This window comes from Pinus tabuliformis, chromosome 8 (genome assembly GCF_031772625.1).
Source record: "Pinus tabuliformis cultivar Carrire ecotype Pingquan chromosome 8, CPIR1, whole genome shotgun sequence".
In the NCBI taxonomy this organism is placed as follows: Eukaryota; Viridiplantae; Streptophyta; class Pinopsida; order Pinales; family Pinaceae; genus Pinus; species Pinus tabuliformis.
The window spans coordinates 79535587-79607675 of record NC_142294.1 but is presented as its reverse complement, the minus strand read 5'-3'; positions in this window follow the sequence as shown (position 1 = coordinate 79607675).

Here is a 72089-nt window from a genome sequence, read left to right as displayed (position 1 = left end):
TACTTTAATATAATAAACTTAAAAATCGCAATTTTTAAAATCTCTGGTGTAGTTATCTAATGTCATTCAAGTAGAATATCACAATAATTTAGGTCAGTAATGGTGTGATAATTTTTTTATTTTTTTAAAGGAATTCTTTCTAGACATGTACCTCATCAGGCATAAATCATCTTAACATATACCTTTGAAGTAATATAAATCATCCTATAGCTATCTTCAAAAGAATTATCACCTGTAGCCTTAGTGATGGCGTAAAGCTCGTGTCAAAGTGGTATGAGCTTCTTATAGGGGTTTGTCAATTGCCCTTTATGCAAGTCCAACCATACCTCGTCACCAACCTGAAACTTATGTGGAACCCAATGGATTGTGTATCTACTTGTACTTGGAGTTATGTGGAACCCAATGGATTGTGTATCTACTTGTACTTGGAGTTGGCAACTTTCTACAAAATATCATGAACTCATTGTTGAATTTGTCAGATACATTCCTCAAAATTGGTTACTTTACTTACCTCATTCCAAGTATAGGAGGTATCTTCATGTGTTATACCATGAATATAGCTACATCAATTTGTGTCAATTGTTGGGACCCAAGCACATCTAAAAAGGCTTGTGGCCAATAGAAATATAAAGAGCTATGTTGAATTTATGTTGAAAATATGGAAGGCTTTCAACACATGTATGTGGATGCTCGCAATTGTATACTCTAAAGACATCTATAATAAATATATTGACTACTACTTTTTATTTATCAATCTAGGGATTGAAGGTAGTGGATTTGGTCAAGCTTGATGTCCATCATGGACCAAAGGTTAAACCAAAAAATACTAAGGAACCTACTATCCCTATCAAGAAATATGGTCTTTGGAAACCCAAAATTAACCAAAATATGCTCGAAGAAGAACTTATGAGTGGATTTTGTTGCGACAATCTTCTTACAAGGTGCCAAAATTCCCATCCTAAGGAAGCAATCAAAAACAACAAAAACACATATGTTACCATGCTTGGTTGAGGGAAAACATGACATAAAATCTAGGGGCACTAACTCCCAAGGATTATCTAGAGTAGGCAAAGGCCTACAATTTGTGTGGATGGCCATTTCCTTTGGTAGAATATAATTCTTCCACTGCTTACAGGTTTTGGCAATAGAATGCAGCTCATTGTCATAGGTTGGGTATCTATGAAACCCATCATAGAGTGTTTGGCTATGATATACCATCAAATGTTTGTGTCATGTGGGCACTACATCGACAACATGAATGATTGGCTCATAGGGTCCTTTTTGTGTAGTCATTCATCGAATATGAGCGTTGGAGATAATATTGTTTCCATAAAAAAGAGAACCATAAATAGGCTCATGAACAACATCAATATCTACTAGATATGTTTCAATTAAAGAAATAATGAATACAAAATTTGTGGTTAGTAGGATAGAGATCATAAAGATGTTGAACCATCCAATGTAAAGATGGTTTTTAGTGCTAGTGATCTAGTCACATAAAAGACCTCGTAAATTTGTGCTTGGGGATACCCCCAAGATTCAATAAGTAATCCAAAGTGAGAGGATTCATTGATAAGGTGACAGTGCCAACAACCCTGAGTTGACCCAAAGTGAAACCTTGTGAGTCTTTGTTGGCTTGTTGGGGCCTGATCCAGGTTCAGAGGTGATTTAGCCAAACAAATCCCGGTACTACTGGCCCTTTTGGCAACAGTCCACGGAGTGCGGACTAAGGTCTCACCCAAAGTAGTATGGGAGGGTGGTAGAACCAGGTTTCCACACCCTAGAGATGTTTGATGAGTTCAAGTGGTCCGTGGTTCGACCCTGCATGCACGTCACTACGCGGACTCACCCGTACCTCGCAATCAGAGATGCTTGCTTCGCGCAACCGGACTTGGGGTCCAAACAGTGTTATCACCCAAGTCCTTACTAGTAATCTAATATTAGTTGATTAACTTAACTTATCTGTATGCTTTCAGTTATTCTTAACAATATTCACCATTCATACAAGTGCACACAGTAAAGAAACTGTTAGAGCCTAGATTTACCTCAGGCTGAAAAGGTAAGGTTCTAGGTCCACATCAAACCACGCTCAGCCTCGTAGCTAGCCCTACGAGGACAGGAGAGGGCTCTCTCCGGGTCAATCTCAGCAAAATATAATTGGATGGGGCTTGAGATGACTGATTTAACAACTAATATTAGGCTAGGTATGAAGTGCAAGGATTTGATTTGATTGTTTTGGGGGTTTTTTGTTGGAAAAAGGGAAAGGCAAATTTGGGTCCGGGGATGAGGCCAAATTTTTGCAGAGTTCCAATTGGGGCAAGGTAGGCAGTAGTTTTGATGCTTTAGATGAAATGAATGGATAGAAAAGACCGCTAAGGAGCTGAAGAGGGCAAGAGCTTGCAAGAATCCTCTCCAAACATATGAAAATATGTAAAACTTAACAAAGTTCCAAGTAGAGCACCATAAGCTAATGAATTCTACCTTTGTCACTCAATTTGTTTAGTTTCAGAAGCAAAGAGAAGGAAAATGGCATACATAAAACATCAATGAACTTACAATTACATGAAGAAAAATACCATCAAAACACAGAGCCACAAGGATTCTAACAAGTGTTGCAAAACCCTGGTCTTTCCTTTGCCAAAAATGCAGAAATTAGATGTACAATGAAGTGCCAAGCAATCCCAAGTTTCCAACCATGCTAATGACTGAAAAACAACATAATATAGACAAACCATAGCTCATCCTAGCCTCTAGGGGTCGAGCTCACATGTTTAGGAGCTGATCCAACTGATTCTAAACTAGGAACTAGAAATTAGGCCATGAAACTGCCTGCCTCTATAAACTAGGGAACTGATTCATTCAGTTTCAAACAACTTTTTAACTGATGAATCTACCTTACCAAGTGAGAATTTGACATATTTACATCATGATCCATAAATATAAATCAAATTACATCATAATTTTTCCATTAGGAAAGTAAAAAAAAGTCAAACTAGGCAAAGTTGGGCGAAAAACAAAGAAAAACTTGGTCAAACTGGCAATTTTTCCTCTATGCGCCGCGCCTGATTCTCTATGTGTAGCGCCTGTTTGGACCCACTTTTGGAAGCCTTCCTGATGTCCAAATGAGCTCTAGGTGTGCTTTCTAGAAAGGTCTACCTGTCTACTTTCTAAACCAAGTGGAATGTTTCAATTTGGCCTCCATTTTCCCCTCCAAAAGTCTATTCTCCCAACATTACTTCATGTGTGTCAAAATAGGGGGAGTGAGGTCATTTTTTGAGTGTTTTTTGACATTTTGAGGGCTCAAAACCTACCCAAACTTCTTGGCCATAAGTAGGCAAGCATAAATTTTCATGACAAATCCAAAAATGCAAAGATTTTGTGATTTGGAGCCCTCTAGGAAAAGCCAGCGCCACGTGGTGAGGAGCATAGGGAGGAAAACTCTGTTTTTGTGCAAAAAATTTCCAAAATGCAAAAATTTCTCCTAATTTCTTGAAATTTGGGTTGTACCTTCTCTATCAAGAGCTATGTTGGGCTAAAGAGGCTTTGGCCAATATCTAAAGTTGATCATGCTCCTTTTGCCTCTTTTGCCTCTTTGATGCCTTCCTTAATTTTGCCTTTAAATTCCTGATTCGCGCCTTTGCAAACTTTGTTCCTCGCCATGTAATGAAAAGCCATGTGTCTCAGCAATGCCTTCTCCTTGTCGGCCTTGTCCAACAGTCTCTCTAAGTGGATGTTGGCTCTTTCAAGCCATGACTCTCGATCGACATTAACCTCCTGCTCAAGTGAAGTGCCACCCTCCTCCTTTGGGCAGCTTGGCGATTCTCCCAAATGTTTTGCCACCTTTATGAGGTCTCCTGGGTGCATGTCCCTCTGTGGGTGAGTCACTTTGGGTCTCCTCTTCATAATCATATGAAGGATCAGATGCCATCTCTGCTAGTGGATGAACTGTTTTGGAGCTGCTTTGATGAGAAATAGGTGAGTTGTGATGTGGTTTGACTTTTGCCACCAAGGAAAACAGTGATATAAGGGACTGTGGAGGGGGAAAACAGTGAGGGATTTAGGGACTGTTGGGGTAGGTTTTATTTAAGGGAATAGGGAATTAGGGAATGATTTAGGAGTTTTTGTATAGGACTAGGGTTTGGGATTTTATGTTTGGAACTTTGGGAAATGGGAATGGGGATAGGGGATTAGTGAATTTAGGGGTATGTGAGGTTAGGGAGTAGGGAAATCAAAGGAAAAATGGAGTAAGGGAGTGGTAAGTGGATATGGTAGCCAAAACAGTCAATACTAACCCTACGCAGCAATTTCCTTTGAGAATATTTTGAAGGGGTAGGGTTTGATTTGTTTGAACAATCACCATACATCAACCACCATGAAACAACCATCAACCTGGGATGAAAAGCTATGAGAGAAGCTCAACCTACTTGTACCAATGGAAATCCATGCATTTTGGGTGATTTTGGAGCAAATTTAAAAAAAAAATTGGCCTTGGCAGCTCTATGCGCCGCGCCTCAAGCCCAACGTGCCGCACGTTCTCTATGCGCCGCGCCAGTTATGTACGTTGCGCCACCTGCCCTATGCGTAGCACTTTTTGTACGAGACTTTTGGAGGCCTTCCTGGTGTCCAAATTGAGTGTAGGATAGCTTTTTGGAAAGGTATTTGAGTCTAATTTCCAACCCAACTAGAATTTTTCAATTTGGAGTTCATTTTCCTTGTTAAAAATCAAATCTTCCAAGACTGGTAAAAATGTGCCAAATGAGGCTGCCTAAAGGCAGAGTGCTGTTGTAGTCAACTTTTGAAGGTATTCCTCAACTCCAAATTGAGCTCATGATAGCTCATTGGAAATATCTTTGTGTCTAGTTATCATTTTACTTATCGAGAAAGTCATTTGGCCAACCAAGCTAGGAGAAAACTTGATTTTCCCAAGGTCACTTCAGAGGTGCATCAATTCTCCTGAGGCAACTGTATTTTTGACATTACTCCTAAACCATGATATCTATGTAAAACATGAAGGAGGTTTTTCTTCCTTGGCCTATTTTGGACAAAAAATGCTCTCATTTTTCCCAAATTTATCTTTTATTGATCAGAAACATCATTTTAGTAAAACCTATCCCGATGTGTGGAACAGGGGATTTGTTGAAATGAAGTGAAATGAAGGGGATAAAGGACTTCTAAATTCTTGAGAAAATTTTTGGATGTAGGGAGGGATGTTAGGGAGCAGGGGAAAGTGGAATTTTAGAGATTGAGTGAGGGGAAGGAGTCCAAAAAGGCTAAACATAGGCCCAACCTAGAAAATTGTCAAGTTGTAGCAAGAAACTAGGGTTTGTGCAAAAATGAGGAATTTGGGTGATCTCAGTGATGGAAGGTGTTTAATAAGGTACATTAAGGATAGGGGAAGGTGTATGAACATCAGGATACAAATTTTGCTAATGATTTGACCATCCAAGAGAAATTACCATCAAAACCCTAGGAGAGGGAAATGAACTTTACCTAGGTGCAACTGAAGCATGAACAAGGTGTAAAATGACCCATTGGACCCTGACATGATGATGAAAACCCTCTAAATGATGGTGCACTCAGCTGAATGGTGACATGGACTGACATTTGGAAAACTTTGAAAGGAGTAAAAGCAAACCCTAGACCTAATTCCTACTGACCAAATTTTGCTTGAAGACTCACTGAAATGACAAAATTTGACCTTGACACCTTAAAATCACTTTGTAAGAGCATGTTTGATCACTGGAGGAAGGCTGCAAAAACTGACACTAACAGAAACAATATATTCACAAGTGATATCAAACATGTAATAATTTTTAACAAATACACAGAAGTGGTAACAAAACCTTTCTTTATTAATCTCTTCTCCCGTTACAGACTCAACTCTACCTTGCGCACTTAGTTGCAGGGGACTGCGCACTCAAATACGGACTCTACTAGGCCTCTGTGCACTCAGCTGCAGAGCCTTTTCCTACTCTACGACCGAAGACACAGTTCGCACTTAATCTCTAAGACCCTTCATGCCCATCCTCCATTCGATGTCTTTACAACTTAGAGCCTCACTCTATTTATACAATCCCATGGTCCGTGGACCATAGGTAGGCCGACATTACATTCAAAACTTAGGGTGGACAATCCTATGACTCTAACATACATTTCGCACCTGTAATTCATGAAGATTTACAACAATATCAACTCAAAACTCGGTCTTTGAGCCCCAAAACATGCCGTGGGGGGATTCCATGCCCAACAGGCCCCCAAAAGAAACATCGTGACTCGCCCTGGAGTCACTCTATCGGCGCAGCGATCTTGGTGCGGAGTCCCTCCAACTATTCTCAAATGGTATTGATGTCTGCAGCGCACTGAGCTACTTCTTGCTAAACCTCTTGCTTCCATTCTTCTGAGACCTTTGTGGCCAGTGTGATTTCCTAAATCTGTGCATGCATCCCTTATATGTGCGCCAGCTTCCCTTCGATATTTGCTGTGATCATGAAGGCCTTGTCAATCCATGGCTAAACGTACGCTTTGAGAACTGCCTCCTTGTGTCACGTGGCATCAACCTGCTCCTTCAGTGCCTTAGCTTGCTGCATCCTCGCAAGCCGCTGAGTGAGTACTACTATCTACGCAGTTCCTCTGACACTATCATATTGTGGTTGAAGTTCTCGCGCCTCTGTCTCTAGACGCTGGATGTTGGGTTTCTCCTGCAAAGTCGTGAGGAACTCCATTGCTTATTCCAACATGCCAGTGCAGTCGCGAACTCTGTAGGAGTGGAAGGTTGTGCCTTTAACTGTAGCTTGACGATTTGGAGATTCAGCTCCAGCTACACCTTTGTTGTCTCTTCCCTGGCCTCACAGACTCTGGTTGCCAAACTATGGATCCACACTTCTACTGGTAGATCTGCTGTGATGGCCAACTCCAAGACGCGTCGACAAGATGATCTATCGCCTGCACCAAATGTTGATTTTGTGACATCAATGCATCGTGCTGCAAGCTAAGTTGTTCTATGTTTATCTTCTACTCGCTAAGAACTTGGATCACGTGGCTCTTCCTAGCTCGCAGTTCTGCCATGATCCCATCCTGTAGCGATATAGCGTTTCCCAGGGAAGGTGAGCCAGATTAAGGCCAAGGCCTTTCATCATGCTAATCAACATGCGATCCATCACATTTGACGACACTAGAGCTCCCTCCGGCAACACTATTGTGTTTTCCATCCTTGCATGCAACATCTGCTCTGCTGCTGAAGTTCCTACTGCGACGTGGGTTGACAGGGTACCTTCTTGAGGGGGGCGCACCTGTAACTCCTACAGCTGTGCTCTAAGGGCCCCCAACACAGTCTGATGCTCCTGCATAAACTCCTGAAGTGCTTCATTGGTGACATCGTGGACCATTTCGCCGATGTCATGGAGATCACCTTTAGTTAAGGTGATCGGGTCAATGGCCAACTTCAAGGCCTTGACCTTTTTCCTTGGCCCTGCTCATTTTGTGATGCATGGGCACTTTAACTATGCGGACGTGGCCCCTGGGTCTACGCTTCCTTCTGGTGTTTCTGTTTCCTTTTCCTCCTGCCCTTGCGAGGACGTTGCTTGGCCTTCGTCTTCTTGTGTTGTTGCTACCTCTGTTGTCTATGTTGCTGCTACTACATTTGTGGCCTTCTTCTACTCTGCGGCTTTCTGTGTCACTTCCCACACTGCCCTTTCCTTAGCTGTTGCAGTTTCCTTCTGCCTTTTCTCTGCCAACTGAGTGATGTGCAGCTTGGCATCATCCTTTTTCTTCTGTGCTACCACCTTCTCCAATTCTGCTAGATCTGGGGCACGCCATTTGGGAGGCCATGTTTCTAAGACAGTAAAAATTGCGTTGTGAGTGGCTACAAATGGTAGCTTCATCCATTGTTTTGTCGGATCCTTTCACGCCCTAATATAAATGTTGTACATATCAGCTTTGAAGTCTGCAAAATTCTGTAGACTATTGTACATTGTGGGTGACAGGCATGGCGTCTAGTTGATCCACATTCGGATATTCATGTCCATGAGCACCTAGAAGATTTTGGTGTCACGGATCCGTTTCGTGTCCTTTGTGGCCCAGAGTGAAGTGTACTTCGTGGCCTCTGGTAATTCTCTTTTGATGTTGGGGAATTGACTATCCTCCGATAGTTCTCTCGCAACGAGAAATATGGATAATAGCAACAATGAATAGTGGAAGATTTTACCCTGCTCCTGGGCTTCACGATAGTTCTCCAAAAATTCTGCATAGAGGAATTCAAACCAGTTGAACTGGACCCCGTCTTTGCATTGCTCAACTAGTGTGATCACCAGTGCTGGTACCTCATCAGTGCAACACTTCCTCATAACTTTTCCGACCAGGATTTGGGTGGCTACGTGGACCCCTTTTTCCTTGATGCTGGAGATAGCATAGCCCCTCTTCTTTTTCTCCAGCTTATATTTTGTCTTCATGGCTTCTGCAAGGGCCAAATCGTTGCCCTTTCCTTCGGCTATGGTCGCGGGGTCCTTTCCTTTGCAGGGAAGCTGAGAGATGTGGTGAATTAGATTGGCCATGATGGGGATAGGCTCATCCAGCCACAGGTACCCATCATGCACCAGGCAGAGCAGTTGCCTGATGATGAAAATGGTGATTGTTGTGTGGTGGAAATGTGGTACCCAAAGTAAGTTCAGTAATCCAGCCTTTTCCACACTGCGCAACCACTTTCGTGGCTTGAGCGTTCTCACCATCCCCTAGTGTTTTGCTTCATCAGATTTACGGTCCCCAGAGGAGGGAACTTCTTGCGGTCAGCGAGGTCCCAATCTTCGAACTTCATGGTTGGCATGTGCACCAAGTGCATGCCTTCAAATACGATGCCGTCTGGGAGGAGCGGGGTTTGGAGCGGACTCTTGGTTTCATCCAGATCATTCGGTACTTTAGTCTTCCCTTTCTGCGGAGGGACATATGCGGGCATTTTTGTTGCAGAGCATAATGGTTGGATATCCTCCTCCATGTATTCCTCTTCTTCTTCAGCGGCGACCAGGGCCTGCAAGTCTTCTTCTTCTTCATCTATTTCTATTGTTACTGCTTTCCCCTTCTCTTCCATGGATAGTTTGTTGTGCCGTGGATTCCTCATGGACATGCACACTAGACCCATTGCCTATTTATCCTTCTTGGGCATCACTATTCGTGGTGATTTGGGGATTTTTGTCACAACCCCAGTGCCTTCTGGAACATCCTCCACCATTTGGGTTTGCATGGCCTCACTGGAGGTTACCTCTTCAATTCCCAAACCATCCTTAGTGGCCATCATCATATCTAGGATATATTTTGTCACTCGCAAACTTAGGGGCTCAATTATTGCTCAGCTCTCAATGCTCAGTCCTCTGCTCAGGCGCTTAACTCTCAAAAGACCAAGTGTTGTTCACTGGCTTGCCCTTTGTGTTTTATAGCACCTTTTGAATTCAAATTTAACCGTTCCCCCCAATTTCGGGCCATTAATTCTTTCTTGGTGGCAAATTTTCCCAAATATTTCCCATAACTCATGTCTTAAATGCCCGCGCCCACTCCATTTGGCTTCAAATCACAAATCCCATCGTGAATAGTGACCTCAACGGTCACTTCCCAGCCAACCCACGCGGCAGCACAAACCTTGTGACATTTTGATTCTGCGCGCATCTCTAATATCACGCAACCCCCAGGCAGAATAGTTTATAGTCCCGTGCTCCCTTTCAACTGCGTGGAGCACTAAGACTATTCTTACTACGGCTAGTCAGGTGGTCATACCACTCGTGTGGGGCTCGACCCCATCCTCCATCATGGTTTGCAGAGAATCCCCACCTTCCATTGTTGTGGTCGACACCGTGCACTTTACTACTTGCAACGTACTACCCTGGTCACTTCGTTCGATGATATGCGGTCCAAGCCATGACAAAAAACTAACTAGTTCACGTCGATAGTCCTCCAACATGTTAGTACGATCATACATACCTTGCCTTACTATTCCTGGTTTTTTGACGAGAAATGCTTCCTTTATTTCATCTTCCAGCTTCTTGACCTCCGCGTCCATCAAAGCGCTTTTCTCCCTTAGTCGTACCTGATCTTTTTCAAGTTCACAGAGTCTAAAATTTCCTCGTCGGATTTCTTCCTCAAGTGTCCTATGTTCTGTTTCTTGTAGCTATGGGATTTCTTCATTCCGAGCTTCGCGGACCATTATATCTATGGGTGCTATTACGCTCAGACTCGGCTTCGCATGCTCCACCAGGATTACATCCCCTACTTCATACCCCTGCTCTAGAAGTGCTTGCATGGTAAAAGTTTTGCACATGGTCCTATAAGCCCATATAACCATTGGTACGCACAGGTCCTAGTCAGTGCATCTCACATGGTGGACCATGTTCAGTGCTTCGCACACCTTGTCAAAGGCTTCCCCATGTATGATTTTTAATGCGTTATGTCTTATCATATTTCTTCATTCGCACACTTTCATTTCCTTCTTCTGCTTGTTGTTCATGTTTTCTATCATGAGAGCAGTGTGCATTCGTGTGGGCTGCGTACCATACGCCTGTACCGATCTAGAAAGGTGGGCGCGTAGGCAGTTTCGTCCACCATGCCTGGGTTCCATCCGCATCTGAGGCTTCCCAAATCATAGATGCACCATCTTTCTACATTCACGCCAGTCTCAAAAACTTTGCTGGTGCGTACCCCACCATCTTGCGGGCATGGCGCACAGTGCCCATTTCAGAGCATCGAACCGTTGCTATTATGACACTTCGCTTTCGAATTTGTTTAGGAATTCATCCACCGTGGTCAACCCATCATACATAGGTAAATCTCTCGCCTTTGTCACTACACATCATAGTGACCTTATCATCATGTTGCAGTTTAGCGTGGTTACCTTGTGTAACTGGTTTTTCCATCGTTCTATTTCCTCGTCTGAATTCGATGTTCAAGAGCTTTCACGCTCCCACGAAATTGTGTCATCTACTATTGGATTCACCCAATCCTGCTCTCGCATGGTTATCTTGTAGCTATAGTTGACATCATCATCACTATCATTGTCGCTCACCGGTTCTGTGTAGCGCGCTCCCTCCGCAGGGTCTAGTGGTAGCACTATGCGTAGTGACCTTTTCTCAAAAATCATCTTGCGCTTCTTGAGATTTATCACCCCATTCATATTAGTGGCCTAATCTATTCCCAGTAGCGTGGGATAGGGATTGCTTTCATCAACAATATTTATTACTTCGAAATCGGCAAGCGCGCTCGCACCTTCAGTATCCACCATTAATCCCTGCAATCTTCCCATGGGTAGGATCTTTTGTTGGTTTGCTATTTGGTCAATTTAGTGTCCTAAATTGCTCTACATAAATTATCAATTTGGGTATCATAAACTGATGAAGTGTAGTGCACTATATGTGCTAGATGACCTTTCTTACCTCACTATTTTTGAGTTTTATGTTGTTTTGGGGGTTTGATCCTTTAATTCCTACTGTTTTGCAATGTACTTAACAAAATCTTAAATCTACTATTGCTAAAAATCTAGAGAAATGAAATGAGGACTAAAAGTGCTTTAAGCCAGATTTGGAAGTAAAGTTTTAACCAAAAAAATGAAAACAAATTTTCTATTCCTGCTCTTATTATTGTTCCAAATCATGAACTAAAAGGACTTAAAAGTGAAATTACAACTATCTATTATGGAAGCAAAACTAAAAATGAAATACTGAAAGTGAGATTACAACTACTGATTATTCTATGGTAGAATCAAAACTTAATGAAAAACTGAAAGTGAATTTACAACAAAACTAATTGAAAGACTAAGACTAAAAATGAAATTGCAACTAATCTAATATGGAAACTAGATGAAGTGCTTTGTTACTCTGCTACACAATTTTGGGAGAACAACCTCCTTGTGATAACATTTTGAGGAATTTTGTACTTTATCATTCTAACAGAAAGTAAATACAAAAATGCAGGAGAAGACTCATTACATAAATGAAATATCCAACCACTTGGTTTAAGATGAACCATCAACCAGAAGGGCTTTTTAGAAGCATTCACTTACAATATGAGTCACTAAACTAGTAATAAAATGACAAAACAGTAATGGCACTGATTAGTTTTAACTAAAGACTTAAATACTAAAGAAAAATAAATGAAATAAATTACCCTACACTACTGAACTCAACTTAAAGCTATTGATAAGAAACTAAAAAGAAATGAACAAAAGAACTATACTGCACTGAAATAAAACTATTCTGCATTAGTAAGAAGATGACAAAAAATGTATTATGAACAAAGTTAGGAAATGGTTATAAACATCATGGAAAAACACAACGAATTTACAGTTCAACTATGAAAGAAAAAACAAAAATGAAATGTAACCTTAGCCAGCACAGGGGCCCTCTGCAACTGCTAAGGTTAAATGTACTTAATCAACACTCCAACAAACGCTTTCAGGTATCCATGAAACACACAATCTTCATATTAAAAACATAGAATGAGTTCTCAAAATTTCAAAGTGGTAATCTGACCTTAACACATGAGCAAAATCGAACTGGTTTTGCGTTCTTCACACAAGTAGTTATAGAGAAATTATACAATTGTTTTATGGAGAAAAATGAGCTATAGAAAAACACGTAGGCAGACAGCCCCATGACATTCTCTTGCTTAGTTGCTGGAGACATAAATCTAAGGTAATGGCTATTGGATTCAGTTTGCACAAGTGGCTGATGAAATCCGTGGCCTCAGGAAATTGCTTTGGATCCCATCACTGAGAAACGTGTACAAAACAGAGTCTTGTTTGCCTTAGGTTTCTATGTTTGACTTCCCTTTGACTGGAGTCTTCCTTATCGACCTGGGCCAGGTGAATAGGACACAATCCATGCCCTGATGTTTTCCAAGCTGTCCATGTAGTCATTTTCCCCTCTTGACACCTGGAACCTGCAAAAGCATGGAGGTAGCTGTGAAACAGCCGATTAGCTGCAGAATGTGGCTGCATTCTGTAGCTAAAAGACAAAAACTTATTCAAACAACAAAAATAAAAGTATAACATGTAAATCACTAAAATGTTCTCCTTGAGGCAATGTATAATGGTTATTGATGATGAGGATGCATTTTTCAAAGAAGAATGGATGAGAAAAGTTGCTAAGGAAAGGGCAGTTTTGGAGCTCAACATTCGCCATTCGCAAATGAATAGGAGACCACTGCAACGTGGCCTGCCCATGCGCTCCCATGTCTACTTTGGTAGTACATTCACATCTGACCCTAGATCTCGAATTACTTGATCCATTTCATACTCCCCGATTTGCGCAGTCAATCTCATTTCCCTTCCTATTCGCGATGTGTGTTTCTTGAGCTTCTGGACTACGCACAGTTCTCCTGACCTAGCGCACCTAGTGATAAGTTTCTGCAGTCCCTTCACCACTTTGTTGTCACGTAACAACTTCATGCATGTCTCTAGAAAGGTAGTCAGCATTGAAGGATCCATCTCAGGTTCTAGTTGATCCTTACTACCTGAAGTGGAGGCCTCCATGAAGCTTTTCTTAGCTTCCATGAATGTCTCCTTCGCGCGTACCAAATTAAATTCAAGTTCCTTTGTAGGAGCCTTGCGGACCCACGCACTTTCTTCAGGCTACTTACCTTTGTCATATCCTGTCTTGATACCACTGCAAAGCACGATGTTTACATTCGGGTCCTCTTCACACAGTTTAGATCTCATCATTTGTAGATTTTGAGTCGGGGGAGGCTAGATTATTCCTTTATCGCGCAACCTTGCTATCAGTGTAGGGAAGTCCTTTGTCTCATGATCAAATTGGGTACAATATAAACATGATGCTCTCATCGGATTTGTACAATCACGGGCATAATGCCCTGGCCCTCCACAATTGTAACAAATCAACTACCTGTGACCCTTCCTAGTCCCATTCCACCTCGTTCTCATCTGCGCCCCTGAAATCCAGTACGCGCCATCCCTGCATTTTGATTGAGGGCTCACGTTTTGGTCTGCACCCTGTAGGTAGGGGTCCAATCCATCATTAGTTCATAACTTCTACAGGTGCGCTCATCATGGCCTACCAACCTACAGAAATTACAGAACAATTGTTGGGACATTTATGTATACTTCTGTAATAGATGATAATTATCCGTAGCATGTTTTCTTCCTATCTGAAAAATCGCGCACCATAATGCAGGCACCGTGCTCAGTCCTGCTTTTTCCTCTGGTCTCAATGGCATTGGCCCTCCTCCCACCAAGTAATTCGTGAATACTAGACAATGGTCCTTGTCATGTCCCCGTCCCTTGCATTTTATGCACCATATCTCCTCGCACACCTCTAGGCGAGTTGTCCTGTCCTATTTTAAACTCTACATTTCCAGACATAAATTTTTCCATTGTGAGTGGATTTGTTGGACTCCCAGGCTAGGATCTTGTATTGGGGTCTCATGTAATCTCATTGCAATCTCTAAAGCTTCGACCTGGGTGGATAACCTCTACTACGACAATGTCGTTCTTAGATGTGGCATTACTGATGCTACAAACCATGCGCGGTGTTTTCCATCCATCAAGGTCATGTTGGCTTCGCAAATCATTCCCTTCAGTTTCTATTCTAGCTCCCAAGGGGTCTCACCTAGAAGCATCGTGATTTCCTTAAATCCGATAATCGACTGTGTCTCTGATTTTGGCCTGCTAAATTCCCTATTCAGCGCAGCTTAGATATCTTTGATCTCTGCGTTTGGATTGTCATTAGAGTGCTTAATGTACCACGTTAGTGTACGATCCTGCAACGTTCTTACTAATGTTTCCTTCTTTATATTATCATCCATGACTCCTTGCGCTTCCCATATAGCCTTTACCACAAACCAAAATTGGTCCAGATCTTCATTCCCTACCCCTTTGAATACCAACAATTTTATTGCGCTCGCCATATGGAACTGTGGTGGTGGCGGAGGTGGTGTGGGCAGAGATGGAGGTGACGATGGTGAAACTGGTGGCAGTGTAGGTGGGGGTGGTATGCGCGAAATTCACTGCCTTATTGGACTGATCGCACTTCTCTGAGAAACTTTTGCGAGCTCTTCCTCGCTTTCTCACAGAGGTGGAATCAAGGGACTAGTCTCTAATTCTTCACTACCGTTTCTGCAGATCTTCCCACTTCGCATGGCCCCAAACATCAATTTATTCACATAACCTGCTTTTCACATAGTAGCATTTTAATCCAATTATTCAAATATTTAATGTACTTACCTCGCGGTCCTTCAAGGAACCGTTTTTCTGCCTCGTTGTAGTTGACTGATGTATCTACCATGAACTCGGTGATAAACCCCTCTATAATTCGATCAAGCCAATGGTCCACAACACGCGCGATTCTATCTTCTGATGCTTCTATTCTGCGCACCAACTCTGGAGTCCACCTGATTGGTTTGTCGAGCCTACACCTTACCTGATTGTCTGCTAGCTTCGTGATCCACTCGTACAGCTAAGAGGGGAAGGATGCAAAGAAAATTTTATTGATTTCCGTATATATGTAGTGTTCTAACCACTGTTCCTTCGATACTTGCGGATTCCTATTTTCCTACGCCATGAACTCGTGAATCTTTCTGTCCAGCTACTTTTCAATGTATTCCTTTGTCGAATTCCAATGACATGACATCATACTTCCCTTATGAAGATCCTGGTCCCGTCAATGGAACCATTTGTTGGCTTGTTGGGGCCTGACCCAGGTTCAGAGTTGATTTAGCCAAACAAATCTTGGTACTACTGGCCCTTTTGGCAATAGTCCATGAAGCGCGGACTGAGGTATCACCCGAAGTAATATGGGAGGGTGCTAGAACTAGGTTTCCGCACCGTAGAGATGTCTGATGAGTTCAAGTGGTCCACGGTTCGACCCTGCGCGCACGTCGCTATGCGCACTCACCCGTACCTTGCAGGTGGAGATGCTGCCTTCTCGCAACCTGACTCGTGGGCCGAATAGTGTTATCACCCAGGTTCTTACTAGTAATCTAAAATTAGTTGATTAACTTAGCTTATCTGTATGCTTTCAATTATTCTTAACAATATTCACCATTCATACAAGTGCGCGCAGTAAAGAAACAATTGCAAATGATATCCTGTAATAATTCTAAACAAATACACAGAAGTGGTAACAAAAGCTTTCTTTATTAATCTCTTCTCTATTTATATACTCAACTCTACCATGTGCACTCAGCTGCAAGGGTCCGTGCACTCATTTGCGGACTCTACTAGGCCTCTGCGCACTCAGCTGTAGAGCCTTTTCCTACTCTACAACCCAAAACGCACTTCGCACTTGACTTAATCTCTAAGACGCTTCATGCCCATCCTCCATTCGATTTCTCTACAACTTAGATTCTCACTCTATTTATACAATTGCATGGTTCGTGGACCATGGGTAGGCCAACATTACATTCAAAACTTAAGGCGGATAGCCCTACGACTCTAACATACATTTCGCACCAGCAATTCGCAGAGCTTTACAACAATATCAACCCAAAACTTGGGCTTTAAGCCCAAAAACATGTCGTGGGGGGATTCCATGCCCAACAGTCTTGCACAACTAGGGCACCAGTTTGAGTATCAAAAGGAGGCACAATTGCACAAGTGGCAACATCTCACATTTAGGCCACCTGGCCACAAATATTTATTCATTTTTCCATTGAGGGTACCTTTAACATCTTCCAAGGCACAAATCACATATTTGGAGGAAGTTTGGATAACTTGTCACATTCCATTAGTTTCATCCATGAAGAGGTGCATCCATCCTTTAAGAAGATTTTGGAGGATTTCATGGCATAGTCAAGGGTCACATGTATAAAAGAAGAACGCCATAGTTAAGAATATGAAAATTCACATTTGTATCACGCGGCATAAAGGAGAAGGACATAGGTGAAGAGTACTCCATTTAGAAACATCTAAAAGCTTGTTTATGTCCTCTTTCCAAAGAAGAGAAGATACCTTGTGACAAAAGGCCCAAATTTCCAACGGAGGAAGACTATGGTAAGGGTTACTTTTTCTTTCACATGTTGAGACACATTCATGTATTTTAAGGTGTGTTTTGTTGTTGAGTTCACATATTTGGAAGCACAATTGCACAAGTGGAAACATCTCACATTTGGGGCACTTGCCTACAAATTTTTATGCATGTTTTCTATTAAGGGTATCTTTCACATTCCCTAAGACACAAATCAAATATTTGGAGGTATCTTGGATGACTTGTCACATTTCATGAGCTTCACACATGAAGAGGAGTTCCCATCATTTAAGAATTTTTTGGAGGGTTTTCATGGCATAGTCAAGGGTCGCATTTACAAAATAAGAATGCCCAAATAAGAAGATGTAAACTATGTTTCCAAGGGATTGTTAGATGTGACAAGTGTTATGGCATGTCAAGATGTAAAATTTGTTGCTTAGTTGTTTAATTTTACGACCACGGTTGGATGTGAGCATTGTCTTCGTAACTTGTTAAGTTGGATACGTTGAAATTATACATGAGTAGCCTAATATTAGTTATAGGAAGTTCTTAGGTGAACAAGGCATAGTCTAGTTGTAGTAATTGTAATTTGGTCAAGATGTTGTTATAGTTGAGGTAGGATTTTGTTGGGTTCCCATGTTACAAAAAATGTAAGGGTAGTTGTGAGGGCATGATAACTGTTATAGACATTTTTGGGCACTGCAACCCCAAGCATAAAATATCCATAAACCAAGGGCTCCTAAGTCCCTAAAAGTGTTGTTCCAACCCCTAAAGGAACAAGGTCAATTGATTACAGCTTCTCCCAGAAGTTCTCCATGAAAAACCACTCAGAACTGGTCAAAACAGGATCATTTCACCTGCTCCATAGGCAAAGTGTGTTGCATCTCACCTAAGTACACTCTGTGGGTGCATTGCATTTCAAAAATCCCTTCTATGGGGTGTGATGGGCGAGAAGTGACAAATGGCAGTGTCAATGCACGAGGTGGAGAGGCATGGAATCTTCCAAAAACTTCTCCTATGACACTTGCCTCTCTGAATTCGACCAAGGAGAGTAATAGATCATCAATCTCCAAGTGGATGCAAGAACTATCAAAGGGAAGACACTAATCAAATCACAAGCTGACTCATCTCCCTTACAGATATCTATATATGGATCCCTCATCCCAGAGATCCAAAGGCTGGAATTTTGCATCTTGTAAGGAATTGCTGTTGGTTTCTTAAGGCAACATCATAGTGTTGGATGATCTAAGCTTTGCATGAGGTGATGAAGGGCTTACTTGCTGAGAGGATGATGCTAGGTCAAAACAACTGGTTGTAACTCTCTTGGCTCTTTCTTGATTATCAATAAAGCTATTCAAGTTTTCCTCCATACTCTTGTGTCATTTATGTTTCATGCATTTGTATGGTCAATTTACATCTGATCCTAGATTTTTTATGATAATAGATCCATATTCTTGTATAGTGTTATGCTGCTTTGATTCTACGGGTACTCTATGAAGCTGGGTGTACAAGGAAGCAAGTAGCAAAGGATTATCAGGAGAGAGAGGAATTGAACTAGGAACCAAGCGCAAGATAGAGGTTGGTCTCCTTTATTCTTCTCTCATCTATATTTCATAAAGGAAAAATGAAAGTAGCTTTACTTTGTTTGTTTCTAAGGTAGCTACCACACCTTAGTGGGATTAGCAAGTCTGCATAGACACTTTTCCCTGTAACAAAATGGCGACTCCGCTGGGGAGCGACTAGGTTGTTTGTTTATCTACCTTGTTGTTTACTTTATAAACTTATAGACGGAGCCTGAAGTTGAGCCAGGTAGCTTTCGAACTGCACTTGCTATGCAAATGCAAAGTAGATAAATGTTGCTTCAGTCAATCTTCGGGTTTTGTTTATGAATTAAATAATTGATTTACAAACTCTCTAATTTCCCTTGTCGTGGCTCTAGTAACCTCTTTAGATCTACCCCTGTTGCTAATTTACTGATTACCACTTGCTCGGCCAAAATCCCTGAACTGAACTGCAAACTATGACCCGGAACCCGAGCAAAGTCTCGTCCCTGGCCCAGCACACTCTCTGTTCTGTGAATCTGAACTTCAGCGCACTTCCCGAGTGTAGTAGGTGCGCTACATTTCAAATTCACTGTGTTACAGGTGCGCTGATCAAACTAGACATTGTTCCTGAATGTTGGTTTCTGTTCATTCTTTTCAGTTCTATTCATGAGTTTTGCTGCCTATGGTCAGTACACCTCTGTTTGAAACCCCTTTCCTTGTTGTTATTCTACCTCCATTGTGCAAAGAACTGTAAATGTTTTTGTGTATTTGTTAAGCCATTTTCAGTTCTCCTTTGCAAAAAGTAACGTAATTGTACTGTCGTTTCTTGATTTGAAAGTGTCGCAAGTGTCGTTTTCAGTCCTAGAAGAGAGTTTGATTGCTCTTGATAGTCGATTACCCTATTACTATTGTATTTGATATGAATTTGTAGTCTTTCTAGTGTCGAAAGCAAGTATTCATTTCCAAATCGCAAAGTGTTGTCATTATCTTCATTTTTTATTTTGAAAAGAAACTTGTTAGTAATTGTCGCTTGAAAAGTAATTCAGATTTGCGCATTAGCTTTCTTTTTATCATTCACATATTAAGAAGGCTGAAAACAAATACATGCATGTGCATTTGCATTTAGACTATTTGATTGGTTTGATTTAGGATAGTGCATATAGTGTGTGCTCTTTGCTCTTTGTTGAAAGAATTATGTCTTTCTTTCCTTAGTAGCTAGGATTTTCATTGCACAAAGAAGATAAAAGATTGTTTATCATCTTAGATTGCATTTTAGGAATTGTACATCTACATCACGCAGTGAACCTGAAAGGAAAATTTCTTAAGCAAGATCAACTATAAAATAAATTTAATGAATCTAACAACGCTTTGGAACCTAACACACAACATCTAGAAGTCTAGGCTAGAGACGTATTCCGGCGTCGTAAAGCCCGGTAACTGTTGTTCTCACTGTTGGTTGGGTGATTCCTCCACTTTGGGACAATAAGTGCCAGTACGGACTTGTGCTCCCACGTATCATCGAGTATATTTTGGGAGACCACAATAGGCTTAATCCTTTATCCATAGGAAGCCGTGTCTGTCGCCCTATCGATCGCAATGCACTGAACACAACATTCGGGAAGATTGACTGCCATACCATAAAAAGTATTCTGCAGTTTTGCGATTGGTTTGGTAATCCCTCTGCCTAGATTTCCAGAGTAGTCCCTTTCATTCCTTTTTAGACTCCTTAATGGAAAAGGTCCATCTGAGCACTTGTCACTTCAGGCTCATTAAAAATCGAAGGAGACTAGAGTCATCTTTTGTTTTTCCTCGACTCTTTAAAATTGAAAAAACAAGTTGTGTCAAAGCGTCTAAAATTTATTTTAAATGGAATAATCATCACCTTTCCTACATTGATCTTAGGTTGAGAAAATGGAATCCACCAACCAAGGAATTCCCCTTGGAGGAAATCCTAGTCCCTTCTCCTCTTGGGGAGATGTTGGTGCACCCCATATGGCCACATTGTCGCTTCCAGGATTGACAATCGGCTTGCCCGTATGGCTCTTCTCAACCTCTATCGTTCAGAACGCCACAATTCCTGAACAATCGAGTCAGCAACTAGACGAATCCAGAGTTACCCCCCAACCCTCTGCTTCCTCCAATTCTTCCTCTCCTCCTTCCTCTTCACTTGATGGGGTTGGTAAAGCCAAAAATCAAGTATCTGAGAAGAAGAAGGAAAAGAAGAAGAAAGAGAAGAAGAAGGAGCCAAAAGCGAAAGGGGGCAACCAAGCGCCGTTTAGCGAAAATCCACACACTGCACCGACCAGGCCTAAATCGCCATGTTTCATTTGCAAAGGAGACCACTATCATAGAGATTGTCCCTGCATCCCTCGGATCTTAAGGGACTGGTCTCCTCGTTTGCACAACTTGGTGTCGTCAACCTCTGATGGTCATGTTGAAAACACACCGTCGACTAGTGAAAGTGAAGCCCCAGGACAAAAAGGAAAATATATATTTCCTTGTAAACTGTGTGAAGGCAATCATGCCGTCCACCGTTGTCCCTTCTTAGATGAGGCTAAAAGAGTTTTGGATGATCATCCGATTTCACCGTTACGACTTCCTCCTGGATATAAAAAGCTCTTGCCGAGTCCGTCACTAGTTGAAAATCCGGCTGACCCGCCCAGGTGGTCGGCTGAAGCATCTATCATTGAAGACAAACCATCTGAACCCATACCAGACAAAATTCAAAAGGTCGAGGTGGCAGTTGACCCGGTCTTGTCTTCAGAGGTTCCATCTTCAGATGATACAGTCACCGAAGAGAACAAGGATGACACTGTCCAAATTCTTTTCGTAAGCACAGACTCCGATGAACAAGGGGGAAATTTACCCATTCCTTTACCGCAGGAAGGAAGTTTGTCAGAGTCGTACCCAGCCGTCTATTCGGTCCCACCTCCAAGCAACCTAGTTGTTTCCTTTGATTGGAATCAACTAGGCAGACCCCATTTACCGGCTAGTATACCATTCCGAATCATTGCTCAAATATATAGAATGGTTATGGCCGGTACCATCATAGATGAAGGGGCTTCTGTGAGTATCCTTTCCTCGATTGCTTGGAAAGCGCTTGGTTCGCCATCGCTTTTTCCTAAGATGAGAAATCTAACAGGCTTTGACAAAGGAACCAGTCGACCGTTAGGGATCCTTCCCAATGTGCCCATAACATTGAGAGGGAAAATCGTTCATATGAATGTAATGGTAGTCCAAGGACCCCTGGATTATAATCTACTCCTTGGACGAGACTATATTTATTGCATGGGAGCCATTGTCTCATGACTCTTTAGAGTAATGTGTTTTCCGCACGAAGGAAGAGTGGTCAAGCTCGTAGACCAGCTTTCATTTCCCGGATCACACATAGCAAATAGTCATATACCATCCCTAAATGGTCTTTTCACACAAGGAATGTCTCATCAATCCCCAGTCTGCCCACTTGATGAGCGCGAGTGATTCAGGGGACATGACTGAAACCCAGGGGGCATGCACCCTAGTCTGCTTCGGTAGGAAAACTTCAGGTATAGGGTAGGTTTCCGCGAGAGATATACGACTAGTCTGTATTTCCGTCCGTGATTGGAAAAGGGGGTTAGACTAGAATAAGATTCCCTCGTCAAAGTTATGTGAGTGGAGGCGTCTGGACCGCTCGCCTTTGTCTATTTCGGTAGGCATCGTCGAAGAAGTGTTTTGTTTGTGGTGTGAATAGAACAATCTTTGGTAACCTGAAAGAGGTAGACCTTTCCTGATAAAACAAATGTTTTGTCAGTAGAATAAAAGGTGACCTTGAAGCTTTATTTTATACCTGGGGGCATGCAAACCTTTTGGCGTGCAAGCGAAGAGTGACCATTTATTTTTTAAATTTGTAGGTCCTCTAACCCTTTAAACTCGTAGGATTGGTCGTTTCCTAACTTGCATAAAGAAAGGATGTGGGGCAAAACTCTAAAAATTTCCGTTTTCATATATGCGACATTTTGATTATACGACTAGATTAATCAAGCAGTTTTAACGCGGACTTCATGCTCGTTAAAAAATAAACATAAGCAATGAGAAAATGTTTCCCCCGGCATTTAAGCTCAATAAAAATGAACCAATTCCCGGTAAATAATCATCGTGAATGTAGTACTTCAGCCTTTAAAGCCTTGGTCGTGTTCCTATCATCACCTCCACTCTGTATTGGCCGATCATTCACCTCCATTTGATTGTTTACCCCTTTTGAGGAATAGCTGCGAAGAGTGATCCCACTAGCCATCCTTGTAACACTGCCGTGATTGGAAAATTCCAAACCTTACCTGGAATCAGCTGCTACCCAATTTTATCACTCGTTCCTCAAAGATGAGTCTCCTTTAAGCTCTTTTCAACTGACTCGTAAAATATGAAAAGATTGCCGAGCCATTGGCCTCTCCAGCTCGTTAAAGGGACCAGAAGTGCTATCCCTCCTTTAGATTTTAATCTTTTTGGACCTGAGGGATTATTACACAAAAAGATCGAGCGCTTGTTTTGTTTGGCCTGTTAAAAAGTATCAAAAATTTGTCCCTTCTGTATTGTTTTATACGTTTTCAGACTTAAGGGATTAGATGACGAAAAATGGATTTTGGAGTTTCCTTTTACGTCCCTTTTTAGAATCTCTAAAATTGAAAAGGACCGAGTTATCTTTGTCGTTAAACTCATTAAAACTTAATAGCGACAAACTTGTCAATAGCAGACAAGAACGAATTTCACTATCGCTAGGCTTGTTAAAACATAGCGATGGGTTTGCCCAAAGGGAAAATTATAGAACAAGCATATGTTATCCTCCTCAAGCTTGACAAAAATAAAGAGGTACTAGTCAGCAATGACTGGGGAAAAATTGGGAAGAAAACTTGAAGAAACTTTGTTGGTAGCAAGTCGCTCTTGAACATGACACTTTCACTCCGCATCCAAGTCGGGTTGGGTTGTTTCATTCATCGGTCACATCACCATGGTCCCATCACACCATCCACATTTGGGGTTAATGCTACCAATCCATCACGTCAGTGTCGCCGATATGTTCAAGAGAAGTCACTCAGAGAATTCACCTGTGTCTCACCCGCTGCAATATATTTACACTCCATTCTTTCATGACCGCCATCCTGAACCTTATATCACCAGATCGTTTTCACCTCCATTAAAATCATTTGCTCCGTTTCGTGTCATTGATGTGGGATTCATTAAGGCCCTCCTATGGCAAATCGCTTCTTGTCGACATCAGCTCATTATCCAAGAAGTTGATCTAGCAACACCCCTTTCAGTACTTTGAAGCTTGCATGCCTCAATGGCAAGTTTCTCACTTCCGGTGACAAGTTTACATCAATGGACTTTGACCGAAAGATTTTTCGTGGTGTTCGATGCCAAGTCCTTTATTCACACCACGTGAATTGTACTGCACTACCTTGAGGGTCATTATCATTATCGGTGATTCCTCTCGCGCCTGTTAATGTTATCGGGATAAGTGTCTATTCAGAACGACTCTATCCCACTAAGGTGTGACAGTTACCTTAGAAACAAACAGAGAAAACTACTTTTGTATTCTTCTTTATGAACTATAAACAAAGAGGAATAGGATGAACCAACCTGTGTCTTGCGCTAGTCCTTTGATCCAATCTCTCTCTTCTTTGACAGTTTTTAGCTACCTGCTTCCTTACTTGCCCAACTTCACCAAGTTCCTGTAAGATCACAGAAGAAGAAAACTACACAAAGACATGGATTTATATTCATAAATAGCTTAGGATCAGATTTAAGCTAAACATACAAATGTAACAAACATCAATGATACACAAGCATGTAGGAGAAACTCAAATAGTTTTATTGATATAACAAGAAGTTCCATGAGGATTTACAACCGATGATTCCTGATCCAGCATCAACCTCCCAGCAAAGAAGCCCCTCTTCACCTCCAACAAAGCATAAATCACCCAATACTCTGATATCTATCTCAAAACCAACAAAAATTCTTTGCAATGTACAAAATTCCAGCCTTTGGATCTCTGGGATGAGGGATCCACATATAGATGTATGCAAGGAGTATGAGTCAGCGTATGATTTGACTAGTGTCTTCTCTCTGTCAGTTCTTGCTTCCACTTGGAGACTGAGAGCCTCTTACTCATCCTTGGTCGAATTCAGTGAGGCAAGTGTCATTGGAGAAGATTCTGGAAGCTTCCATTTTCTCTCCACCTCGTGGAATGACTCTGCCACTTGTCATTTCCCACTCAACGCACCCTGGTAGTGCATTTAGGTGCGTTGCAACACACCTAGCTAGTGGACCTGGGTGCTATGCAACGCACTTGGCTAGTGGAGCAGCTGAAATGATCCTAATTTGACTGATTCTGAGCAGTTTCTGGTGGAGAACTTCTGGGAGAAGCTGTAATTTGTTGACCTTGTTCCTTTAGGAGTTAGAACAACAATTTTAGGGACTTAGGAGCCCTTGGTTTATGGACATTTCATGCTTAGAGCTGTAAGGCACAAAAATGTCTATAACAGTTGCCTCCTAAAGTATGAGGCCGTTTATCGGGTGAAATGCTTTATTAGGAGGATCCGAAGTTCTTTCAATGCTGGGAGGAGACCTGTAATAAGATACAATACAATACATTATCTTCATACTGTTTTCATGATCTAGCTGAGGCGGGCATTCCCATGCTCAGCTTTATAAATTCATTTTCATGTACATAGGACAGACAATCGTCTGATGGTAGACTGATGATTCTGATAGAATCATCATCCTTTTGGTAGGATGATTATCTGTGCTGCAATGTTGTACATTTCAATGTCTTTATTTTCCTGAATATATATCGCAGTCCGGATGGATGAAACTAGATCCGGGGTCTTCAATCTCGTCCGATCTTCACTCGAAGTACAAGTCGATCTATGCGAGAAATGTCTTGAAGTCGAACATGGAAAGACATCGCTTGATTACCAGTCAATGATGTAAACTGTTAACAAGCGCGAGAGGAATCACCGATAATGATAATGACCCTCAAGGTACTGCAGTACAATTCACGTGGTGTGAATAAAGGATTTGGCGTCGAACACCACGCAAAATCGTTCGGTCGAAGGTCATTGATGTATACCTGTTGCCGGAAGTGAGAAACTTGCCATTGAGGCATGCAAGCTTCAAAGTACTGAATGGGGTGTTCCTAGATCAACTTCTTGGATAATGAACTGATGTCGACAAGAAGCAATCCATCAAAGGAGGGCCTTAATGAATCCCACATCAATGACACGGAACGGAGCAAATGATTTTGATGGAGGTGAAAACGATCTGATGATATATGGTTCAGGATGGCGGTCATGAAAGAATGAAGTATAATGTATGGTAGTGGATGGGACACAGGTGACTTCTCTGGATGACTTCTCTTGAACATGTCGGCGACACTTATGTGATGGATTGGTAGCATTTACCCCAAATGTGGATGGTATGGCGTGACCATGGTGATGTGACCGGTGAATGAAACAACCCAACTCGACTCGGGCACGGAGTGGAAGTGTCATGTTCAAGAGCGACTGGCTACCAATAAAGATTCTTTGATTTTTCTTCCCAATTTTTCCCCAGTCATTGCTGACCAGTACCTCTTTATTTTTGTCAAGCTTGAGGAGGATAACATATGCTTGTTCTATAATTTTCCCTTTGGGCAAACCTATCGCTATGTTTTAATGAACCTAGCGATAGTGAAACTCGTTCTCGTCTAAAGACAAGTTTGTCGCTATTAACCATTTTAACAAGTCTAACGACAAAGATAACTTGGTCCTTTTCATTTTTAGAGAGTCTGAAAAGGTACATAAAGGTAACTCCAAAATTCCTTTTTCGTCATCTAATCCCTTAAGTCCGAAAAAGTATAAAACAACACAGAAGGGATGAATTTTCGATTAGCTTTAACGAGCCGAACAAAACAAGCGCTCGATCTTTTTGTGCAATAATCCCTCAGGTCCAAAAAGATTAAAATCTAGAGGAGGGATAGCACTTCCTGTCGCTTTAACGAGCTGGAAGGCCAAAACTCGGCAATCTTTTCATATTTTACGAGTCAGTTGAAAAGAGCTTAAAGAAGACTCGTCTTTTGAGGAACGAGTGATAAAATGGGTAGCAGCTGATTCCAGGTAAGGTTTGGAATTTTCCAATCACGGCAGTGTCACAAGGATGGCTAGTGAAATCACTCTTCGCAGCTATTCCTCAAAATGGGTAAACAATCAAATGGAGGTGAATGATCGGCCAATGGAAAAGTGGAGGTGACGGTGCAAACATGACCAAGGCTTTAATGGCTGAAATGCTTCATTCACGGTGGTTATTTACCGGGGAATAGTTCATTTTTTAACGAGCTTAAACGCGGGTGGAAACATTTGCTCATGTATTATGTTTATTTTTTAACGAGCTTGAACTATGTGCTAAAACTGCTCGATTAATCCAGTCATATGATAAGAATGTCTCATATAAAAACGACAATTTTTAGAGTTTTGCCCCACATCCTTTCTTTATGCCAGTTAGGAAACGACTAATCCAAAAAACAGATAAATAATCGCTCTTTGCTTGCACTCCAAAAGGTTTGCATGCCCCCAGGTATAAAATATAATTTCAAGGTTACCCCTCAATTTGCAGACAAAACATTTGTTCTATCAGGAGAGGCCTACCTCTTACAGGTTACCCAAAGATTGTTCTATTTACAGCGTAAACAAAACACTTCTTCGGCGATGTCTACCAAGATAAACAAGGGTGAGCGACGACGTCCGCCAACTCACATAACTTTGACAAGAGAATCTTATTCTAGAATAACCCCTCTTCCACCGACGGACGGGGTACAGACTAGTCATATTCTCCCGCGGAAACCTACCCTATACCCGAAGTTTTCCTGCCGAAGCAGACCAGGACGCATGCCCCCTGGGTTTCAGTCATATCCCTCCGAATTACTCGCGCTTATCGGGAGGATGGACTGGGGATTGAGACATTTCTTGCGTGAAAAGACCATTTAGGGACGGTATATGACTATTTGCTATGCGTGATCCGGGAAATGAAAGCTGGTCCACGAGCTTGACCACTCTTCCTTCGTGCGGAAAACACATTACTCTAAAGAGTGAGGAGACGATGGCTCCCATGCAATAAATATAGTCTCGTCCAAGGAGTAGGTTATAATCCAAGGGTCCTTGAACTACCATGACGTTCATGCGAACTGTCTTCCTTCTCAATGTTATGGGCACATCGGGAAGGATCCCTAAAGGTCGACTGGTTCCTTTATCAAAGCCTGTCAGATTTCTCATCTCAGGCAAAAGCGATGGTGAACCAAGCGCTTTCCAAGCAATAGAGGAAAGGATACTCACAGAAGCCCCCTCATCTATGATGGTACCAGCCATGACCATTCTATATATTTGAACGATAATTCGGAATGGTATGCTTGCTGGCAAACGGGGTCTGCCTAGTTGATTCCAGTCGAAGGAGACAACTAGGTTTCTTGGAGGTGGGACCGAGTAGATGGCCGGGTATGGCTCTGACGAACTTCCTTCCTGCGGTAAAGGAATGGGTAGATTTCCCCCATGTTCGTCGGAGTCTGTGTTGATGAAGAGAATTTGGACGGTGTCATCTTTGTTCTCTTCAGTGACTGTATCATCCGAAGATAAAACCTCTGAAGGCAAGACCGGGTCAACTGCCGCCTCGACCTTTTGACTTTCATCTGGTATGGATTCAGTTGGTTTATCTTTAATGATAGGCGCTTCAGCCGACCACCTGAGTGGGCCAGCTGGATTCTCAACTAGTGACGGACTCGGAAAGAGTTTTTTATATCCAGGAGGAAGTCGTAACGGTGAAACCGGGCGATCATCCAAAACTCTTTTAGCTTCGTCTAAGAAGGGACAGCGGTGGAGGGCATGATGGCCTTCGCACAGTTTACAAGGAAATCTAGCTTTCCCTTTTTGTCCTGGGGTTTCACTTTCACTAGTTGACGGTGTGCTTTCAACATGATCACCAGAGGTTGATGACACTAGATTGTGCAAACGAGGAGACCAGTCCCTTAGTATCCAGGGGATGCAAGGACAATCTCTATGAAAGTGGTCTCTTTGCAAATGACACATGGCGATTTAGGCCTGGTCGGTGCAGTGTGTGGATTTTCGTTAGACAACACTCGTTTTCCCCCATTCGCCTTTGGCTCCTTCCTCTTTTTCTCTTTCTTCTTCTTTTCCTTCTTCTCCTTAGGAACTTGGCTTTTAGTTTTACCAGCTCCATCAAGCGAAGAGGAAGGAGGAGAGGAAGAATTAGAGGAAGTAGAAGGTTGGTGGGTAACTCTGGACTCGTCTAATTGCTGATTCGATTGTTCAGGAATAGTGGTGTTCTGAACGACATTGGTTGAGAAGAGCCATACTGGCAAGCCAATTGTCAGTCCTGGAAGCGACAATGTGGCCATATGGGGTGCAACAACATCTCCCCAAGAGGAGAAGGGACTAGGATTTCCACCAAGGGGAATTCCTTGGTTGGTAGGCTCCATTTTCTCAACCCAAGATCAACGTAGGAAAAGGGTATGAATATTCCGTTTAAAATAAATTTTAACACGCTTTGACACAACTTGTTTTTTCAGTTTTTAAGAGTCGAGAAAAAACAAAAGATGACTCTAGTCTCCTTCGATTTTTAATGAGCCTGAAGTGACAAGTGCTCAGATGGACCTTTTCCGTTAAGGAGTCTGAAAAGGAACGAAAGGGAATGCTCTGGAGGTCTAGGTAGAGGGAGTACCAAACCAATCGCAAAACTGCAGAATACTTTTTATGGTACGGCAGTCAATCTTCCCGAATGCTGTGTTCGGTGCATTGCGATCAGTAGGGCGGCCGACATGGCTTCCTATGGATAAAAGGTTTTAAGCCTATAGGGGTCTCCCAATATATACTCGACGGTACGTGGGAGCACAAGTCCGTACTGGCACTTATCGTCTCAAAGTGGAGGAATCACCCAACCATCAGTGAGGACAACAGTTACCAGGCTTTACGACGCCGGAATACGTCTCTAGCCTAGACCTCTAAATGTTGTGCGTTAAGTTCCAAAGCGTTGTTAAGTTCATTGAGTTTATTTTAAGTTGATCTTTCTTATGAAGTTTTCCTTTTGGGATCACCACGAGATGTAGATGTAATTCCTAAAATGCAATCTAAAGATGATAAACAAACTTTTATCTCTTTTCAGCAATGAAAATCCTAGCTACTAAGGGAAAATAAAGACACAATCTTTTCGCAAAGAGCAAAGAGCACACTGTAAATGCACTTTTCCTAAATCAAGCCAAACAGACTGCCAATATGCAAATGCACATGCATGTGTTTTGTTTTTCACTTTCTTAATATTGATGCCTAAAAAGAAAGTTGTTGTACAAATCTGAATTCGCTTTCAAGTGAAAAACACAAACAAGCTTCTTTTCGAAATCAAAAGGTAGAGATGTTACGACACTTTATGATTTTGAAATAAATACTCGTTTCGACACTTAGAAAGTCACAAATTCATACCAAAGGCAAAAGTAAAAGCATAATCGACTGTCAACAGCAAATAAACTTTCTCCTATGATCAAAATCGACACTTACGACAGATCTAAATCAAAGGACGACAGTATGACTATTCTACTTTTGCAATGGAAAACTGTAAATGGCATAACAAACACACAAAAAAATCTACAGTTTCTTTTATACAACTGAGGTGGAATTACAGCAAGGAAAAGGGGTTTTTAAACAGACACATACACTGATCACAGGCTGCAAAAATCAGAGACAAAACTGAAAAAAATGAAGCAAAGAACCTCAGCTGCACAAGGCTAGGTTGATCAGCGCACCTGTTACACAGAGAAACTGGATTGCAACGCAGGTTGCCCTCTCGGGAACTGCGCTGAAATGCAGGAACTCTTCACAGTACCTGCGCTGGGGCAGAAACGAGAATTCTATCCAGGTTCTGGGTCACGGTTTGCAGTTTAATCTATGGTTTTTGGCCGAGTAAAAGCAATCAGTAATGCACAATCAGAGGGTAGATTTAAAGAAGGTCTAAGAGCTATCACAAAGGGCAATCAGATCATTTGTGAATCAGCTGTTCAAATCATAAACAGATCCAGTGAATGGATTGAAGCAGCAGATGTCTACTTTGCATTTGTTAATGGCAAATGCAGTTCGATTTGCTACTTCTAAGTTTATGAAACAAACAACAAGAGAAACACAAACAAACTAACTAGACAATCGTCCCTAGCGGAGTCGCCATTTTGTTATCGGGATAAGTGTCTATTCAGAACGACTCTATCCCACTAAGGTGTGACAGTTACCTTAGAAACAAACAGAGAAAACTACTTTTGTATTCTTCTTTATGAACTATAAACAAAGAGGAATAGGATGAACCAACCTGTGTCTTGCGCTAGTCCTTTGATCCAATCTCTCTCTTCTTTGACAGTTTCCAGCTACCTGCTTCCTTACTTGCCCAGCTTCACCAAGTTCCTGTAAGATCACAGAAGAAGAAAACTACACAAAGACATGGATTTATATTCATAAATAGCTTAGGATCAGATTTAAGCTAAACATACAAATGTAACAAACATCAATGATACACAAGCATGTAGGAGAAACTCAAATAGTTTTATTGATATAACAAGAAGTTCCATGAGGATTTACAACCGATGATTCCTGATCCAGCATCAACCTCCCAGCAAAGAAGCACCTCTTCACCTCCAACAAAGCATAAATCACCCAATACTCTGATATCTATCTCAAAACCAACAGCAATTCTTTGCAATGTACAAAATTCCAGCCTCTGGATCTCTGGGATGAGGGATCCATATATAGATGTATGCAAGGAGTATGAGTCAGCTTATAATTTGACTAGTGTCTTCTCTCTGTCAGTTCTTGCTTCCACTTGGAGACTGAGAGCCTCTTACTCATCCTTGGTCGAATTCAGTGAGGCAAGTGTCATTGGAGAAGATTCTGGAAGCTTCCATTGTCTCTCCACCTCGTGGAATGACTCTGCCACTTGTCATTTCCCGCTCAACGCACCCTGGTAGTGCATCTAGGTGCGTTACAATGCACCTAGCTAGTGGACTTAGGTGTTATGCAATGCACTTGGCTAGTGGAGCAGCTAAAATGATCCTGATTTGACTAGTTCTGAGCAGTTTCTGGTGGAGAACTTCTGGGAGAAGCTGTAATTTGTTGACCTTGTTCCTTTAGGAGTTAGAGCAACACTTTTAGGGACTTAGGAGCCCTTGGTTTATGGACATTTCATGCTTAGAGCTGTAAGGCACAAAAATGTCTATAACAGTTAATAGCTTACATCATTGGCTGGTAATCAGGCGATGTCTTTCCATGTTCGACTCTAGAACATCTCTCACATGGATCGACTTGTACTTTGAGTGAAGATCAAATGAGATTGAAGACCGCGGATCTAGTTTCATCCATCTGGGCTGCGATATATATTCAGGGAAATAAAGACATCAATGTACATCATTGCTGCATAGATAATCATCCAATCAAAGGGATGATGGCTCTACCAGAATCATCAGTCTACACTCAGACGATTGTCTGTCCTATGTACATGAAAATGAATTTATAAAGCTGAGCATGTGAATGCCCGCCTCAGCTAGATCATGAAAATATTATGAAGATAATGTATTGTATTGTATCTTATTACAGGTCCCCTCCCAGCTTGAAAGAACTTTGGATCCTCATGATAAAGCATTTCACCCGACATCAAAATGATTAACGACCTCATGCTTTAGGGGGCAACTGTTATAGACATTTTTGGGCACTGCAACCCCAAGCATAAAATGTCCATAAACCAAGGGCTCCTAAGTCCCTAGAAGTGTTGTTCCAACCCCTAAAGGAACAAGGTCAATTGATTACAGCTTCTCCCAGAAGTTCTCCATGAAAAACCACTCAGAACTGGTCAAAACAGGATCATTTCACCTGCTCCATAGGCAAAGTGCGTTGCATCTCACCTAAGTACACTTTGTGGGTACGTTGCATTTCAAAAAGCCCTTCTATGGGGTGTGATGGGCGAGAAGTGACAAATGGCAGTGTCAATCCGCGAGGTGGAGAGGCATGGAATCTTCCAGAAACTTCTCTTGTGACACTTGCTTCTCTGAATTCGACCAAGGATGAGTAAGAGATCGTCAATCTCCAAGTGGAAGCAAGAACTATCAGAGGGAAGACACTAATCAAATAACAAGCTGGCTCATCTCCCTTACATATATCTATATATGAATCCCTCATCCTAGAGATCCAGAGGCTGGAATTTTGCATCTTGTAAGGAATTGCTGTTGGTTTTTTGAGGCAACATCATAGTGTTGGGTGATCTAAGCTTTGCATGAGGTGAAGAAGGGCTTACTTGCTGAGAGGATGATGCTGGGTCAGAACAACTGGTTGTAACTCTCTTGGCTCTTTCTTGATTATCAATAAAGCTATTCAAGTTTTCCTCCATACTCTTGTGTCATTTATGTTTCATGCATTTGTATGGTCAATTTACATCTGATCCTAGATTGTTTATGATAATAGATCCATATTCTTGTATAGTGTTATGCTGCTTTGATTCTACAGGTACTCTGTGAAGCTGGGTGTACAAGGAAGCAAGTAGCAAAGGACTATCAGGAGAGAGAGGAATTGAACTAGGAACCAAGTGCAAGACAAAGGTTGGTCTCCTTTATTCTTCTCTCATCTATATTTCATAAAGGAAAAATGAAAGTAGCTTTACTTTGTTTCTTTCTAAGGTAGCTACCACACCTTAGTGGGATTAGCAGTTTTGCATAGACACTTTTCCCTGTAACAATAACTAAGGAGAGCTAGGGCGTGCTAAGGAATGAAAAGGAATGCTAACACATGCCAGACAATTTTGTGGTCTGATGGTTTGATTTAATTTTATGTTGTTATTTTTATTTTCCGCTTTTCATGGCACTATTTTTCCTAGTTTGGAACATTATAGTTAGTGAGTTCCAGGTGTGCTAAGGAGGGAGTGACAAGGTATGATATGCATTGTTCCAAGTCATGCTAGAGTGCTAGGGAAGTATATGAAGATGTGCCAAGTGCCAAGGTGTGCCAATGGGTGCTAAGGAGTGTTAGGGAGTGCCAGAGAAACATAAGGGAGCACTAGGTCAAAATGCATGGAAATGAATGAATAAGAGTGTGTGACAAGGAGTGTTAGCAAGTTCCAAGTGTGTTATGGAGACAATGACATGGTATGCTAGGTTGTGCTAAGTCATGCTACATTACTAGGGCGACATGCAACCAAGATGTGCCAGGTTCCAAGGTGTGTCAACATGTGCTAGGACGTGTTAGGGAGTGTCAGGGAAACACAAGGGAGCACTAGGTCAAATTAGTGCATGAAAATGAACAAATAAGAGTTTTTGACAGGAAGTGTTAGTGAGATACAGGGGTGTTGAGGGAGTAACAAGGTATGGTAGGAAATGCTAAGGCATGCTAGAGGCTAGGGAAACATGCCAAAATGTGCTAGGTGCTAGGGTGTGCCAATGCATGTTAGGGAGTGTTATGGAGTGCCAAGGAAACAAAAGGGATCACTAGTTTCAAATACATGGAAATGAATGAATAAGAGTGTGTGACAGGGAGTGTTAGTGAGTTCTAGGTATGGTAAGGACAGAGCGACGAGATATGTTAGGTAGTGCCAAGGCAACATACCAAGATGTGCCATGTGCCAGGGTATGTCAATGTGTGTTAGCGAATGTTAAGGAGTGCCACAAAAACAAAAGGGAGAACTAGTTCAAAATGCATGGAAATGAAGAGATAAGAGTGTGTGATAGGGAGTGTCAATCAGTTCCAAGTGTTCTAAGGAGGGAGTGACAAGGTTATATGCTAGGCAGTGCCAAGCATGCTAGAGTGTCAGGGAATATCAAAGAGTCCTAGGGTGTGCTAGGGAGGGAAAAGCATGCCAATAAATGTAGGGATTGCTAACACATGCCACATAGGGCTAAGGGATTGTTAGACGTGCCATGTGTTATGGCATGTCAAGATGTAAATTGTCTTTCTTAGTTTTTTTATGGTCATGGTTGGACGTGAGCCTTGAATTGGTAACTTGTTAAGTGGTATGAGTTGGGATTGGACATGAGTAACCTAAGATGTGTTATAGTCAGTTCTTAGGTGAACAGGGCATAGTCTAGTTGTGGTAACTATAACTTGGTTAAGTTGTTGTAGTTGTAGTTGTAGTCACTATTTTTCTTGTCTTTCACCTAGGGTTTGAAGTATGGAACCTAACTCATCACCATCAGAGAAGAGGAAGTAAAACAAGGGGGGAAAGATATTGAGGTTTGAACCCTCTCATTTCAATGAAATCACCTCCTCCCCATTTGTCATGAAATGCTTTGAATATGTCAATTGTTTAGGGTTTTTTCAAAGAGTGTAGGAAGTAGGTTACCATCAGCATCTCATGGGTATATTTTCCCTCACCTTGAAGGAAGACAAGATCACCATTGCAGGGAATGATTTCATGTCTTCAATGGATGCCATCTCTCAAGTTACAGGCATACTAAACCATGGTGAAAACTGGTTCAAAGGAATGAACCTAGACCTAAAAGAGTATAAACCTTACTTGAAATCACAATACAAAGGAGCTCACTTACATGCTTTCCCATTCAAATACTTGTTGGAGAGATATGCACCATTGATGAAGGTTTTCATGAAGTTCTTCACATGTGAGGGAAGATTTTCTAGGCTATGTCAATACCACATAAGACTGCTCGTGCACTTTATAGCTGCCAAGTCTCTAAATTTGTCCAGCTACTTGTATAGGAGCCTAACCAAAATGTCTGAAAGGGTGCAATTGAAAGGAAAAGTGCATTATCCTAACCTCTTTCACCATAGCTTGATAAAGGTTATAGTACTCCCTCAGTTGAAAGAGAAGAACGTGACATGGGACACCTTCATTGAGGAAGCCTTGAAAACGCATATAACCACTTCACCAAGCCAACAACAAACCATGTCAGTACAACCCATGGAGGTGGCGTCATCAAGTAAACATGATGAGGTTTCCCAAGGCACCTAGGATTGACATGACCAAGACATATCAGAGAGGTAGAAGCCTTGTGTTTTCTCCTCAAATTGAGGAAGTGGCCATGCCTACTACATCAACAGAACAAGGATCATCATCACATCATGAGGCTTCTTTGCATGATGAGGAGCCCATTGAGCATGAATTTGACCTAGTTGACTTGGAGGCACATGATGAGAATCCTACCCCATAGTAAGTCATCAAAGAGAATGATTATCAATTCATGGAGCTCAAGGACAATTTGGAAAGGGTCAAATTCATCATTTCATTCGTTGAGAAAGAAAATAGTCAACTTAAGGCAAAAGAGCTAGTCATGGAGAAAGAGAAATTCAAAGCCAAGAAACAAGAGATGAAAGGGAAGGTAGTGGTGGACCATGAGGACATTGAGTCTCATGAAGGACATGTGGCAAGGAAGAGACCAAGGATAATGGGTCTTAGTAAGTCACTTCAGAGTGAAAGAGAACAAAAGGCACCAATGGAAGAATTGAATTTTGAAGAGAGGATTGCCATGGAGATAAATGAGGACAGGGAGTTTTTTCTTGAAAAATTCAATTTCCACCATGAGAAGCTACTTGTCAAGGCCAACATGGATAACAAGTTGCAAAAGAAAATGGCCATCCATTATTACACAAGGAATCACATTGCCAAGGTAAAAATCAAGCAGTTGAAGGAAAAACTCAAGGAAACCCTAATAAGCCAAAAGGAGAAGGGTAAGTTAGATTTTCTTGTTGATGCATCCATTATTGCATAACATACCTCATCAGGCATCTTTGGAAAAATTTTGGGAGGATTTGGAGAAAATTGTGTGTTTTGGTGCAGATTGGTGCAAACTTACAATTTTTTAGCAATTTTTTGTTTAGGAGCACAGCGAGCTCACACTATGCTTCTTCCTCGTAGATCCAAATGATGGAAACTAAGAATTTTTGGAAATGTTATGACCCCCTCTCAAAACCCGTTTGCCCACTTTCCTAGTCTGAGGCTCAGTTTTTGAGGAATTTGCAAAAAAGTGGCCAAAAATCATCTTTCTGCCCCTCTTTTTCCATTTCGCTGCGCACCTGGAAACACCTTGGGTGAATGGCCATATCTTAGCCAAAAATGGGTCATGTTGAGTGAAAAAATAATATAAAGACATATACACTCTCCCAAATTTTCATAAACAACTTCAGATCAGGGTTTTCACTTCAGAAGGTCACTCAAAAATGGCCTCCAACAACTCGCTGCACACTTGGAAATTTCTGAGATTTTTCTAAACATTTTAGTGTGTAATTTTTTGTAACTCCTAGTTTGACTTTGGTAAAAGTCCAAAGGGTAAAGTAGATGAATGTGAGGGGTAAAAGTAAATGTAAATAATTGGTGGTTAGTCTTTGTAAGCTTTTTTGATGTAAATTTGACCTCATTTATGAGAGCAGTTGGAGTCAAAGTTAATTGTAAAAGTTGTTTTTAACTTCCCTAGAAATTAGGGTTTGGTTAGAACACCTCATGGAATAGTTCGTAGAGTCATGGATTCGACCCCTGAGAGGGGAGATGTTTTTTTGGTCTTTATGCATCAGTTTCTCAGTGATAGAACATGTTGGATTTCAGAGGAGAGAACTATTGTAGCTTGTACTTGGACATTTTCTAGAAATCAAAGGACACAGTTTGCAACTATTCTCTATGAATTCATGTATAGTAAGTTTGTGATGTTATTTTTTCTCTGTTATAGCTTTATATGAAAGATATTCATTTTATCTTTCCATTCATCAATTCTTCAATGGTTTTCCTTCTAGTTTATAAAAAAATTATTTGCATAAACCTCTGTTTTGATGAAAAAATCTGTATGTGTTACTTTCTTTCTTGATTAATGAATTCATGTTCCATGCTCATTAAGACCTTTTGCTTCTTCTAAACACTACACTACGCCGATAAACCCTAAGATCCATCACAAAAGCAATGCTGCCTTGCTCCTTTACAGCTTTGTTGCTCTAACCCTTTGATCCTCTCACCTGACTACATATTTTTTCTCCCTTATCCATCAACAAAACCCTAAATTTTCCAAAACCCACCTGAGACTAGCTATATAGCCTAAAATCCTTTACATTCCATTCATCTCTTAGCTATCATTTCATAGAGAGAGATCCCTCTCCAGTTTGGTAGGGCTACCTACCAAACTAAAATCTTGGTCTATGGTTACCTCCATCGATCTCCTCATCAGCTTGGGACATTGTGGAGGATAACAGAGGGCATGAAAACTAGGGAGTGCCAACGTGTTCTAGTGAATGTAAGGTTCCCAAGTCATGGAAAAATTTAATGCTAGTTGTGAGGTCATGACTGCCAATGTGTGTTAGGGAATGCTAGGGCATGCTAACATGTGCCAGATAGTACAAAGACATGTCAAACAAGGTAATATGTGCCAAGTGCTAAGGCATGCCAAGATGTACAAGGGTGTGACAATGCATATCAGGGACTATCAAGGAAAAAACAGGGAGGAACAAGTTAAAATACAAGGAAATGAACACATAGTAGGGTTAATAAGTCATCATTTTACCTTTTCCATGAGGGGAATGCTAGGCACAACAACACTAGGTGCCAATAGGTGCCAAGTGCCAAGTGTCAATGCATTCTAAGTGCAAAATCTTCCTCCATTTCTTATCATATAGGTTCAAATAATTGATCTCAAATAACTTTAATATTAAACCATGCCAAAGCATACCAAGTCTCTCTCATGAGGAGTGCTAAGTCTCTCTCATTAATAGAATTGCTAGAGCTTGATTATTTATTAAATAATATAGTTACTACACACATTAGTGTAACTTTATTTAAAGGAAATTTGCTAGATAATAAACCTAATAGAGATGAATGATGTGTTCACTCATAGGAAAACTATATTCTTATGACTTGAGGGAAATGATACACACTAATTACTTCTTAACAAATTGACTAACTATTATAACCGCTATGACCTTAGAAACATAATGAAAATGACTCCACAACAATGGTCTTAAATCGTTATCTTTTGACAAAAAATATAGTAACAGGTACATAGCGTCATCAAAAACTCATTGGAATGACCAATGATGACGAACATTTTTTGATTGTCACCAAAGTAACCAAAAAGAGCATTGGTGAAGGTCAATAAAAGAGAGTCACTAGAAGTGTCACCAAAGAGAGAATTAGTGATGGGCCTTTAACAACCCTCGCCAAAAGTGTCACCAAAGAGAAAATTTGTGACGGGCCTTTAACGACCCTCACCAAAAGTGTCATTGAAAATGGATTTGGTGACAAACCTTAAAGGACCAACACTATATACACTTACAACAACAATTTTTTAAAGATGTCACCATATGCAATATTGCTGACAGACCTTAAAGGTCTGTCACAGGCATGAAGCGTCATAAAAAACTCATTGGAATGATCCATGATGATGAAAATTTATTTATCGTAACCAAAAGTAACTAAAAGGATCATTGGTGACGGTCAATAAAAGATCGTCGCTAGAAGTGTCACCAAAGAGAGAATTAGTGATGGGCCTTTAACAACCCTCACCAAAAGTGTCACCAAAGAGAGAATTAGTGATGGGACTTTAACGACCCTCATCAAAAGTGTCATTTAAAATGGCTTTGGTGACAAACCTTAAAGGTCCATCACTATATACACTTACAACAATATGTTTTTAAAGACAGTCACCATATGCGACATTGGTACAGGCATGATCCTCTATTTGGTTCCAATTGATGATGTCAATTAGAGCTTAATTTAGTGTCAACCCGGGAAGGTAAACTTAGAAGTGCCTATCTAAAATATATAGATTTAGAAAGATTCATAATTTGTCCAAGATCTTAAAGTCCCCTTACAAGAACATATTCTACAAGATCTCTTCCAACATTAGAACATCTAATAAGAAATTAAAAGATGAAATGAAATAAACCTAGATCTAATAATTGTATGAGATCTTATGGTTTTCTTACAAGAACACTTTCGAATAAGATTCTTCCAATATTAGAATATTTAACAAAACTTGAAAGCTAAAATCAAACAAAAACATAAAATAAATTATACCTAAAATAAGCAAATAAGCATGCAAGTGAGGCCATGGGGGCCCTCCATAACTCCAAAAGCACACCACTTCAATGGAGACTCAAATGTAGAAGCAAAATTGAAGTATGATCCTTTATTCCAAAATCTCCATTACAAACCAACTCTAAGATTACAACTCTAAGCTTCTAAGATTACATACTCCAAAATTCTAAGATTACAAAAACTTCAAGATTCTAAGATTACAAAAGCTTCAACATTATAAAACTTCAACATTACAAATGGAGGAGATTGTACTCCGATTTATACAATGGGATGAGTAACAAACTCATAATGATCATCCACTAATCTCTCTTTTAGTTCCATACATCTCTCAACCATCTAGACACATAACCCCCTTTTGTCTTTGATCTTCTCCATGGGATCATCATCTTCTCCATGAGGTTTATCTCTTCAAATTCGAATTTGATCCTTCAAGGCCACATAAAGGTATCTTGGAAGCTTCCTTGGCACCTACACATGTCACAAAAACAACCCACTTTCCATATATAAAGTAAAATATATTATTTTCTAATATTTAATCAAGAATTTCTCTCAAAAATGCTTAAAAGTAAATAATATTTGGAAAATATAAATGATACCCATTAATGGTGAATAATAGGAAAAATGGAGTGACAAGGTGGTGAATAGTGAGTGATATAATGGAAGCATAGGTGAAAAATGTATGGTAATGAGTGATATTTGCATGACATTTTGAAACCCCAACATACTCCCCAACTGAAGCTCTTGCATGTCCTCATGCAAGCTACTACAATGACTTATTTGATTTATTTCTTAGATGAGCTTCCTTTTACAAGATGTTTGGTTCTTGTGTAACAAACATCTTTCAATCATGGACTTCCTTTTAACTTTGCACATCTTTGGATAACTTTTATTTTTCAAAGCATTTACATCTTTGAATGATTGGTTCTTGTGTTACAATCATTATTTAATTTGTTGAGATCTCTATTTAATGATTGGTTCTTGTGTTACAATCATTATTTACTTTGTTGAGATCAATCATTTCAAGAAGTCATTTAATATGCTCATCATTTTGTAGTAGTTTTATTGTGGGAAAACTATGTGGGTTAAGATGTAATATGAATGAGGAAAAAAAATAAAAATGAAATGTGAAGTGTGAAATTCCCCCCTCCCCAACTGATGGTTTTTGGCAATTTTTAATGAGAAAGGGAATAGTGAAATAGTGGAATATTTCCCAAATATCATCATTTTAGCATCTAAAAAGAATTTCAAGATTAAAGGTTAGAAAACAACATACCTTACTTACCTACAAAAGTGGATGAATCATGCATGTTCAGCTGCTACAATTCTGATCTGAAGCTTCTTCTGCAAGTTGTGGATGAAAGATGGATCTGTATTATCATATCTGCTACTGGATAGTCTGATGAATCTGATGAGTTTGCTGAATATGGCTGAAAATCTATAAGGCTTGGAAGGTATACAAAATATATAAGTTACATTTTCCTCCCCCCAACCTTATTTATTGACTTGTCCTCAAGTCATGACAAACTGAAAAACAATGAAAGGAAATCTGCTTCATCTGCTACAAAATATGGGTCTTCAAGTCTTCAACAATCGATGGCACAAATCTTACTATGTGATTAAATGTGCTAGTGTTGAACATACTAAGAATTTGTTGACTTAGTGGCCATTAATGAATGCCACTAACAAACACGAGAGCTCCCACCATTGATTCCAATGGGAGTCAAGATGCCTAACACATCTTTGTAGGTATGAATGAATTTGTTGTGGTCGAGTCACCTACAAGATCCAACGAACAAGGGATATTAATGTACTCCCATTGTTCATTGGCAAGAGTACTTGCCATTAAGGCATGCAAGCCTCTAGGTGTTTTTACAAAGATAATTAGACTCTAGGACTTTGACTCAGTGATATGTAGAAGCAAGATTTTATTGGCAGAAGATGAAAATGGTGGAAAAAGAAGGAAATGGAAATGACAAGGAAAATGACAATAAGTGAGCTTTTTGTAGGTGAGCTTCTTGTTTTATTTTGTGGGTTAGAGGTGAATGAAAACAAGTAGATTTGACTGCATGATTGGAACTTGCTGGAAAAAGAGATTTTGGCTTGCTTTGAGGACTCATTGGGATTTACAATTTTACAAAGGGAATAAGAGACTGGTTGTAATGAATATGGACTTATTCACATGATTAATCATAAAATTGATCTGTTGGAAGTCCAACTGTCGACAATTTAGACTCCTTGAATGATCATCTGATTAACGCAAACCTGCAAAAACTTGGCATTCACAAAACATAAATATATCTAAGCAAAAGTGATCAATTTCTACTTGGTTTTTTTATGAAAAAAATATTAAACACCAATGGAACAGATTTAAATAAAATCAAATGTATAAGTTAGCCCAATTCCATGATTTTTTACAAATCCATTTTCAAATATGAAATGAGTATAATTAATTCCCTTCTTATGTAAATAAAATTCAATTTCGTTGCAATTATGCAAATCCCGACAATAGTTGAAATTGTTTCATGATTTGTGTCAATGATATCAAATTTCACATGTCGTCGTTGATATTGTAATTGCCAAAATCTGCATCATTTAAAAATTGCAAGATTTTAATATAGATTCATCAAATAAAAATTCATGAAGAAAACTAATTGTTACTTCTTGTCGAAAGTTTCGTCGTGTCGTGATTTTCTATGCTTTGCCCATGTACCATAACATCACCAACCCACAATGTTACACATGAACAAATATCAAATGCTTGAATGGACAAATATCAAATACAAAATCAATGCATATGCATAAGATATATGAACCAATTTACATTTAATATGTGAACTTGTCTAAGAAAGTGATTGTGAAAACAAAATTCCAACCTACAATAAAATAGCCATGAAAGAAATTACCAATGGTATCACCTTATTTTTGACTTTCAAATACTTTTCAGCACACAAAATAGAATGCATAAACATATTTGAATTTCAACATACCAAATTTCACTTACGTTGTGAGCAGAGAAAGGCATTTTTTAAGGAAATAAAGTTCAAGGTGTTGAAAGCATAATATGTTGATCGATTTTCTTTAGAAATGGTGTGTTTGATATGTCTTCAATGTTCCACGGAAGCACATTCGAATCTAATTAGGAATAGCCTTCAGGCATTGTCACCAATTGTACTCTCCATTCTCAATTTCCATATAAGAGATTTTTTGTGCATTTAATTTTTCAAAAACTGTTTGTTTCTTTACGCTATCACCAAAATAGGGTTGCAAAGAACCACAATTTCCCACAAACCGTTAAGAATCCAAAGAAACGATTTCTGGGTTATGTAATTCATTCTGTTCAAACAAAAACCCATGTCTTAGTTCTTTTTAATTCATTCTGGTTTGCTCAGAAAATCCATTTTAAAATCGCATGTTGAGATTGGTGCGATTTCGTGAAGGCAACAGAAATCAATCACTGTGCGTGGTAATGGAGTCAGAGATATGAAGGTAAAGAATTCAAAAATTAAAAAGCACAACCCCAAAAGTAACGCTATCAATGGGTATAGAGAGGGCTTGCACTAGAAGCACAGCCACGCCCCCCACCATATAACCCAACACAACGAATGCTGCAAAACCCATGTAAAAACAAAGAAAATTCGTGCATCTATAATAGAAAAGGCATACTAACAGGAACATGACCACTGTGACAACATCTACAAATAAAAGGGCATTCAGAAGAGTGCCCCAAAATTTTTCCAATCTGAATCGAAGGATTGTTCATCATATATGAGAGTGGCGATTGTAGTTATTGATGATGATGAAAAAGAGTTGTTGTTTAGGATACTTACTAGAATAACAACCAACAGCTTGTAGATTGAGACAGGGAACACTATTCTCACGATGTTTTCTCCAAGTCTATCCAGTATGCTTTTCCTATTCATTTTTCCTTCGATAATTGCAATCAACCGAATGCAGTTGCATCCCGGATGAGGTTTATCCTGCCTTTGTTAGTCCCACTATAATTCATTATGTATGACATTGCCCTTCATCATTGCATGTCTCATCCTTTTTCTTCTCTCTTTCTTCTACTACCTTATCCAAAGGAGGATGACCTGTAACTTGTCAGCGATAGTTGGCCCAAACAGCGTATATGGCATCAATGCAACGTGAGGAATCAATGCTCCACAAGGTCTTGCTATGACAAAGCAGAGAGGCGCGCATCTTACTAGTACAGAAGACGCTGCATAATAATCTTGGAGTTCAATCAAAGTCCAAACATTTAAAATGAATTTGTTATAGCATTCTTAGACATATGCCTTAGGGCTGAGATTTGGAGATTGCAGGTTATTTGTGTAATTCGTTCAACGAATGTAGTTCAAGGTAGCACAAATCGTTCCAATGTAAATGGGGTTGAATTTTAACTTGTTGCAAAATCAGATGTTAATTATCTTGAGCGTTATCTCTTCCTCATTCAGTGGACAGAAAAATCGATTTTTTTCATTTTTAGACGATTTTGTTCCACCACAATTTCTGGAATATATTTGGCATTTAACAAAATGTCCATGAATAGAATTTACAACAACCCGATTGAAATTTGCTATAAGATTTCTTTGCTAAGATCATTGCGAATTTTTGAAACCGATACCCCAATTCAGAGAAGTTGTGGATGAAGCAGTGAAATAAGGGATTTGAAATTCAACTAACCATGAACTAAGCAATGAAGTAGGATCGACAACACAAAAAAAAATTTGTGGCACACGAAAAAAAAAATAATTCAGTGACATGCCCAGTTATGCAGTAGATGTTATGAGCCAAAATGTTTGAAGGGAAAAAAGGGCGAATAGTCAGAGGAGGAATGACATGGAGTTTAGGTCACGGCGAGTGAAATAGACAGGATCAGATGCAAGCTGGTTGTTTTGCTCCATGAGCAGATCTCGTGTTTTCATTGATTATTCCAAAATTTGCATGAAGCAATTTTGCAGCGAAAAGCAGATTCAAAAATTCAACGTATGGGTTTTCTTTTTGATTCACACGGTTTAATTTTTTTTTATTTTTATATTTTAATGTTTTGCATTTTGTTTTTTATGATTTGTATTTATTAATTGTTTTGTTTGTTGTGAAATTTTTTATTTTTATTTAAATAAGTTAGTTTTTTTTTTTTTTTTTTAACTAAAACTTAAAAAGACTAAGTTTTGTCTAAAATGTTTTTTTTTTAAAGATGATATTTGCTCATTTACAAAATTCTTTATTGTCATATCAAAATCAATTTTCCTACAAAAGTATTTTTATTTGAAATAAATCAATACATTTTCTGATCTTCCTGATCGCACGAAGCGCAGGAAGAGAGCATACTAATCTCTTGATTTTTTTATTTATGCAGGTTAGCATGGATGGATAAAACACAATTAAGATTTGCGAAAAAACCTTGCATTATCTACACTCTTTCTGCAATGTCACAGGGGCGTTTAGACTCTCGGAAGACAAGGATTTCCGATAATCAAGCTCCTGGCTCACCCGTGATACAAAAACAAGACATAGAGATGCAAAGATGTGCCACTGAATTTATTCATGATGATTTATTTTTTGAAAACAAGACTAAAACTTCTAATGATAATGACTTCTAATGACTTCTAATGAGATCTCATTTTTATTTTTCTAATATATTCTACATTAACTTAAAAGATGTTTTATTTTCTAAGTAAAAGAATGATTCCAATGAAGCCATCTACGGACTAAAAATTCGAACATGCTCACATCAAGATTTAAAAATTTTACATTATGTTTTGCAAGTATGTGAGAATGCTGTCTTAGAGTTGGCTCAAGGTGATTGTCCTTGCTCTCCAAGAAGTACCTGTTCAACATTGTCAAAGCCCTCATCCGTAGATGGATTAGTGAGAAATGGGGGGTTTAAAATAAAAAATGAATTTAAAATAACTATGTGCGAAAATAAAAATGCTCCAAACTTTGAACTCCTTTATGAACCTGCTGTCACCAAGTTCCACAAATTAGTCCATAAAAACAAATGCATAAAATAATTACTAAATCCTTCTAGTTGCACTTCCCCGGCAACGGCGCCAAAATGTTTGGTTCCAATTGATGATGTCAATTAGAGCTTAATTTAATGTCAACCCGGGAAGGTAAACTTAGAAGTGCCTATCTAAAATATATAGATCTAGAAAGATTCCTAATTTGTCCAAGATCTTAAAGTCCCCTTACAAGAACATATTCATTAAGATCTCTTTCAATAACTAATCAAACCTAGATCTAACAATTGTTTGAGGTCTATGATTCTCTTACAAGAACATATTCTACAAGATCTCTTCCAACATTAGAACATCTAATAAGAAATTAAAAACTGAAATGAAATAAACCTAGATCTAATAATTGTATGAGATCTTACGGTTCTCTTACAAGAACACTTTCAAATAATATTCTTCCAATATTAGAACATTTAACAAAACTTGAAAGCTAAAATCAAACAAAAACATAAAATAAATTATACCTAAAATAAGCAAATAAGCATGGAAGTGAGGCCATGGGGGCCCTCCATAACTCCACAAGCACACCACTTCAATGGAGACTCAAATGTAGAAGCAAAATTGAAGTATGATCCTTTATTCCAAAATCTCCATTACAAACCAACTTTAAGATTACAACTCAAAGCTTCTAAGATTACATACTCCAAAATTCTAAGATTACAAAAACTTCAAGATTCTAAGATTACGAAAGCTTCAACATTACAAATGGAGGAGATTGTACTCCTATTTATACAATGGGATGAGTAACAAACTCATAATGATCATCCACTAATCTCTCTTTTAGTTCCATACATCTCTCAACCATCTAGACACATAACCCCCTTTTGTCCTTGATCTTCTCCATGAGATCATCATCTTCTCCATGAGGTTTATCTCTTCAAATTCGAATTTGATCCTTCAAGGCCACATAAAGGTGTCTTGGAAGCTTCCTTGGCACCTACACATGTCACAAAAACAACGCACTTTCCATATATAAAGTAAAGTATATTATTTTCTAATATTTAATCAAGAATTTCTCTCAAAAATGCTTAAAAATAAATAATATTTGGAAAATATAAATGAGACCCATTAATGGTGAATAATAGGAAAAATGGAGTGACAAGGTGGTGAATAGTGAGTGATATAATGGAAGCATAGGTGAAAAATGTATGGTAATGAGTGATATTTGCATGACATTTTGAAACCCCAACACCCTCACCAATGACCTTTTTTCTTATAGTGATAACAACATCCAACGTGTTATTTGACCATTAGTAATAGGTTTATTGGCTAAATATATAATGGTTGAGTGATCGGTGTATAAAAAAATGGGATATCCTATTATATAGAGACAAAATTTATTGATAGAATAAGCAATAGCTGAAAATTATTTTCCGTCACTATGTAGTTTAGCTCTATTGGTGTACGATTCTTTCTTATATAATAGATAGCATATGGATATTTATCTTCTTCTTTCGCAAGCATGGCTCCTATTGTTGTAGTAGATGCATCCGCTAAAATGTGGAATGGAAAGTTCCAATTTGGCCCTCATAACATAGGGGTTGTTGAAACCAACTTATTAAAATCTACAAAGGCAACATCACATTTATCAGTCCATTCGAATTCCACATTTCCTATTAACACATACAAAGGTGTTGCTATCTTTGAAAAATATGCTATAAAGCGACGATAATATCTAGCATAAGCAAGGAAACTTTGTACCTATGTCTACATATGCAGAGTAGGTAGCAAAAGAATTACCTCAATTTTTGTTGGATCGACTTGAATACCTGCAATAGATATATAATGCCCCATAACTATGACTTACGTCATCATCATATGGCATTTTCATTGCTAAGGCATAATCTGGTGGCAATACATCGTTCAAGAACTTTCTCAGATTTTGTTAGGATTGCTCAAATTCATTACCGTGGGAGGTAAATTCATCCATGTAAATTTCAAGTCCTTCACTAATTAAATCAGAAAAAATACTCATGATTTCTCTCTAGAAGGTGGTTGGTGCATTGCACAACCCAAATGGTAAAACCTTGTATTCAAAGGTTCCCCATGGATAGGTAAATGTGGTTTTGTCCTGATCTTCAGGAGCAATTTGGATTTGATTGTATCCACTGAAACAATTAAGGAAAGAAATGGCTTCCCAGAAAGAGTATCAAGGATGTGATCTAAAAAAGGATGGAAATGATATTTTTGTGTAGCTTTATTCAATTCCCTATAATCCACACAAATTCTCGATTTTCCATTTTTTTAGCAACAAGAACAAGAGGTGAAACCCATTAACTGTCAGAAATAGGATATATAAAATTAACATCAAGAAGATTTTGCAGTTCCCATCTTACTATGTCCCTAAGGTGTGGATTAAATATTCTTTATGGTTGGTGAATGGCACGAGAATCTTTCACAATGTAAATATGATGTGTACATAATTGACGGTTAATGCTTTTCATATCTAAATACTCCCAAGTGAATGCATGTTTATCTTTCTGGAGGACCTAAATTAATGTTTCACATTATAGTTCATCCATATTAGCGTTGATGTTCAAAGTCTTCCCAGGTTCAATTTCAATGGGAGTACTATTGTGAAACATAGTTGTTGGTATATGATCATCATTTGGAACATTCAATGGATCTCCCTGAGTCTCATTATAAAACATTTATTTTCACATTTGGCACGATGGATTTCCAGTAGTATATGGATGAATAATAGAACCACTTATCACATCATCCTTAGTCTTCCTTTTGAAAGTAAGAGCTTCATCTAAAGCAAGAGGAGGATGCAGATTTTCTTCCTGATATTTTGGAGGAGACGATTGATAATTATTAATTGATAGGCTATGTCTAGTGGGTGGATATAGGATGAGGTTTTAACAACAGTCCCTTTTGAAGATTTCATGTTTCTTGTTCGACACTTGATATACGCATCCGCAGTTGCCATCCATGGCCTTCCTAGTATTAGTTGGTGTCCATCCAAAAAGTTTCTTAGGTTGATAACCAAGAAGTACACTGGATATTTCCAAGAATCCACAGAGATAATAATGTCTTCTTGAGTTCCTTCTGTTCTGACTATCGATTTGTCGGCCAATTCTAACATAATCGTGGTTGGTTTAAATACTGTAATCCCAAGGATCCCACATGTTTCTACAGTCAATATATTTATTGCAGCTCCTAATTCCACAAGGGTGTTTGGGAGATTATGCACTTATATTTTTATGGTACCTACTAGGTTTCCAAGATCATCATACTTAACAGGTACTTGCTTCCCTAGTATAAGGTTAGAAAGTGTTCGTAACACATGGATTGTAGGAGGGTATTTTTGTTTTCTTCCAGGATTCTTAACACGCAGTTCCTTAATAGTTTTGGCATCAATTGAACATCAGGGATAGCCTAGAGAAGAGGAATTTTAGTACATGAATTTTTCAATTCCCCTATGAGAACAAAATTAGAATAAACCAGTGGTTTAATTACAGTAAGTCTCTCGGGGTATGGTGGAACAACATCTATATTTGTAGTGGAATTTTACTTCTTCGTTGATTTATTAAGCGTTTTTGTTTTAGTGATAACTACAGGTGATGGAGAGTGTTCTATTAAGGGTTTCTCTTTGGTAAGGTTTTCATTTTCTACCTACCCTGTTTCTCTATATCATCTTCTGGGAAGATCATGTCTCTAGATCTTAACAACATCTCATTGTTAGAAAAATTATTTATTACAGAGAAATGGAACACATAAAAATATTGCAGAAATATAAACACATAAAACATAGAAAACAAGAGAGACATAGATATACATGGTTCACTCAATTTGGGCTACATCCACAGGGAAACAATTAGCCCTTTCTTTTATATTATCCAACAAAATGAAGAGATACAACCTACAATAGATCTGTTGTAATTCCCTCTTCGCTCTCACACAATCTGCTCTCTCTTTCTCGCTTAGAATACAGATCTACATAGATGCAATACAATTCCCTCATATATAGTGATCGGTTGCCTTCTAGGGCAAAAAACCCTCAATTAAACATAACTTCTACCGTCATATTTCTACTTAATGAACGACCCAGATTGACTATGAAATTACAACATTTTACAAGGAAACTTTACATCTAATTTTATCTTCAGATGTGCTTTAGCAAATCCCCTACCAAGGGTGGGGGGGGGGGGGGGGGGTGGGGGGCCTCTAAATAATTTTCGTCGCCCCCCGTGGACCCCCTGGCAGTGCACATAAATGGGCAGCGTTGCTGCCACATTACGAAATGGGGTCCAATGCGGCGATACCTTTGAATAAAGAAGATAATCAAGCTCCACACCCAACAGCTCATTACATTCAAAGGAGGTGGAGTCATACTGCGTATTTTTGACAATTTCCAATTATTGGAGGGGTATATTGTTAGGATTAGGATTTGGCTGGGTAGGTAGCTGAGGATGTAATGGAGGTGGAACATTTGGGATTAATTGGGGAAGAGATTTTAATGGTGATTACGACTAACGCAATGATGCAACAGATGGATTGACTGGTCCCGTAGGGCACTGCCAACTCTGAGACCACATTAGTCCCTGTGCAGGGGAATTTTCCCAATGGAATGGGTATAGGTTGATTGAGAGATTCTGCCATGGAGGTATAGAATATTGTTGATTAGGCCATGAGGGACCAACAAACTATTGATTTTTGCATTACGGAGTAGAGTATGGTTGGGATTTCCATGCGATATTAAAAGGTTGTTTCCACTATGATCGAGGAATCCTTTGTTGGGTATATTGTCAAGAATAAAGAAAAGCAGGACCTTGGATCATACTTGGACAACGTGTTTTCCACTGTCTTCGTTGTAACATAAGTTACGTCAGCTCAGGATCTCCCTCTACCTCCTTGAACACAACTTTCAGTCCTAGGACCAAGGAAAAATGTTTTGTGGAGTGATCTTTGGCACATATAGCACATATTTTGACTATGTCTAGCATGCACTCATTGTGGCTATGATTCTTTTGACAGTGAGGGAAAAAAATGGCTAAAGCCTGTTCTTCCTCTTCTTGTTTTTCTTTCACCTGTAAGACATCTATATGTGTAGTTAATCTACTCAAAATATTAGTTTCAAAGTCTTCTAGGATATTAGCAACTTATGCATGAGTCACCCCTCCTCCTGTAGTTCTACTATTTTGATTGAGGGGGTCTCAAAATCCACATTTGGTTTGTGTAATTCCTCATAAGCACTTGATACAAAAATTTACAATGTCATCATATTATTCCTTAGAAATATCACCTTTTCTGATTAAATTAAGTGTCTCTATCCATTCATCTTTCATTCCTCTAATCAAAGCATTTTTTAGTATTTCTCTAGGTAGAGTGGTATAAGTTGATCTTTGCAGGTTCTATTGGAATCTTTTGATATATTCTTCCAAGGTCTCATCCTCCTTAGACATCATTTTAAATATTTCTTCTTTCAGTTCCCTAGACCGACAATAGTTCTGATATTTAGTGATGAAATCATTTTTCATCTGATCCCAAGAAGTTATGGTGCATCCCCATAATCCCATAAACCAATGTAGAGCTACTTGCTTTAAAGTGGAAGGAAAAATTTTTAGTTTTTGAGGATTAGAGGTATGGTCATAAACTCAGCATAAGACGTCAAATTCAAACAGAAATGTGGCAAGATCCTCAGAAGCCATTCCATGAAAATTGGGATTATTCTGTAATGGGATATCTTTCATTGGTGCATTATCCTGTGGATTGACAATAGGGTATTATATGGTCTAAGTCTGTGTTCTTTATGCTACATTTTCCATTTGGTCAAAAAAAATCCAATAATCCTCATGTTTTTCATGGTTAGGGGATATTATCTAAAGAACAATGTGCTGGATAAGTTCTGGGTTCTGAGTATGTCTTACAATGCTATTCAGATAAAAAAATTCATATTCTCCCTTTGCAATAGGTTTTGCTATAAATTTAGAAGATTGTAGTTGTCGCTCACTTGTTTCACCTCCTCCCTCTCATAGGTTATAGGAATTCCCCTCTATTTTACTAGAAGGATTGGGATTATTAATAAATGTATTATGGAAACTTTTCTTAGACCTCACCGTCTTATCGTCAATCTTAATGTGAGTTGCACATGATGATCCTGTCACTTGAGAGGCAATAGTAGACCCCTTCCCAGATGTTGTTCAGGGAACTACCCATGCTTGAGATTCTGAATGAAGAATTATCTCATATATAAAGGTCTTTCTTCCAAGGTCAGAATGACCTTGGGCTTTGGTAGTTTTTGAAATATGTTTTGAATATATGAATTCTTGATTTATAGTCCTATGCCTCTTCCTAGTCATGCACACTAAAAATTTATAAAAGTATCAGCTAAGGGTAGGCACTTGCACAAGGCTTTTACTTGGTGTGTGTGCAGGTTCTTACCTTCTATCTTTAATACTCAACCCTACAGGAATAAAACTAACACTTCTTTGACAACCTTCCCGGAAACGATGCCAAAATGTTGGGTTACTTAGTTTTCTTTTAAAAGTCCAACATAGATTTAAACATTAAATTGTCAACCCAGAAATTGTCTAGTTATTTAAAGGTTGTCCACACTCTATGTGCCAAGAATAGTTTGTTTGTAACCTATTTTGTCTAGTCCTATTGAAAGTTAAATGCATGAACACAAGAAACTACTAGGATTTCCTAAAAGGACAGCTTTACTCACAAATTCATGAATTCAAACAATAAAAAGCTTATTTAAGATAAACAAATCATTAAAACTTCTAAAACCAATTCTACTAAGTACAATTCGCTTCCTGGGAAACTGTAGCTACAAGAAACAAACAACATGCTTAAGTAGAAATAAATCTGCTGAAAGAAATATCAAACCTTGATATTAACAATTCTTTATCAATCATAGGAAGAGACAAAATAAATAATGCATTAGAAAGTCAATTATCAAAAGTTTAATTCTAATGATATTTACTTAAACTGTTGTAGCAACTATCGTTGTAATGAACAGTTCAGTAACAATGATCAATTTTGGAAGGAAATCGAATAATTGCAAAATAGAAATGAAAAAGACGAAATGTAAATCTAATAATACAAAGAGAGCAATAATAGCTCCACGATTATGCCCGTGATCACTAGAATCTAACCGCCTTAGAGCAAAATCAGTGCAATAATTAAAGATAACCATGTAAGTCTCTATCATACTAATCAAGAGAAACATTACAATTTCTATAAAAACTCAGAGCATAAGCATGAGAATGTCAGTAAAAAGATTCTTCTTTTTTCATCGAGGCTTTATTCCTCACTTTTATAATTAGAATCAAGTCTATAATTAAAAATAAAGGAGGAATCCTGATAATCTAAAGATTCTCAGGATTCTCAATTCGAGTTATAAAATCTCTTAAGTTCCCTCGGAATAGATGGAAAAAATATTGTTCACATCTTATCTTCCCAATATGATTGTTAATCTCGCTTATCTAGGTCACAACTAACCCAAGCAACTCCGTGTAACTCGCTCTTGTCCCACTATTCAGGGAAGAACATCTGCCTATTGAAATCCCTGTCAGTCATCATTTCAAATTGTAAGCATAACTCATCTTTTAATGGTTAAATCAATTCATTTAGAGAAAAAAATGATGAAATAAAGTTCACAACACAAAAATTACCTTATTATATACATAAAAGAATCAGAAAACTAATGAAAGGATAAGGAAACAACATAAGAAAATGTGTCAATTTTGAAGCTGAATAGGTCGACCAAGTGACTTTACCTCCACCAAGTCGCTTTATGAGATCTGCCCATCTGGCCATCCTAGGATCTCTATGATGATTGATGGCAATAGCTACTCTAAGTCATAGTGATGGAATCCACTCAAAGAAAAATGAGGAAAGGATGCTACCATAGCCAAAGTTCTTTGTTTTACCTTCATGTTGATCAAGAGCGTTGCACACCGATCATACACCTCATCTTAGGAATTCTACTACCAAGAACATAGGAGGTCATGAAACTTGATGTGATGAGGCTAAACCTGTTATCCTAAAAATGGGAAAGAGGACGATTTTGATTTGCAGGTTCATTATTTCTTTGACTGAAACTTGTGATCTGACATTTTCAGTATCTAGTGAACAATATACAAAAATATAATCAACAATGTTAAGGCCTCCACGATTCTTTCCTTTCAGGTCAACTACTTTTCCCCTTCGGGAAATCCATTTTATGTAGCAGATATCCTCTACTTCGATCTGTAAAGGCGTTTGATCTATAATGAATAGCTCCTACTCTAGGTTCTAATAATGAACTAACATCTCCAACAATTGAGTCTATGTTTTCATGTTGGGCATCATGAAGAATTTGAGAAATCCGAAATTTTTTAATACATCCAACAATTCTTGATCCTTTAATACTGCATTATCAACATCAGTATGCTCTCTCTCTCTCCAAATGATTGACGTCCTGCAAAATTGAGGGATTTCATCCATTAGAAATTAAGGTTTTTCATTTTACTCTGTGTGCACATGACTTTTCTAAAGAACAATCATGTACACACATGGCTTTTCCTTTGGAAACTCACGTATAGGGATTTCTATATGCGATTTTCAAGTTATCGACCCACATACACACTGAGAATCATTTAAAAACAAAAAATATCTCCCTGAAATCAATTTAAAATCATGAAATTTTGGATCAAATGGATGATTTTAAGGATAAGAATTACCTGGAGACCATATGTGATGAATTCCTCAGTGGATTTGATCGAATTAGTTTGCCCAATTTGCTTCAAGAGCACTCTTCTCAACACTTGGATGGTGAAAATGAATTGGGGTGAGTCCAGAAAGCTCTTTTATAGAAAAATTTTAAAAACCTTCTTTTCTAAAGTTCAATATTTTTAATTTTTATAATTTCATGAACTTTTGACTTTTTGCTTAAAGTTTTGGGAGAGGTTATTTATCATGGTAATGAATACTTAGTGATGTTTTTCTGTCACTTTGACTCCAAGATCACTGACCTATCATGGCATGTATCGTTTTATAACTAGAATATAGGTTAATACATATCACCTTTTTGTTGTATTATGCATATTGACCTCATACAACGATATTTTTCCATAGGTTTGACACTATTATGTTGTGATTTTTAACCACTTTCACTCGTTTCCTTGTAAAGTCATAACATAGTGATAAAAACTTTCCTTTCATGGGCTTCTTAGTTAGACCCTCACTGACATATGTTTCCCATGATGCAAGTATTGTGTAGGCTTGAAAGTCCTCTTTAGTACCGCCATGACTTTTTGTTGAAGCCTCATTATTCTTCTCTGTTATTTTTTGTCCTTATACTCTAGAGGATCCCATGTGTTAAGTTGTACTACTGTATCATATTTTAGCTAACTGTGCCTCTTTTGTCCTTAAGCCGACTTCATTTGGACTCTTGTATAAGTGACTTTTGACCATCATCATTTACAAAGTCAAACCATGTATTCATTGGCCTTAGCGACTTGACAACTATGTTTCCGTAAAGAGAACATCCCTCGAGTGTTGATTACTAACATCTACCATGTTGCATTAATTATTTGATTGTTCTAGTCCTAGGAACCAATACACTTTCCCTTGACACTTGTTCTCCCCACTGTACTATAGGAATTCTTTTATTCCCTTTCAAGCTTTAAATGGGAAAAAAAAAAAATATTCCAAAAAGAGTGTGAACGGGACAATTTCTTCATCATTTCATGGAAACAAGATTCAATCATGTCGCCCTTGAACAAAGCACTTAAATTGATTCTTTCCTCCATCAGTATCGGACTTAGTCTTGATTTAGGGAAGCCATAACCTTCTTCTTGATTCAGTCCTCCTCTGGTTGGTTATCTCTTCCAATCATATGGAGATTTTGTTAATGCCTCCTGCATTGAAAACTTATACAAAGTTATCTTCTGCTGTCATAAAATCACATCTAGTTGTGTCTTTTTTCAAGTGAAGTAAACTCGTTGTCAACCATTATGTGGTGTCTCTTGACTCATTTATGTTGGACATACCTAGTCTCTCAAGTTATCTTCAGTATCACAGCAACTATTTGGTCCTTCACACATGATGGGTAAGGAGGTCCCCATTGACTTCTTATTGGCGGGTCTACTCTTATCGAATCCAAAATATTACTCTGAGAGTAGACCGAGAGTCACACCCTGGCCCTATTTACATCATTGAAAGGTGACCTTCTACTCAACATCGATCAGTATCATGGGTCTTTGACTGAGTGGATTCCCTTCTGTTCGATGTCATCTTACATTATCACACATTTGGATTCATGGGGTATATTGGTTTCCATTTGATTCTATTGGTGGATTCATCGCCTTTGTGCCAACTCTCATTATTGGTTGATTTATAGGATTTCTATCATGCACTAGATACATCTTGTGTACACCATAAATGTACTTCATAATGGTTACTTCATCTCTTTTTGTCCGAGTTCTTCCAAATTATTGGCTTGCAGGCTACACTCGCACTGGTTGATGTGGGATTCCTTAATGCCTTCCTTCTAGTGGATATTTTCCTATTTATCCGACTCACTTCTCTGGGAATAAGGTCTAGAGTCCTTTTTCAATACCTAAGGTTTTGCAGTCATTAGTGGAAAACTCCTTCGCTATCGATAGTGAGAATACATAAATGTCTCCTAATTGGTATATTCTTTCAAGTGTTCGACTTCAACAAATTTATTCGCACATGTTAGATTGTACTAGGGTACCTTGACACTCATTATCATTATTGGTGAGTTGTCTCATATTTGTTAATGATATACATCAATGACCGATAATCAAACGATTTCTCACATAGTCGAATTCATCTCATTTATTCCCATAGTGTAGAAATGTACTATCTGTGCTCTGTGAAGACCTTGGGTTGTGTCAGGATTGTGGTTCACTTGACACCTCCTTTAGTTTTCTTCCAGTGACACCTTCCACCCTTATATGTTCTAGTCCTTCACAACAACATCCTATATGTTTGCACTCGAGTTTCTGCAGTACCACTATTCCACCTATATGACTTGGAACTTTTATGAGGATGAGTTATGTAGTATCATTGATTAGATATTCTTCTATATGTGGTATCGAGACATAGCTCCATTGTGTTCCTTTGCGGCTATGATCTGGTGATCCATTATGTATTCTACAAATCCTTCTGTTCACTTATGTATACATTGTAGATCTGTTTTATACTTGATCAACGAACATGCTTTATTACTTCTGAGCATGGGTATGCCCACCTTAGACATGAGTTTTCTTTATGAATCCTTCCAAAGGTATTCGATGAGCTAGAATATAGTGATCTCCTCCCGATTTTTTGGATGACTCCTCTCTCTATACTTAATATATTTTGTGTGCATGTACCCCTTCTAGCCTCATATATTAAGGGGCATATATTATAGCATAATTTAGCACTCCTATAGACTTAATGCTCTTATATGGCCTTAGGAATCCTTTTCCCATGTAGACTTGATCTTATATTAAAAAAAAATATTTAAAATTCCATACGTTACTCTTACCACACGAAAGTGCATACATACACGGGTTCTATAACTTTACACCCACGTATACCTTTTAATATATGAAAAAATAAAATAATATTCTATTTTTTGGGCGGGGTTTGTGGGTTATAATGAGAGCCCACCTACAGGAGCCTGTAGCACAACTAAATTAACTAATTTCAGGTGATATATATACACCCCTTGGGTATGCCGAAAGGATATAAGAGAAGCGACATCAACATTATACCCATTTTTCTCCTAGACCAAGTTTGATTTTCCCATGCCTCCTGCACTCCCAATCTCTATGGAAACCATGGTTTCCTTTGAAAATATTTTCATCATCTTTACATAATCTCCTTTCCTTTGTTAGAGAGGTTATCTTCATGGCCCGAGCTTGATGGATCCAGAGGAAGGTTTCATCGATGCCTTGTCTTGGATCAGGTTGTACCTTTCCTGTACCTATTATTTTTAATTAATAAAGTAGCTTATGTCTTGTTCCTGATATGTTATTATCTCATGAATAGTAATTTATATGCTTATGTATGATGATTTAACATATATTTTATGTATGCACAATGAATTAACTATCATTTATATGCTTCTGTGAATTAACTTGCAGTCCTACTCGTTCTGGAGGAAACAAAGGGTTTGGTCCCTACGGGAACATCATCAAACATAAGACCTCTGGGTATGTTTCCAAGTCCACATTTAGTAATTCATATGTTTATCATGCTTCCTTGACTTATCTTTGTTGATTATCTTGTTCTGCCTTGCTGAGATTATCAACCCTTACCTTAGGGAAATTTTCCCGCGAATACAAAGGTTGCTCAGGCTTGAGTAAAGTATTGTAATATTCTTATATTTTTTGACTAATGCAATATATAGATGGCATGAGGTTTTAGTTGTGTATTTCCCTAGGAAATCATCATGTAATGTATTGATTTAATTATTTCTCTTGTATGCTTCGTTATTTTTCTATCGTTTAATTGTTTCTGTTGATGAGTAGAGTAGATTAGAGTCTATTGTTTTAGTAAATTACAATTAGCAGTTAATCTACAAGGAATTGCTACACATACCATTGTGTGTCATCAATACTTGTGGGTGGAAGTATCTCATTCCTAATATCACATTGTGGGTTAGTCAAAACTTGTAATTGTTGTTTTGGTGTCATAGGAGCCATGCTAGATGTGTCTTATTCATTTGAAATAGCCAAGAAATAAATACTTCTAAGGCAAGTCCATTCTAGTGAATAGTATATATTTTAGATAAGCCTTCTTGTGATGCAAACCCATCCTTTGATATGGTTGAAAAACTTGGTGCCATAGGATCACTCTTCATTGGGTAGAGTGGACTCCTAGTTTTGAGCAGTTGTCACAAAAAATAGGTGAGTTTGTCAATACATCATGAGAAAGGGGCACATATACGTGAGATGAGTGGTCCAATAATAAATTTTGCAAGGGCATTATTCACATTTCTTTACTGAATATGTGACATCATTAATTTTTTTTGGTTCATCATCCACATCCGAAGTTCATGGAAAAGGAGGTGCAATTGTTGAGGCATGACATAGGGATATCAATGCATCATGATATAATGTGAAATCAAGAAAATTATGTGTGTACTTTTTGTGTGTGCACACATAACAGATGGGTGGTTAGTTCATAGAAATTTATTACACGAGGTATTTTCCTTTTATAATGTCGGGGGTAAAGAAATGTGGATTCCTAAGGGTGTAACGAATGCGCTCCATCTCGTCTCATGCCAGGAATTCATTGGTAGGGTGGACTGACATGTCATAATGGGATCATGGGGAATTTACCCTAATGGAATATTTGGTTAAGGTACATTTCCTCTTTTTCTTTCTCCCTTCCTTTTCCTTGGTTCCCTTTGGCACCCTCATCTTGGTCGGTGTTTGCAAAGGTGAAGGGTCCTCTCTAGGTGTGGCTAATGATATATCTCTGATGGGAGAAACTGCTAACATATCCATCATGGAAAGGGGTTCCAAATACCATATGGGAAATCCCATAGCCATATTGTAAAATGTAAGTGTCACCATCACTTGGTGTGAGACAAAACCATGTAGAGACAAAAGAAAGGGATTTTGTGTGATAGAATATGTTAAAAAGGCTGTATCACTTGTCAAACCCATCTCTAGTTCTTTATTTCTGTATTGGTTATCCAAATAGGATTCACTAGAAGAGGTGGTTACCATGCATGCAACTAATTTCATAATAGAATACGTGATTGGGGAACCTCCTGGGTAGGTACCTACTTGTGAAAAATACTTAAAATATCTAGGCCTGAGTTTAGTGAAAGAGGAGACTCATTTGTGATGGGATCCCAAAAATGGAAAAGAATTGTAAACAAAGGGGAGGCCATCAAATCATAGTATTTTAATTGGTAGATGGTTATGATCTTTCCATTATGGGGAAAATTCATTGTGCATAATATTGAAGAAGAAACATTCTTCATGGCATACATGCAAGTTCTTCTATACAAAATGGGTTTATCCAAGGGTGCATCCAAGAATTCAATATTAATGAGAATTATTTTGTTGACAAGTTCTATTGGATCATTATGAAAGTCATCTATATTTCTTAGCTACTGGAATTACCCAAGATATTTTACTTCTGTGATGTTAGTAGAATTGCATGTAAAAGAGTATGAAAATCCACATGTGCATACTTTAAAGAAGAGGAAACATAACGAAAACAATCAAATCAAAGAACACAAAAAGGTTGATAACAGATTTCATCCAGTGTGGCTATGTCTCTAGGCCTGGTGTCAAGAGTCGGGAGGTCGCTTTATTAATTGTTGGAGGATGATATGTGTACATGATGCATTATTTTTCAATACAAGGAATAACTTAACTAGAGTGGCATGTCTCTCCACGAGATGTTCTCCCATCATAACTCTAACTCATATAAGCTCTCCTTTAGCATGATAAAATATAAAACTTTCACATGAAGTGGCATACAAATATCCTCCAACAAAGTGGAAAACAAGGTTCTCAATATCAAATCACCATCTCAACAAAAATCAAAATAAGACATGGTATCGATGCATCTTATACCTTCACTTCTCGGGACGACCTAAAAATCACACCTTTACTGACGAAACAAACTGCACGGTTGAATTCCTAGTGAAACATCATGCAATATGACTATAAACGTGTCCTCTTTCTGGCTCAGTCAAATTTGGGCTCCCTAGGAATCTCAAAGATTCGTTAAAGATTCTCTTTTGTAGGTTGATTGAAATTTGGTTCCTCAAATGAAGAAACTGATCACACCATCACGTTCCTTGTGAAAAACTGGTTTAAATGAGTATAAACCCAACATATTTTTGACACCTTCAAAATTATGCCCCCCCCCTCGAGGAATCTTAAAGATTCCTCATAGAGAATATTCTTTGAAATATTCCCTAACATATGCTCTAAAAATATTCCTAGAATCTTCTTGAGATTCATGAATTCATTGGCCTTCTTGCACCCTCATCTCTCAGGTATTCTCCATCCTTCCCTTTGAACCATTTGAATGAAATTTTATAACAAAGTGTGAGGGTGAATAAGACAAAGTGTGGGTTTGGCACAATGGTTGGCATAGTCATATTAGGTTACTTGTTGTTTGGGAGGTTTTGGGTTCAAAACCCATGGATTGCCAAATTTTGTTTTAAAGTCCAATTTTGGTTTTTATGCAGTTTTCAAACCATATAATATATGGTAGATGTATGAAAATATTGTGATGATTCCCGAAACCATGAGAATAAGAAAAAAATGTAGGTTGTACCATGCCAAGGCCACTTGGGCCTAATTTTAGGTGCCATATGGCACCATGTTATTAGGCCATGTGGCAGGCTCTCATTGGTCCACATCATATGTCACTTTTGTCACCTACATGCCATGTGTCGACTTTTGATATTGCCACATCACCTGTTGTGGTCCACCTTGTTTGATGATTATGTTGCCATGTGGAACCCTGTGGGAGTGCCACATGGCACCCTCTGGTTGATTATTTAGTTTGATTATTTTTTTTGGGTACAAACTTCAAACTGTAATAACTTTCTCATACAAACTTGGATTTTAGTGTTGTCTATGCCATTGGAACGAGGAAGAAAATATCTACACTCCAATTTTGTTTTCAATGAAATCTGAAGATTTTGAATTTTGAACCTTTCTGGAGCCACCTGGATCATTCCTCCCCACTGAGGAGTTTTTGGTCCTCCAAAAGCATGAACACTATCTAAAATAATTTGTAATCCCTTTCCTACACAACAAGTGCCATAACATGCCACAATTCCTTCTCCTTCACCTTTTTTCTTCGGAGCCATAAATGTTGAACCGACAATTGTACTCTTATGCAAACTTTTAGTACAACTTGTAAAATACATGTTCAATTAAAATACCAAACATGAGCCAAGAAAATTCCATAATTTCCAAGAGTTTATAACACACTCTTTGTTCAAGTTTACACCGCAATCATAAGAGAAACCAATACCCAAGTTATCAAAAAAAGGGCCAAAATCATCATCATGTTGCATTAATAATCAATGGAAAACACTTCATCACTTTTACAATCATTTTACAACATGTTATTTACAAAATTCATTCATGACAATATACTATATATAATAAAACCACCTCTTACTAAACGAAGTGAATGGTTCATCTCCCTGTGGCCGATTCACTTGTTGAACAACTTCAACTGTTGATTCCTTCCTAGGTGCTTTCTGATTATGGAGTATCTGACATGTGGCTCTCTAATGTCGACCTCTGTTGCAATAATTGAAAAAAATATTCTTCCTCTAGACCTACATAACCTTCTCCCTTCCCTAATGTGGAGAAGTTCTTTCATGTCTTGTCCTCTTTGTTGCTTCCATTCTCTTCTAGCACTCAGCAACCACATGGTTATATAAACCACAAAGACTACATGATTTTTTGTTCCACAAATTATCTTCATCCTTAACAATGAGCTTGTAATCAAAATGAATATTATCATAATGACTTAATTATACCTCTCTTGATTGTCTCTAGTACAATCCTAGCAATGAGAGTTTTCCTTAGCTATTCTTATGTAATGTGCACTATTATGGGAGGATTTTGATGTGTTCCCATCATCCTCTTTCCTCGATGGTTTTGACAATGGCTTGGAAGCTTATGCTACCTTCAAACACTCTCCTTCAATGTATCCTAGTCTTACAAATCTAGGTCTTTGTACAACCTCCAATGGTTGAGTCATTCCTTGGTCATTAACACCAAGTCCTCCTCCTTTATATCCCATGTTGGTAAGGAGTCTCATGTTAGTTATTGAAATGGGTACCTTGAGGCTTCCAACAAAAATATCATCATGTGAAAATGAAATTGATGAACTACCAACACTTTTTACCTCAGTTGTTGATTTTGAAGCATGTTTTGCTAAGCCTTTGTTGCACTTCATATTTCCAAGTCCTCTTCCATGGCTCATAATTGAATTTTCAATCTCATCTTCTCCTTTTCTGCTTCTTGTATATGTATCTTCAATTCAACATTCTCTGCTTGAAGGCTTTCATTGACATCTTCATTTGAATAATGAGAGGATTAAGATGAAAAAGAAGAATATTCACCCGAATATGGAGATGGAGCATCATCCTCTGCTCTTTATTTGTCTTGTTCCTCCTTTTCCATCTATCCTCATAATATGCATACACTATATCTAGCATGTGTGCGATCCTGAAAAGGTCCTCGTAGAGATCTATTTGATCCTCTAGTTTTATTCTCGTTGCACATTCAATCTCTGGTTATCATTCACACTCATAATTGAAATCTGTTGAGATTGCAACAAGATGATGGAGCTTAGTGAAAAGAGTTGCCTTCACTAAGTGGGCCCGCAGGCAAATTATGGCGCAAGTTCTATTTTTGATCCCAGCAGGGATGATCACAGTGTGGGTGACCACAGTATGAGTGATCACAGTGTGGATGATCACAGTGTAGGTGACCACAGTATGGATGATCACAGTGTGGGTGACCACAGTATGAGTGATCATAGTGTGGGTGACCACAGTGTGAGTGATCACAGTATGAGTGGTCAAAGTCTATTTTTAGTCTGGCTATCAAAAATAGAAAAGTCAAATATTATTGTCTCATAATAATATTTGGACTATAAACTTGATCTTATTCTCTTGGAGCACTTCAGGATGAGCTACGGATGTGGTACATGCAGATCCCAGAGGGAAATACGTGGTTACCTATGGGATGACTAATATTTGCATGCAGGACTTCAGTTAGAACTCAAGTGAATTGAGTTTAGTGGACTGGAGGTGCAGTTGATGGAGTTGTTTTCAGTTTAGCTTTGTTAAACTAGTTGTATTTAGTCTAACTGGCAAATAGACTAGAGATGAGTTGGGTGAATTAGTTATTAATTAATTCACAAGTTATTAACTCATAATGCAACTATAGAATACATTAATTAACTCAGTTGCATGTCAGTTCATGTTCAGTTCAGCAGGGACAGGTGTTAGAGGATCAGATTGCTATCAATTGTGACTATAGTTGTGCATGATTATTTGCACAATCAGAGGGATTGAGTATGCCAATGAATTGGAAAATATCAAGAATTGTAGCTTGTGCTCACGTCCAACATAGTGTGAGTGATTCTTTGCAGGTGAAATACGAGTTTGGTAAACCATTCTCATCAATTCTTGAGCAGGTATTGAGCTAGAGAGGTAGGCAAGCAGTGGAATAGATTTGGAGATCAGATCTGAGCTGTATTGTGTGTAACAGGTGGAGCTGGTACTAGATTGCTTGTGATAAGCATTGTACTTTGTAATGTTACATGGTCTCAATCATTAATATACAGATAGTGTGGGGTTTTTAGCGAGATGCTTTCCCCGGGTTACATATTGTGTTAATGTGTGAATGCTCTTGATGTTTTTGATGCTGCTATATCGATGATCAACGTAGAGGAGCTTATGTATTTTGTATGTATTCCACAATAGTACATGATCAGGATAATCTCCATTGAATATGTGTTAAATTATTCAAAATTTCTACATGGTATCGGAGCTGTTGATCATCAGATCTACTATTCAGGAAGTGTTTACATTCTATTTCTTCAGGCAGAATCTGTAATCGAGCCAGGTAGCCTTTGGATTCATCCTTCCTTTGGAAGGTGAGATATACGGTGAATGCCCATACATTCAATCTCTGTACAAGAAATATTGTGTTCTCACAAATCTTAGATCCGAGGCGGTTGAGTTGGTTGTTGGTGGAATTCGAATTTGCAGCAGTGTTTTCTTGGTGACAACGCAGTAATGTCTTTCAACGGATTGCGATTGGAGTATGCTCTTGAGGGCAGCTCAAACTATATTGCACGGAAGGACAGGATGGAGGCAGTATTGGATGATAACGGGTTGAAGGAGTTCATAGATACAGATATCCCAAAGCCTACTGATGCTGCTGAGGCAGAAGTTTGGCAAAAGAAGACCGCAAAATGTCGAAGGATTCTGTTGGAGGGCATGAAGGATCACATTGTGTCTAGCCTCCATGGAAAGGCTACTCCATACTTGATGTGGAAATCATTAACATAATTATTCCAAAGCAAGAGCAATCAGAGGAAGCTGGCGCTCAAAGATAAACTCAGAAACATCAAATGCGAAAAGGGTGACAGTATTCCCAAGTATCTCACGAAGTTCACTCAGTGTCGAGATGAGCTGGGAAGTGTGGGGGTTACTGTCGATGATGAGGACTTGGTGAGCTTGGCTCTCCTTGGTCTTCCGAAGAGTTGGAATTCCTATCAGGACTCTGTCAATGGTCAGGAGAAATTGCCAGGATGGGAAAGACTATGGTCAGATCTTGTGCAGGAGGAGATCAGGCGGAGTACCAGGGACGGATCTTCGTCAAAGGGAGCTGATGAAGAGAATTGTGCTTTGGCTTCCAAAGCAAAGAAAGGGAAGAGCAAGAAAGCTTCTCAGTCTGGTGCAAAAGGCAAGAAGCAGGATATGTCCAAGGTGAAGTATTTTCACTGTCACCAGCACGGACACTATGCCACTAATTGTTCGCAGAAGAAGAAGAACAAGCAGGCTGCTGGATCTTCAGCAGGAGAGGCTCTAGCCTCACAGTTTGAGCTTGATTTTTCATTGATCGTATGCTTGGTTTCAAGTGTGATGGGATCAGTGTGGTTCTTGGACAGTGGTGCGTCTTTTCACATGATGGGAGATAGAGATTTGTTCTCTGATCTGGAGGACAAAGATCTTGGAGTGCACATAGAGATGGGAGATGATGGTAGATACAATGCGACTGGTATCGGTACCATTTCCTTTGAGAGGGAGTCTGGTAAACCCTTCGTATTGAAGGAAGTCATGCATGTTCCAGGATTGAAGAAGAATCTTATCTCAGTGGCGATGTTAGAAGACAAGGGGTATGATGTTGTTTTTAGCGAGGGAAAGGCTTTCCTGCGCAGCAAGACAACTGGTGAGACCCGGAAGATAGGGGTTCGCGTGAGGAACCTTTATCAGTTGCATGTAGATGGATGCGTAGCAATGGCAGGCAAGGTAGAAGGATTGGTGAGCCGGGATGATGGTGAGTTGTGGCATAGGAGATTGGGTCACCTTCACCATGGAGCCTTGAAGATACTGCAGCAGATCAGTACAGGGCTTCCTAAAGGCACACTTGCGCAGCCAAATCAGTGCAAGGGGTGTACTTTGGGGAAGTTTGTGAAAGCCACCTTTCACGAGAAGGATAGTCGCGCCACGACGATCCTTGAGAGAATTCACACAGACGTGTGTGGACCTTTCTCAGTTGCTTCGACAGAAAAACACAGGTATTATGTGATTTTTGTTGATGATTTCTCTCATAAGTGTTGGATCTTCTTCATGCAGAAGAAGAGCGAGACATATTCAAAGTTCTGTGAATTCAAAGCATTGATCGAGAAGGAGTCGGGGAAGAAAGTGAAGTCTCTTAGGAGTGATAATGGTGGTGAATACATCTCGGATGAGTTCAAGGATTTCTGCAAGGCAGAAGGGATTCGAAGAGAGCTCATAGCTCCCCATAACCCATAGCAGAACGGGGTAGCTGAGCGGAAGAACAGAACGATTGTGGGTGCTGCACAGGCAATGTTGCATGATCAGGGCCTACCCCTTCACTTGTGGGTGGAAGCATGCAATACAACAGTTTATGTGCAGAACCGTTGTCCTCATAGGATACTTGGCATGAGTACACCCGAGGAGGCTTATTCTGGTAAGAAGCCTGATCTTTCTCATTTGAGGATTTTGGTGCTAACATTTACATGCATGTGACGAAGGATGCCAGGAAGAAGTTGGAGTCGACCGCAGAGGTTGGGATATTTGTGGGGTACACTGATACGCCCCACAACTATCATGTGTATTTGCCAGACAGTGGTAAAACTGTCGTGCGACGAGATATAAAATTTCAGGAGGAGAAAGCCATGAAGTGTTCGCTTGAGAGGGAGCTACACTTGCATGCAGATGAGGAGCTATTAGTTCCTAAGGATGAGCTTCAGGATGTGGATCAGCCACAGGACGAGGTTCATGGAGTGGAAGAGACCACTCATGCAGCACCAACCATCAGAGGGCGAAAGCGCTTGACAGAAGCTAAGCGACTGGCTCAAGATGCAGAGAAAGTTGTAGGACCACCTACAACCCAATGTAGGCAGAGACAGTCACCTGATCGGTACACTGGATACATGGCTCTTATGAGCAAGTGTGTTGTGACTGAGCCATCCTCTTTCGAGGAAGCTGTGGAGGATCCCGCATGGGTAGACGCCATGGTGGAAGAGTATGATTCTATTGTCAGAAACAGTCCATGGAAGATTGTTCCTAGACTGGAAGGGAAATCAGTGGTGGGTTTGAGATGGATCTACAAAGTTAAGCAGGCAGCTGACGGGAGTGTGGAGAAGTACAAGGAAAGATTTGTTGCCCGAGGCTTTTCACAGATAGAGGGGATCGATTATGAGGGGACCTTTGCACCTGTCGCAAGGTATTCTTCCATACAGACGATTCTTGCTCTCTCAGTGTAGATGGGATGGCACATTCATCAGATGGATGTGAAGACTGCGTTCCTCAATGGAGTCATTGAGGAGGAGGTGTACATTGAGCAACCCAAAGGCTTTGAGGTCTGCAGCAGCGAGTCGCATGTGTGCAGGCTCAAGAGAGCGCTGTATGGGTTGAAGCAAGCACCACGTGCTTGGTACACATGGATAGACAACTATTTCACATGACTTGGATTCTCCAAGAGCGAGGCAGATCCTAACCTATACCAGATTTTGGTGGAGGGTAAGTTGCTTATCATTGTATTGTATGTTGATGATTTGATTCTAACGGGTGATGAGCTATTGATACTGTCATGTAAGAAGGATCTTGCTACAGAGTTTGAGATGAAGGATTTGGGCCTCCTTCACTATTTCCTAGGATTGGAAATATGGCAGTGCAATGGTGGACTGTTTGTTTCTCAGGGCAAGTATGCTCGGGAGATACTGGAGAAGTTCAACATGCATGGCTGCAAGCCTATTGATACTCCTCTTCCTAGAGGTTGGAAGAAGGAGGATGCCACTTCGGGAGAAGAAGTGGATGCCACTGTTTATCGACAGTTGGTGGGGTCGCTGATGTATTTGGTCAATACATGACCTGATATATGCAATGCAGTTAACCAGCTTTCACAAGCTATGGTTAAGCCTACCAAGCTCTTCTGGAAGGCGGGCAAGCATGTATTGCGCTACTTGAGAGGCACATCGGGATATGGTTTATGGTACAGACAGGAGGATGAGGTGAAGCTATGTGGCTTCACGGATGCAGATTGGGCAGGGAGCCCAACGGACAGAAACAGCACATCGGGAGGGGTCTTCAGTATTGGATCGACAACAGTTTCTTGGTACAGCAGGAAGCAGAGATCCGTGGTACTCAGTTCAGCGGAGGCCGAGTATATGGCAGCAAGTTTGGTTGCATGCGAGGCTATATGGATGAGGAAGATCCTGGTTGGTTTGTTTGGTTCTCATTTGGATCCTACTGTGATTTACTGTGATAACCAGAGTTGCATTAAACTCTCGGCTAATCCTGTATTTCATGATAGATCTAAGCATATTGACATCAGGTACCATCATATCAGAGATTGTGTGCAGCAGAGGATCATGTTGCTTTCATACATTCCAACGGAGGATCAGGATGCTGATATTCTAACGAAGCCTCTTACCAGGAGCAAATTCGAGTACCGCCGAGGCAGGATAGGGGTTGCTGATAATCCATATCTTGTCGAGAGGGAGTGTTGAGATTGCAACAAGATGATGGAGCTTAGTGAAAAGAGTCGCCTTCACTAAGTGGGCCCGCAGGAAAATTATGGCGCAAGTTCTATTTTTTATCCCAGCAGGGATGATCACAGTGTGGGTGACCACAGTATGAGTGATCATAGTGTGGATGATCATAGTGTGGGTGACCACAGTATGGATGATCACAGTGTAGGTGACCACAGTATGAGTGATCACATTGTGGGTGACCACAGTGTGAGTGATCACAGTATGAGTGATCAAAGTCTATTTTTAGACTGGCTGTCAAAAATAGAAAAGTCAAATATTATTGTCTCATAATAATATTTGGACTATAAACTTGATCTTATTCTCTTGGAGCACTTCAGGATGAGCTATGGATGTGGTACATGCAGATCCCAGAGGGAAACACGTGGTTACCTATGGGATGACTAATATTTGCATGCAGGACTTCAATTAGAACTCAAGTGAGTTGAGTTTAGTGAACTGGAGGTGCAGTTGATGGAGTTGTGTTCAGTTTAGCTTTGTTAAACTAGTTGTATTTAGTCTAACTGGCAAATAGACTAGAGATGAGTTGGGTGAATTAGTTATTAATTAATTCACAAGTTATTAACTCATAATGCAACTATAGAATACATTAGTTAACTCAGTTGCATGTCAGTGCATGTTCAGTTTAGCAGGGACAGGTGTTAGAGGATCAGATTGCTATCAGTTGTGACTATAGTTGTGCATGATGATTTGCACAATCAGAGGGATTGAGTATGCCAATGAATTGGCCAATATCAAGAATTGTAGCCTATGCTCACGTCCAACACAGTGTGAGTGATTCTTTGCAGGTGAAATACGAGTTTGGTAAACCATTCTAATCAGTTCTTGAGCAGGTATTGAGCTAGAGAGGCAGGCAAGCAGTGGAATAGATTTGGAGATCAGATCTGAGCTGCATTGTGTGTAACAGGTGGAGCTGGTACTGGATTGCTTGTGATAAGCATTATACTTTGTAATGTTACATGGTCTCAATCATTAATATACAGATAGTGTGGGGTTTTTAGCGAGATGCTTTCCCCGGGTTACATACTGTGTTAATGTGTGAATGCTCTTGATGTTTTTTGATGCTGCTATATTGATGATCAACGTAGAGGAGCTTATGTATTGTGTATGTATTCCGCAATAGTACATGATCAGGATAATCTCCATTGAATATGTGTTAAATTATTCAAAATTTCTACAACATCAGCAAGAATACCACTCTGATACCAAAATTTGTCCAGATCTCTTAGCTACCAGAATTAACCGAGATATTTTACTTTTATGATGTTAGCATATTTGCATGTGAAAGAGTATGAATAACCACATGTTCATATTGTTGTCACTCACTGCTTTATCAGTATTTAGTTGCCTCAAGTACACAAAATTAGTGAAGTTGCATCCATTTTCTAATGCCACAAAAGCTATTAGAGCCTAATCAGACCCTCTCCCTTGTATAGTGCTCGGAAAGAGCTTTCCAACGGTATATGGAAGTCCAAAAATGGACACTGGGAGAAGAAGGTAGAGCATGTTGAAAGTTACCCATGGAAAGCCCAACAATCAAAGGAAAACCACCAAAGGACCAAGACAGATCGCATATCGGGCATCCTGCAATCCTACAGTCCTGCATCATTGCAATCTCACAATACCATAATCTTGCATCCTACAATCCTGCATTATCGGCAATCGGTGGAACAGAGGGGCTACCACTCCAAAACCTTGAGAGGTGTGATTTTGTGATATAGTATTAAATCGTCGAGGGAGGCCAAAATCATTTTACAAAGGAAACCCATGCAAAACCAAGGTCGGGCCACTCCCTTCTCTCTTCTCCACATGGCAGTATGGAAGGTGACGTGTTCATACGGGGGACACATGTCACTCAGTTTCAGAGTTTTCAGGGGTCCTATAGGGGCATTTCCATGTGACACGTGTCACCGCTCACAGGGTGGCATGCATCAATGATCACATTAGCCCCCCATAGATGTTAAAAATTTTAACTGGAATTTTAAAACTGACTAACAATGGGAGTCGTTTTTCTAAAATGTATAAATTAAAGGTGAGAAAGAAATAATCAGAACGGTCATTTATGCATAATGTAGAAATAAAATATTTCCTTTGAGTTGGACATATTTGAAACACTTATTTCATCATTTCTGTGTGCACCTTAATGTTCCTTTGTCAAACTAGATATTGGGTCTGTAGGAGGCTATGGAATTGCTAAGGGTGTTTTGTAGATGAAATTTCCTCTATTGATTATGGATGAGGTTCAGGAGGAGAACCATAGTCTCAGTGATGGGTTTGCAATAGAGTATCTACAACATTCATGTAAATTTCTCGGTTGGCAAAGTCTCGGGTATTTTCACCTATAGGGTTTTAGTATTGTTGAGGCTTGACCTCTTATTGAGTGGCTATATTTCCTTAGTGTGGGAGGGATTTTGTAGTATTTCCGTTTTTTCTTTTCTTCCTATTTGGGCACTATGGTTACCCATATCCTCCCTCATGAATTTCAATTATAGTATTTTATGGAAAATGGTTGGTGTAATGACCATACTTTCCATAAAAAGTGCATGCATAGTTATCCAACAAATTATTATTATTTCCTTGCTTCTATGGGTTGTTCATGCATTTTTTTAGATTTTGGTTATGATTGGGGGGATTCCCCCATATCTATATATATTTTTGTTGTGGACTCATAGTTGGTGCTTGGCTTCCCTTTATTTATTATTTCCTTTCTTCTTAATTGCATTATATGGGTTGGTAGTGTTGAGATTTTCAAATGCCTTTTGTTGTTCATGGAAAGAATTTTGAAAAAACTTCAATATGAAACTATGTTGATGTGCAAGAATAGATTTTTATTCACCATCGAAAGGAAAATATGAATTTTCTTGAGGAGGATATCTATAGGAAGGTTTGGATTTTGATAAAATTTTAAACATACACACAGGGTAATATGCCCCCTGCATGAGGTAGCTATTCACTTGTGCAATGTGTATTATGATAATATCTTGTTGTGGGTGTTGGTGGTTCAAATGGTGCTCAACTTATTTGGAGTATTAATGGAGGTGGTCCATCCAAATTTCCCTGATAGAGAGTTTAATTCACAAGTTGGAACTATGTAAAGTTCCCAATTAATTTGTAAGTAGTGTTTTATGCTTTCTTTGTTCAAAGGTTAAGGCCATGGATCATCTAGTATTATCGTGTAAAGGAACCCTTCTTGTTAATAAATAAGCTCAAATTGTGAGATTTTTTAATGGCTTCTTCCTCATTATGTGGCGTAATGGTGGAAACTGATAGAAAATAAAGAGATAGCTAGAGAATGTTCACAGAACACAAATCACACACTGTGTATTTTATTGATCTTGAGGGTTACATATTTATAGTATTTAGATCATTGACAACGACACATCTAGATAGCTATTACAACTCACACATAGGAAACTAACTACTTCTAGATCGACACCTAGGGACTCACAATGAAAACTCACTCATTACATGGAAGCATTACTTCCAACACCCTCCCTTAATGCTTACATGTAGAAAATATAAAAAAACCCACATTACAACAATAAATAAAACTTTGTCATATTTGTCTGATATGGTCATCATCAGCACCCACATCCACTTTGGAATCTTGCAAACACCGCTCTTTCACCACCACATCTTCGAATTGTCACTTGACCTCCATTTAAAATGTAACTGCCTCCGACCATTGTTGATGAACTTTGCAGAATTGACGCTTTTAAACCTCCCAGAGCGCAATGGGTTAGTC